This window comes from Staurois parvus, unplaced genomic scaffold (assembly GCF_062004578.1).
Source record: "Staurois parvus isolate SC_StPar_1 unplaced genomic scaffold, SC_StPar_1.0 ptg000769l, whole genome shotgun sequence".
NCBI classification, from domain to species: domain Eukaryota; kingdom Metazoa; phylum Chordata; class Amphibia; order Anura; family Ranidae; genus Staurois; species Staurois parvus.
Window position 1 is genome coordinate 506,052 of NW_028318565.1, and position 70,677 is coordinate 576,728.

General features: G+C 46.2%; 10 protein-coding genes and 1 pseudogene across 10 annotated transcripts; 5 read left to right on the plus strand and 6 right to left on the minus strand.

Annotated features, from left to right (window-relative positions):
- Nucleotides 1–12,701: 12,701 nt before the first annotated feature.
- On the minus strand, nucleotides 12,702–13,288 carry LOC149444846 (histone H2A type 1-like). The gene has a single exon (XM_089654476.1). The coding sequence runs from the start codon at nucleotides 13,150–13,152 to the stop codon at nucleotides 12,760–12,762; it is 393 nt and encodes a 130-aa protein (XP_089510602.1). The 5' UTR covers nucleotides 13,153–13,288; the 3' UTR covers nucleotides 12,702–12,759.
- A 158-nt stretch (nucleotides 13,289–13,446) lies between these two features.
- LOC149444847 (histone H2B 1.1-like) lies at nucleotides 13,447–13,910 on the plus strand. Its single transcript, XM_089654481.1, has one exon. It carries the CDS (start codon nucleotides 13,469–13,471, stop codon nucleotides 13,847–13,849), a length of 381 nt encoding a protein of 126 aa, XP_089510607.1. The 5' UTR covers nucleotides 13,447–13,468; the 3' UTR covers nucleotides 13,850–13,910.
- Nucleotides 13,911–19,176: 5,266 nt separating this feature from the next.
- On the plus strand, nucleotides 19,177–19,598 carry LOC149444848 (histone H3). The gene has a single exon (XM_089654471.1). The coding sequence runs from the start codon at nucleotides 19,186–19,188 to the stop codon at nucleotides 19,594–19,596; it is 411 nt and encodes a 136-aa protein (XP_089510597.1). The 5' UTR covers nucleotides 19,177–19,185; the 3' UTR covers nucleotides 19,597–19,598.
- A 12,222-nt stretch (nucleotides 19,599–31,820) lies between these two features.
- LOC149444849 (histone H1A-like) lies at nucleotides 31,821–32,581 on the minus strand. Its single transcript, XM_089654467.1, has one exon. The coding sequence runs from the start codon at nucleotides 32,579–32,581 to the stop codon at nucleotides 31,898–31,900; it is 684 nt and encodes a 227-aa protein (XP_089510593.1). The 3' UTR covers nucleotides 31,821–31,897.
- A 5,796-nt stretch (nucleotides 32,582–38,377) lies between these two features.
- On the minus strand, nucleotides 38,378–38,837 carry LOC149444850 (histone H2B 1.1-like). The gene has a single exon (XM_089654480.1). The coding sequence runs from the start codon at nucleotides 38,817–38,819 to the stop codon at nucleotides 38,439–38,441; it is 381 nt and encodes a 126-aa protein (XP_089510606.1). The 5' UTR covers nucleotides 38,820–38,837; the 3' UTR covers nucleotides 38,378–38,438.
- Nucleotides 38,838–40,480: 1,643 nt separating this feature from the next.
- Nucleotides 40,481–40,792, minus strand: LOC149444851 (histone H4). Its single transcript, XM_089654451.1, has one exon. It carries the CDS (start codon nucleotides 40,790–40,792, stop codon nucleotides 40,481–40,483), a length of 312 nt encoding a protein of 103 aa, XP_089510577.1.
- Nucleotides 40,793–46,363: 5,571 nt separating this feature from the next.
- LOC149444852 (histone H4) lies at nucleotides 46,364–46,709 on the plus strand. The gene has a single exon (XM_089654482.1). It carries the CDS (start codon nucleotides 46,388–46,390, stop codon nucleotides 46,697–46,699), a length of 312 nt encoding a protein of 103 aa, XP_089510608.1. The 5' UTR covers nucleotides 46,364–46,387; the 3' UTR covers nucleotides 46,700–46,709.
- Nucleotides 46,710–49,314: 2,605 nt separating this feature from the next.
- Nucleotides 49,315–49,788, minus strand: LOC149444853 (histone H2A type 1). Its single transcript, XM_089654473.1, has one exon. The coding sequence runs from the start codon at nucleotides 49,763–49,765 to the stop codon at nucleotides 49,373–49,375; it is 393 nt and encodes a 130-aa protein (XP_089510599.1). The 5' UTR covers nucleotides 49,766–49,788; the 3' UTR covers nucleotides 49,315–49,372.
- Nucleotides 49,789–50,032: 244 nt separating this feature from the next.
- LOC149444854 (histone H2B 1.1) lies at nucleotides 50,033–50,497 on the plus strand. The gene has a single exon (XM_089654478.1). It carries the CDS (start codon nucleotides 50,083–50,085, stop codon nucleotides 50,461–50,463), a length of 381 nt encoding a protein of 126 aa, XP_089510604.1. The 5' UTR covers nucleotides 50,033–50,082; the 3' UTR covers nucleotides 50,464–50,497.
- A 7,019-nt stretch (nucleotides 50,498–57,516) lies between these two features.
- On the plus strand, nucleotides 57,517–57,966 carry LOC149444855 (histone H3). Its single transcript, XM_089654470.1, has one exon. The coding sequence runs from the start codon at nucleotides 57,535–57,537 to the stop codon at nucleotides 57,943–57,945; it is 411 nt and encodes a 136-aa protein (XP_089510596.1). The 5' UTR covers nucleotides 57,517–57,534; the 3' UTR covers nucleotides 57,946–57,966.
- A 984-nt stretch (nucleotides 57,967–58,950) lies between these two features.
- LOC149444856 (histone H1 pseudogene) lies at nucleotides 58,951–59,662 on the minus strand (annotated as a pseudogene).
- Between the last annotated feature and the right edge of the window lie 11,015 nt (nucleotides 59,663–70,677).

Below are 70,677 nucleotides of genomic sequence, written 5' to 3' on the forward strand. Positions count from 1 at the left end.
GATGAAGAGGAAGAAGAGGATGATGAAGAAGAAGAAGAGGAAGAAGAAGAGGAAGAAGAAGGATGAAAAATGAGAGGAATTCCAGTATGGCAAAAAGTGTCCCTGCAGAGAGCTCCGCTATTTCTTTGACAGTTCCTTGACATTTACAGCGGTTGCAACATTGTATCTATTTGTTTCCGAATAAAAACATCTGTATCCGAAATGGATACAAATACATTGTTGCAACCGCTATAAATGTCAAAGAACTGTCAAAGAAATAGCGGAGCTCTCTGCAGGGACACTTTTTGCCGGCTGTAGACGGGATGAAAATCGGCCGATTTTTTTTTTTACCATTGCTGGTAACGTCGGCCGCTTGAACAACCGATTTTTCATTTTTTAAAAGAAAAATCGGCTGTTTTTCTCCCCGTCTATGGCCTGCATAAGCATTAGTGTGCCTGGGGGAGGGGGGGGCCTTTGGCCTTTCCAAACACAGTAGATGCTCCAAGAATGTTTCCTTGAACTCTTGAAATGGTTAAAAAGGAAAGACACTCTAGATAGCCTGCACTGAGAATTGACTGTCATGATGACGTGTCAATGATTATTTGCTCTCATTTTTCAGGAGTGGTACTGCTTGCGGTTGAAGCTGGTAGAAATCCACCTTCACGTCCTCCACTCACCTTCACTTGTGGCCAGTGGATATTTTGTGGCCGCAGGCAAGAACTGGCATCGAGGACCTGCATAATGACCCTGGCATGCCAGAGGTGGTTTGGAAGCAGCACAGCAATTTGACCATCCCTTTCCTCTATGTTGGTTTTAGGGTGCAGAATTGCTTCTCGTTCGTGAACGGACTGTCGCCGGATATCAGAGTGCCCATATTTTCAAGATATGTTTTAGCCATGTTGGCTTATTTTTATGTTATTTTCCAAGTGTGTCGCACCTAACCGCACAGTAGTGTGGTGCCATGCGTATTTGTGGCTGTGAATGGGGCTGTTTTTAATAGACGTGTGTAGGTGCAACAACGTTTTCATCATGGTACCTGCGCACATCTACATAGGGCATTGCATTTCTTTGCTGTGCTGGAAAATGTGTGTTCTTGCATGCGTTTCTGCACCACCAATGGTGTGAACAAGTCCTAAGGGCTGGTTCACACTATAGAAACAGTCTAGATGTGTTCCTGATGGGGTTTTTTCATGCCCTTTTGGCATGCATGTTTAGTGTGTTCCAGTACATTTTGGATGCGTTTTGGACATGTTTACATTGCATTTTTGTATCCCTTCCACTTATTTTTTTCTATTTTCTTTGTATTCAATGTAGTTAGGGACATGTGCGTTTTAGTACATTCAAGGACGTTTCAATGTGTTCCAGTACAGTTCTGTGCAGAAACAATGCAGCGCTGATGTGAACTATGACATTGACAACCATATAACCTTCTTTCTGTGCGTTTGTGATGCTGAAAAAGCAACTGAAACACATGTAGTGTGAACTGGCCCTAAAGGTTATTAGAGGTCAGGGAACAGGACTGACCAGGAATTGTGAATTCAATCAGACTAGTGGTGAGATACAATCAGCAATTGTATAATAATGTGAGATCTGAGCTGTAGCTGATAGAAAATGAGACACATTCACTTGATCAGTAAATAGATAGTTAAAGAGTGGGGCGGTGATCCATAGATTTGCATATGGGACAGGTGATGATGGGGTGGGGGAGGGGGTCAAGTTGTATAAGGAGACAGATTTAAAAGAGAAAAAAGTTACAATGAAATATACACGGCATGAAACTTGCACATGACCTAATTGGCAGAAGAACAGTACGCAAGTAACATTCATCCACTTTCTAGTCACTAGGCAAAATCATAATTGATTGATCAATATTCCTGCCACAACCCAGAAAATTGATCTCCATTTTTTTGGGATGTTGCCAAGACTGGGATTAGAACCCATGACCCAAGTGCTGTAAGTTCTGAGCTCTAACCACTAAACCACTGTGGGAAACACAGTTTGAGCTATAATGTAGAATAGTTACATTATTTAAAAATGATAAAGCGAGTGCTGGTCAAATGATATAGACTAGTAAAATGGTATTACACAAGATAAATATAACCACGAACAGTAGTGCATGAACTCGTGAAAGGTCATCCACCCCTGTGACAGTGTACTACACTATTGAGCACCTTTCTGGCTCCTGTGGCTGAGCTAATTCCTCCCCAGGACCATTTGGGCACCCACCCTGATGGATGGATGGATGGATGGAGCTGGATGACTAACCCATAGCTGCCAGCATACCGCTGCACCCCCAGATGTGCGATGTGTATAACCCATGCACATTAATACTTTTTTTCTGGTGAGTGTAGACCAGTCCCAAGGGTGGTTTACCTTTCACGAGTTCATGCACTACTGTCCGTCACGGAGAGACCACACGTGCCATTCATAGGCACTCTCTGAGTTGGTACTCTCACACCAAGGACATTCCATTATTCAGGAATGATTCTATGAACTTATTTTAGCACGATTTACCAGTTTACATCATTATTGCAATTCTTTGCACTTTTTGGTTTTTACATGCGTTCATTATTGATCACATGCATTTATAGCGCTGCACTTGTCTTTAACATAGAATAGTTATGTGATTAAAGAGAATGAAGATATATAACTATATTGGGAAATTAGAAGTATATAAATTATTTGAGATATAAGTGTGAAAATGTTTAACATTTGAAAATAGAATGTATGACATTCATTAGTAAATGCAATACTTTCCTGATCATTTTGGAGAAACAGCAAAAAAAAAAAAATAGCAAAAGAGAATTTTCAGAATGTAATAGTACAGCTGTATTAGAATTTTCTATCAGGAAAACGCCAATGTTAATAAAGCCCGCGCTTATGCGCCATCTAGCGAATATATCCGGTATTGCACCTAAAGATGTGCCAGATGGGATACCTCATTCACTAATGGCAAAGTAGTCAGTAGACGCTCGTTAATGAGCTTGCTAGACGCTGGTCAGACGACTGATTGATTGACCGGAGTCTGCCTGAATGGTCAGACTCTGCTGATAGACTCACATCTTAGTGAATCAGGGCCATAATGTCAATCTCAGCTGCGCGAAAACGTCGGGCTCAAGCATCATTTTCTTCTTTATTGCAAAAAGTTCGCTCACTTGAGTGCGCACATAAACGATCTATAGCCTTAAGATCGGCTACTGAACTAGATCGAGCACGACAACAACTCCGCGATGTCGTAGAGAAGAAAACTAAGCGTAATTTTACTCTACAACAGAAGCTTTTCTATGAACATGGCAATAAGAGTGGCAAATTTCTTGCTCGGGCGCTACAATCTAAAAAGGCAGCTCGACACATTTATCAGCTCCATTCCAAGCATGGACGCCTACTGAAAACATCGTCGGAAATCGCGGCGGAATTTGAAGAGTTTTACTCTAACCTATACAACCTACCTTTACAGCCCAAACCAACAGGTGACATTAGGCCACGTAAGACCATTATACAGGCCTTCCTCACGCAATATCTCCCCAAACCAGTTTCAAGGACACAAGCGAAAGAATTGGAGGGAGCTTTGACGCTACAGGAACTACAACAGGCTATTACACAGTTGAAACCTGGTAAAAGCCCAGGACCCGATGGCTTTATCAACTCTTACTACAAATCTTTTCTTGACATTTTAGCGCTTCCATTTCTACAGGCCTTCAACACATTAGACACGCCAGGACAATCTATGAGTCATCTTTCGGAGGCTCACATTACGGTTATACCCAAAGAGAATAAAGACCAAACTTCTACAGTGAATTATCGTCCGATTTCGCTATTAAATGTTGATCTAAAGATCTTTGCTAAAATTCTGGCTAACCGCTTACTGCCTGTTATAGACTCCATCATATCTCCGGACCAGGTGGGCTTTGTTCCGGGCAGAGAGGCCAGAGATAACACAATTAGGGCCATTAATATACATCACTGGCTACTTCAAAAGCGACAACCTGGATTTTTTCTCTCTTTAGATGCCGAAAAGGCGTTTGACAGACTAGCATGGGATTACCTGGAGGCAGTTTTGATTGGACTAGGACTACCTTTGCGCTTTTTGACTTTTATTATGTCTCTATATATAGCCCCCACAGCGCGAGTGCGCGTTAATGGTCACCTTTCGGACTCCTTCTCAATTGGCAACGGGACTAGACAGGGATGCCCCTTGTCACCCCTCTTATTTATCCTTACATTGGAACCTTTATTGAATTGCATTAAGGATAATGCTAACATCAAGGGGATTTTGATCAATGACAAACTACATAAAGTGGCAGCCTTTGCTGATGACATACTTCTTTTCCTAACAGACCCGCATATCACGTTGCCAAACTTGCTACAAGATTTCAAACTATTTCAGTACTTGGCTAACTTTAAAATCAATTTTTCTAAATCTCAAGCACTTAATGTATCATTAACTCCGGATGTGTTGAAACAAGCGACATCAAATTTTCCTTTTACTTGGCAACGTGAAGCTATCACTTATTTAGGAATCCAATTACCAACACATCTTTCGGAATTATATACAAAAAATTTTCTACCCCTCTTACGTGACATCTCCAAAGACCTACAGACATGGAATAAACCCTGGTTTTCTTGGTTTGGTAGGGCAGCTATACTAAAGATGAACGTGCTCCCCAGAATATTATACAGTTGTGTCCAAAATTATTCAACCCCCAATGCTGTAAAGGGGTTTAGGGACTATAGTGTACATTTGGAATTGTATTCAGAATCAAATCCTACAAGGACGTTGTAACTACCCAAATGCAACTAAAATGACATCAATTGTTTATGTAATACAGTAGTAAATGGTTCTTATGTGGTTTCTTCATTGCCACAATTATTCAACCCCTTAAAGACTACCACTCTGAAGAACAGAGGTTCATACAGGTGCTTTCCATCAGGTATTGAAAACACCTGTGGATGTCACCGAGCAGCAATCAAGCATAATAAGCACCAATTAGGCAGCTTTAAAATGACTGTGATACTCAGCTCCTTCTAGACATTTACTGGTGTGGTTACAAACATGGTGAAGGCAAGAGAATGGTCCAGGAAGACAAGAGAAGAGGTGATTTCTCTTCACAGGAAGGGCAATGGCTATAAGAAGATTGCAAAGATGTTAAACATACCAAGAGACACCTTAGGAAGCATCATTCGCAAATTCAAGGCAAAGGGCACTGTTGAAACGCTACCTGGTCGTGGCAGAAAGAAGATGCTGACTTCGACTGCTGTGCGCTACCTGAAGCGTAGAGTGGAGAGAAGTCCCCGTGTGACTGCTGAGGAACTGAGAAAAGATTTGTCAGATGTGGGTACAGAAGTTTCAGCCCAGACAATAAGACGCACACTGCGTAATGAAGGCCTCCGTGCCAGAACTCCCAGGCGTACCCCCTTGCTGTCTCCAAAGAATAAGAAGAGTCGACTGCAGTATGCCAAAAGCCATGTGGACAAACCACAAAAGTTGTGGGATAGTGTTCTGTGGACTGATGAAACAAAATTAGAACTGTTTGGGCCCATGGATCAACGCTATGTTTGGAGGAGGAAGAACAAGGCCTATGATGAAAAGAACACCTTGCCTACTGTGAAGCATGGTGGAGGGTCAATCATGCTTTGGGGCTGTTTTGCTTCTGCAGGTACAGGGAAGCTTCAGCGTGTGCAAGGTACCATGAATTCTCTTCAGTACCAGGAGATATTGGATGGAAACGTGATGCAGTCCGTCACACACCTGAGGCTTGGGAGACGTTGGACCTTTCAACAGGACAATGATCCCAAGCATACCTCCAAGTCCACTAGAGCATGGTTGCAGAGGAAAGGCTGGAACATTTTGGAGTGGCCATCGCAGTCACCAGACTTAAATCCGATTGAGAACCTCTGGTGGGACTTAAAGAAAGCAGTTGCAGTGCGCAAGCCTAAGAATGTGACTGAACTGGAGGCCTTTGCCCATGAAGAATGGGCGAAGATACCCGTAGATCGCTGCAAGACACTTGTGTCAAGCTATGCTTCACGTTTAAAAGCTGTTATAACTGTAAAAGGATGCTGTACTAAGTACTAAGATTGAATGTCACTTGGGGGTTGAATAAAACTGATAATGCTGTGAGCACAGAAAAGACATTTGTGGTTATTTCATTATAACTGTTATGTTATATTTGTCTGACCTACAAGTGCCTCTTTAATGTAAATGTAAGCAAGATGACTGAATGATCAAAAGCAATGTCAAACTGGCCAAAACACTCAATTTCAGTGGGGGTTGAATAATTTTGGACACAACTGTATCTTTTGCAGACAATACCAATCCAATTACCAAACTCATTCTTCAAATCCTATAGAACGCTCTGTACCTCCTTTCTTTGGTATAATAAACGCCCAAGAATTAGCTTTGCCCAACTCACCATGCCCAAGAGGAGTGGAGGTATAGGACTTCCGGATATTCACCGTTATTACAGGTCCTGTCACCTAGCCAGAATAGTGGACTGGACAACAAACCACACTCGTAAGGTGTGGGTTGGTGTAGAGGCTGATTTCTCAAAGATACCACTCTCCACCTCCCCGTGGCTGAAAACCTCTCACGTCCCTTCCGAGTTTCGAGAACACCCACTTATAGGTCCCACTCTATGCTGTAGTGCTCAGTTGTTCCAGAAAAAAGAACTATCTTCCTTTCCGAGCCCTCTTACTCCGATCAAATTGAATCCGGACTTTATTCCAGGGATTTCTCCGACCTTTCTCGCTGGGTATGGCCGTGATGAGAGTCTTACAGTGGGTCAATTCTTCAAAGATTCTAGCCTCTTATCTACAGAAGACATTGCAAAGACGTGGCCATCCATTACACTAACACCATGGATGTATAGACAAATACACCATTTCTTACGTAACTCCCCACATCTAAAAGACTATTCAAGACCGCTTACTGCATTTGAGAAGCTCTGCTTTACGGACATCCCCCAGCGGCATGTTATATCTAAGCTCTATTCCTATCTTGAAAGTACTAACACATCTCATTCGCGGAAGACCTGTTCAGCCTGGCAACGTGACCTACAACTTCAAATCTCACCAGAGGACTGGGACCACATTTACGACCATATGCATAAAGGCTCCATTTGTGTCTCTACACAAGAAGGCAATTATAAATTATTTTCCAGATGGTACAGAGTTCCGTCTTGGGTTAGTAAATTTGATCCTAACGCCTCAGATCTATGCTGGAGATGTTCCCGGGCAACAGGTACTCTTCTACATATCTGGTGGGACTGCCCGCGGCTGCAACCCTTCTGGAGAAAAGTTTTGGACATAATCACTCAAGTAACTACATACACCCTAGACTTTACCCCAGCACAATGTCTACTTCATCATTCCTCACTTTCTGTGCGGACTTATCGTAGGTCGCTTGCTTTACACATGATAAATGCGGCAAGACAGTGTATTCCGGTCCATTGGCGATCGGAATACGTTCCCACCGTGCGAGAGTGGATTCTTAGGATCATCAGGATCGCAGAGATGGAGGAGCTGATTTCAGTGGCAAAAGAACACCCCGAGAGATTCAGGAAGACTTGGGCGTGTTGGAATCATTTCCAAACTACCGATACTTATCATTGTCTAATGAAGGAATGAGCGAGAGGAGATTTGGTGACACGGAAACCCCTAGAACGTTCACTTCAGGAATAGTTCCATTACGGGACTTTAACGAAATTGTATTTCTAAGTAATGATTGAATCTGTCTCAGCCTGGAAGCTGCTAACTGATATGACTGGTTTGGTTATGCCTATTTAGTTATATACCTCATCCTTCCCCCATTCACCTCCCCCCCCCCCCCCCCCTCTTCCCCCCTTTTTTTTTTTTTTTTTTCTTTCTCTCTCTCTCTCTCTCTCTCTCTCCCTCTACCTCTCTCTCTCTCTCTCTTCATCTGTATTCGTCCCCTACGTCCCTCCTCGCCCCACTATGATATTTTTTCTCATACTCTTCCTCCATTCCCTTGCTCATTTCATTCCCATCTCTTCTTTCTCTCTTTTTCACCTCTTTACCATATTCTAACTAACTATATTTTTCATAAGGTACAGAGTACTTACAGACACACAGGTGTAACAATACTCCTCCAATCTAATCTATAATGTTCAAGTACGGAATCCTAAGACATATATGCCTTGAGTTGACACGACTATTGCTATATACCTCACTGTCCTGTTTCTTTAGATCTCTCTACACAAGGACTATTGTACCCCGTATTTCTATAAATTACTTACTGCTAACATCATTGCTATGGGTATATACGGTGCCTTCCCCTTAGGACTGTATTTCAGGTTGAGCTACGATTTACTTCTATGTCCTGAACCCGTCTGCGTTACGGGAGAACATGCTTAAAGACTTGCGCGGACTGCGATCCGTATTTGTTTATGACTTGTTATGCCTTTCATATCTCAATAAAATTTCTTGGAAAAAAAAAAAAAAAAAAAACTTAAAATTAATGAGGTTACTTATGAGCTAGCGCTTCCTGAATCCTTCAAGATACATCCTGTCTTCCATGTGTCTTTGTTCAAACCTGCAGCACCGGATCCTTTTTTAGATCGTAGGTCTAGACCCCCGGAGGCCATAGAAATTGATGGAGAAGAGGAATTTGAGGTTGAAGCAATCTTAGACTGCAGGAAGAGGAGATGTCTAACACAGTACCTCATTAAGTGGAAGGGCTATGGCCCAGGAGCCAGCCCAAAATGTCCATGCTACAAGGCTAGTTCAAGAATTTTTCCTCAACCATCCACAAAAGAGAAGTCAGTTGGGCATCCGGAGGCTGCCCATAAGGGGGGGCAATGTCAGGGATTCCGAGTTTTGCCGCGGCGCGCAGGTCTGCTCATGCGCAGAATCCTGATGCGGACAAGCGACTAGGACATAGGCGCCCGCAGAAACAACTGTGGCACCAATGACAGCGCAAGGTGCACTATTTAAAAGTAGGGCAGAATAAGTGCATGCGCACGAAACGCGTCAGATGGAGCCCAGGACGTCGTTGACATCACGTCGCCGGCACCACGTGGAGGCCCGGCAGCCATCTTTGAATTTGTAAGGGTCAGTCACTCATTTGTATCTGGCACCACTGTGATTCTCGCTAAACGCTTCTTTGATTAATAATGTCAATTTACATACTACACTATGAGTTCTTCCCTGTGTCTCCTGGGAGGAGCCTTTCAACTTTTGCAGCCTCAGAGTGATCCTTGTACCAGCTCAAGAGAGGGGGAATTACCTACTCCACACATCTCTGCAAGGATATCTCTGGCCTGTGGCCTATTTTTTTAATTGCTGGCAATTCTTTTACATTCAGCTGTCATTGGGGAACCCCACTGACAGCTGAAACATTAACACATGGTTGTCACTACTAAAATACCGCATGATTTAATAAAATAACTTATATGGTATTTTAGTAGCATTTACTTTTTTTCTGACCTCCGGATAAGATTAATTGGTTTCAATGCTTTCCTATGGGAAACACTGTTTCGGTATACAATTTTTTTGCTAAATGAAAGAATGTATATTCATTAGATGGGATCAAATGGCTTCATACACACTGAACTCCCTTCCCCCTCCCCCCACACCTTTGCTCCTGGCTTGAAAAAAATCAACTTAAACAACGAGACTAAAGCCGCATTTTATGCACGTTTAAATGTGTCAAGCATTTGGGCATTCATTGATTTCATTGGCCAGAATAATAATTTGTTTATATGCCTGAGCGGCCCTGATGGAAGACTCATGAAAAGGGGCGGGTCACAGCAATGTAATATTCTGCAGAGAGATTCCCTTACTTTGAACCTTATAAACATTTTGTTGATTTCTAGTTACAAAGAGGTGAACGATCTGGTATGTTTTGCTTTTCCAGACATGACATTTTCTGTATGAATCCATTGTATATATTTATCCGGGTCGGATTTGGCGGTATAATAATTATGACTGTTTAATTGTAACGATCTATACCATTCTGACGGGCAAATCTGAAAGCAGAAATGTGAAATCTGAGCCAATCACAGTTGTGGGCGTTCCCTTCATCAGCCAATAATAACGTTCTGATTTGTAGTCCAAATAAATGTATCCTGAGATCTGTCTCCGTCTTCAGCCCAGAAAATACTTGTTCCGTAGACTTTCCATTGATCTCTATAGCAGGGCAGATTCTGTATTCTGAATTACAAATCGAAGCCGGAACCGATCTGACATGAAGATGTCCAACGGATTTCCTATTCTTGGTCCATTAAACTGCCCGAGATGAAGGGCCCCTTCATGATCGATGTTCTCCGGAAGAAGGGGGGTTAATGCCGGTATTTTCAGTGTCGGGTCGGAGGATCGGAGAAGATTCCATAGAATTCCGGCGGGAAATTCGAATTGAAGAATTCGAATGTTGGGATCGGTCAGTGACTGGTTTCCTCCATTCCCTCCATACATATATGCTTCGTACACCAAGTCCTGTGGAGTGATGTCCCCCTCAAGTCGGAGATCCTTTCCTTACGTTCTCGCAAGATCTAAAATAACGGATTTTATTTATAAATATAATTTACGTTATAAAATTGTATGAATTTAATAGAAAGTATAATAGAAAATGCTTTCAGTGTGAGACTCTGGGGAAATGACATCTTATTCCAGGGACTGATCTTATCCGCCTTCCTTTAGTTGTGATGAGTTTCTCCTGAAGATCAGAGATCGTTCAATATATACCGAACACGATCCTCCCAACTGAGGGAACAGATCTCATCACCTCCTTCACACTCCACGTAGAAAAAAAGATGTTTTACTATCTGAAGGAAACGTCTATAACTTTCTAATTGCTTCATTCAAATCTCCCGCCGGAATTATGTGACGTCACAGACAATCCGCCCTCTGGGGGGAGAGAGAAGGATTGCCGCTCATGCCAGTAATGGGGGTGATGGAACTATCCGTAAGTCATTCTATATAACAGGATGACGTCATGTATAGATATAGTTCGGCAATTCCACTAATGAATCTGTCCAATCACCTGATTATAGTGTGTGATCAGTAATCGGGATGGATCTGGTTCGGAATGCCGGATTTTGCATTCTAAGATCTGAGTGACAAACATGTCGGTGATCGCAATGCGCTTGTAACGATTGTGGCCAATCTGAGCCCCGAATAATGAAAGGGTTAATGGATGTTCATACAAAGAGAAACACATTTAATTCTTCAGATATGTAATATTTCCTCTATCGATTCATTGTACATATTCCTATGAGACCTTTCAATATTCTGGATGTGATATAAAGGGGGGGGGGGGGGGAGAATTTGTAATTGCTAAACGTTTGACGGAAGGACAAATACATATATCGGTCAGTGACATGATCGTATACAGATCTGATGAAGAATCGTACAATACTTTATTCCCATCATATAGAAAGGTAGAGATCTGTGACATGTATAATGTCACTCGTGTTCTGTATGTTGGAGAGGAATCCTGGATTCTGAGAATGGATACAAGACAATATATGGAAGTGATCATCAGAATCCATTTCTAGTCATTGTGATTTAGTCCGCAAACACATTGAATATAGAGGATCCTGGGGACAGAGATAACAGAACAAGGATTGACATGACTCAGTAATCACCGACATCCATCTGTAGACATCCCTGACTAATCAATACAACTGTCTGGAATTAAAGCGGTGATATTTCTCGGATATCTTTTGATGATCTCCTTTGTTCTCCGGCTCGGATTTGGCGGTATAATCGGGCGGAATATTTCTCTGGAACGATGTATAATTTGTAGAATTTGAAATCTGAGCCAATCACAGCTGTGGGCGTTGTCTCCATCAGCCAGTAATGCATTTCTTACGAGATGTAAAAAAACACAAGTATTCGGAGATCTCTATTCCTAGTGCAGGAATTTCTCCATCTTGTCGGGTTTTCAGTACAAATAAAACATTTCACATGAATATCTGCAATGCTCGGAATGAATGGAAGGATTGATCGATCTTCGCAGATAAAACGGTAAATGGATGCAGATTGTCGGTAACGGTCCATAGAACTCCGGCGGGAAATTGGAATGTATTAGACAATTGAAGAAATGACCGTTTATTATTCAAATAAGACAAAAAACAATGTGGGGAGGAAATGATCTGATCAGGAAATGTGATAATCTCACTGAAATCCTTTTCTATTTTTACCTTTTAGAACTCTGATGTGAAAACCGGTAATCCGTTACAAATAACCCGCCCAATCCCGGTGCGCCGAGATATCACTTTGTCCCCAGAAAGTTCAACATAGAAATCCTTCCCGGCGTCCAAACCTCTTCCTATGGAGAAGCAGAGAGGACACCCGGATGTAGAGGAGACTTACTGTCCGGACGGCGGGAAGGATTTCCACCTTTTAGAATTGTCATTACAAACACGTGACAGCTTCCATCCCAGAACGTCCTTTACTAATCCGAGATCTACAGAGCAGGACGGAGGGAAGAAGTCGCCGACTTTCCTCCTCCAGACCCCTCATCACCACTAAAGGAAGGCGGATAAGATCAGTCCCTGGAATAAGATGTCATTTCCCCAGAGTCTCACACTGAAAGCATTTTCTATTAATGTAGAATTATAAAAATTAGTTTATGTGAATTATATTAATAAATAAAATCAGTTACTTTACATCTCCGAGACTCCATCCCATAGAAGCGGGAGATAGAGGAGTGTGGGATTGGTGTCCATAGAAGCCGTATGTCCGCCCTTTGTATGGAGATGTGGGGGGCTCTGAGAAGAGCCGTTGTGTTGGCGGATAGAAGGGAATCCTGTGGGGGGATTACTTGCTCTTGGCGGCCTTGTGGCTCTCGGTCTTCTTGGGCAGCAGCACGGCCTGGATGTTGGGCAGGACTCCTCCCTGGGCGATGGTGACGCCGCCCAGCAGCCTGTTGAGCTCCTCGTCGTTGCGGACAGCCAGCTGGAGGTGTCGGGGGATGATGCGGGTCTTCTTGTTGTCTCGGGCGGCGTTGCCGGCCAGCTCCAGGATCTCAGCCGTCAGATACTCCAGGACGGCGGCCAGATAGACGGGAGCTCCGGCCCCGACCCGCTGGGCATAGTTGCCCTTCCGGAGAATACGGTGAACACGACCGACGGGGAACTGCAAACCAGCCCGGGACGATCGGGTCTTGGCCTTAGCCCGAGTCTTGCCTCCTTGTTTGCCGCGACCAGACATGATTGGATGACTGACGAATCACACACAGATAGGTCCCAGCAGCCGCTTCCTCTCCTTTATACACTCCATGCTCTGACGTCACACGCTGGTACTGGTTGCTTTTTAGTTCAGCCAATAGCGAACAGACTTGTTTCTACACTAATCTGTACTCGAGGAAAGGAAGCATGACGTCACTCTGCATGACATGAGCGAGTCCTCCAATAGGAGAGTGAGGAGGGATGAGGCTCCTTTGCATAGGCCGCCTATAAAAGCAGCACATGAGGGCGGCTCCAGCGCACTTTCCTTGCAGCCAGCCAAGCAGTGGTGAACCCTGATCATGCCTGAACCAGCCAAGTCTGCGCCGGCGCCCAAGAAGGGCTCCAAGAAAGCCGTGACTAAGAGCCAGAAGAAGGACGGCAAGAAGCGGAGGAAGACTAGGAAGGAGAGTTATGCCATCTACGTGTACAAGGTGCTCAAGCAGGTCCACCCCGACACCGGCATCTCGTCCAAGGCCATGAGCATCATGAACTCCTTCGTCAATGACATCTTCGAGCGCATCGCCGGCGAAGCTTCGCGCCTGGCTCATTACAACAAGCGCTCCACCATCACCTCCCGGGAGATCCAGACCGCCGTCCGCCTCCTCCTGCCCGGAGAGCTGGCCAAGCACGCCGTCTCCGAGGGCACCAAGGCCGTCACCAAGTACACCAGCGCCAAGTAATCCCCCCGCCGGGGCCCCATCATCCCAACAAGGACACAAAGGCTCTTCTAAGAGCCGCCCACCATTCCAATCACTGAGCTGTCATCACATTGTATTGCCGCTAGAGGTCCCCCACACGTCACACTTACACTGGACATTCGTTCTAGGGACGGGCTAACCTGCACATTGGGGGATGGGAGGATTGGCTGCAATGCTCAACACTCCCATTAGGTGTCACTATATTACACACATAGACGGGAAGGATTTTTTGTTTCTCTTTTCTGCTCTGCTTGATACATTGTTACACGTAGTAGAGGCGAATGTTTAACTCTTCACTGACTGATATATGTGCGGCTGTAACATGGCATCATAGGAAATTATACAGAAATCATGGAGACATTACTCCATATATTACTAGGAATAGATTTACTGGTTTCATCTAGTACGAGATGTGGAAAACGCTACATTTCAACGGTTTTATAAATCTTTAAAAAAAGAGACTATTATTTTTTTTAATTTCAAGCAAAAAAGTTTATGCATTTCTGATAACAATGTGGTTATGATGGATCTGCTTGGCGATTATGGGAGGAATATAAAGGTTACATATTCCATACAAATTAAATTTCACCTTTTTAAATATATGGGTAACATTGCTTTTTGGGGGGAATATCATGGTAACGCAACATATTTCGGATAAGCAAATACATATAATTTTTCTACATTAGAATTATGGGTGCATTTTTGTGGATACACATGCCAAGGATCATATTTCATCTATTTCTGAAAAGACTATGGATATTGTTCTTTTTCAACATGGGGATTATGTGTGGAATATGGTTAAACATGCCTGTTTATGATAATCTGAGAATAGCATTTTTTCAGCATTGGGATGGGTGGATGATTGCAGATACACATGTCAAGGACCATATTTGAATTGTTTTTCCAAAGAGTATGGGTATAGTTACTTTTCTATATGTGAACTATGGGTGGAATGTCATGGTTAAACGTGCCTAGGAACATATTTGACCCCATTCCGATAAGAATTTTTTTTTTCTCAACATGGGGATTATGGGTGGAATTTTGTTTTTTTACATGCCTTGGGACATATTTGACCTCTTTCTGATAAAATATGACCATCGTTATTTTTCTATATGAGGATTATGGGTGGAATATCATGGTAAACATGCCGAAAAACACATTTGCAAATGGGATAACAGGCATATTGTGTGGCAGTCCATGTATGTATGAGTTCTAAATGGGTAAGGGTAGTCTAGTAGGCACTAAGGACAAGCTGTGTTGGAGCGAAGCATAACTCTGCAGAAGGGAACAAAGAAACACTGCACCTCTAAGTGTCTACTGTGAAGGTATTTAATAGAAAGATAAGTAGTAACTCACATCGTAGAATTTAAAAACTGGCTCATGGGTAAGAGGGTGAGACGTCTATAGCCAGATGTGTGATTCCACCCATAATCCCCATATAGAGAAATAACTATACCCATATTCTAGGGAAAACATGTCAAATATGGTTGTTGACGTGTATCTGCAACCATCCACCCAAAATCCCCATGTACAAAAATAATTATGCCCATATTTTTTTTCAGAAATGGGTGAAATATGGTTCTTGCCATGTGTATCCACAATGCACCAATAAACTCCATGTAGAAAATAACTATTCTCTTCTTTTTTTTATATCACAAACTGGGGGGAATATTATGGCTATACATGCCTAGGAACACATTTGACCCCTTTCTGATAAGAATAGGCAAATATATTGTTTTCTACATTGGGATTATGGGTTGAGAATTTTATTAATTTCTAACAAATAATTTTTATTAATAGAAAACAGAACATATAAACATCAATTAACTTGCTTATTGTGAAGTCATGTAGTACACAGCAACAAATGTTGGCTTCTGAAAAAACTAGATAGTACAATCAGATCATTGTTCTACATTAGGCACGCACAGATTTAAACGTTTATAAATTGCAAGTACAAACATCAAATATGACAAAGTGCATAAATAAAAGGAGATTTGGCAGAGAAAGAAAGATAACAGCAGTCATAAGAACAGATCTAATTCTGCAAGTGTAGTCAAGTATCCACCAGCATGATATGCACATTGAAAAGTAGAAAGGTGTTAATCACCCATTGGCCCTCTATATGTTTCTGAGAAAGTGAAAGCATACCAATTGGACCATAGTTTATGGAATCTGGCAACCATGTCATCGGTCATAGTCAATATCCTTTCCAACTCCTGAATGACCTTAACATCTCTTATCCGGTCAGAATTGAGGGGACATGAGAGGTCTTCCAATTCCTGGAGATTCGGGACTTGGCTGCATTCAAAAGGTGCCATACCAAAGATTGCTTGTACGACTTAAAAGAGCACTCAAAGATATGGAGAAGACAACATTCGGGGGTTAAGGGTAATGCAGTCTCAATAATAGAGTATGTCAACCGAGAACGTAGCCCCACAATGGCATAAGCCTTGGGCATTTCCACCAAATATGTAACAGGGGGCCCTCGGCTGATTCACAGCACCAACATAGGCCTGGAATCTGGGGGAACCCCCTCCTTAACCTATCCGGTGTAGCATAACATCTTGTTAAACATTTGTAGGAGGTTTCTTGAGTCCTAGTGCTGATGGAGAATTTGTGAGAAAAAATGCAAGCTTTTCTTCATTGGCACATATTGATGTTCCATCCTGGAGGAGTTGGACTGCCTGTGCAACCTCTGTAGGGTCCAGGTATCGCTTCATGCCATGTCCTCATGTCAGTAGTGACACTGACCCTAGCCAAATGCAAAACTAGTGACAAACAGAAAAGATGTCAGTAGCCACCACCTGTAAATCCATTTCTGTTTAGGGGGTTGTCTTATTGTTGTCCATCTAGTGCACCTGTTAATTTCATTATTACAAAAGCAGATGAAACTGATTAACAATCCCCTCGGCTACTTAACAGACAGGATCAATATTGCAGAAGTTTAAATGACTTGAGGCTATACTCTGATTAAAAAAAGTTTTCCTTGTTTTGAACAGTGTATATAAATTATACACGCACACACTATATTGCCAAAAGTATTGGAACACCCCTCCAAATCATTGGATCCAATCACCTCCATGGCCACAGGTGTATAAAATCAAACACCTAGGCATGCAGACTGCTTCTACAAACATATGTGAATTAATATTATACAGGATTTATATAGAGCAGACAGTTTCCTTAGCGCTTTAAAATATAAAGGGAGACAATACAGCAGTGTGACAGTTCAATACTGTAGGGTTAGCAGGGCCCTGCTCCTTAGAGCTTACAATCTAAGAGATTTGTGAAAGAATGGGTCACTCTAAGGAGCTCAGTGAATTCAATTCAAGCGTGGTACTGTGATAGGTTGCCACCTGTGCAATAAGTCCATCCGTGACATTTCCTGGCAACTAAATATTCCACGATACACTGCTAGTGGGATTATAACAAAGTGGAAGCAACTGGAAAAAACAGCAACTCAGCCACCAAGTGATAGGCCACGTAAAATGACAGAGCGGGGTCAGCGCATGCTGAAGCACACAGTGTGCAAAAGTCGCCAACTGTCTGCAGAGTCATTAGCTTAAGACCTTCAAACTTGGTGTGGCCTTCAGATTAGCACAACAACATGAATAGAGAGCTTCATGGAATGGGTTTCCATGGCCAAACAGTTGCATCCAAGCCTTAATTCACCAAGTGCAATATAAAGCATCAGATGCAGTGGTGTAAAGCACACCGCCACTGAACTATAGAGTAGTGGAGACGTGTTCTCTGGAGTGACCAATCATGCTTCTCTGTCTGGTAAAAAAACATGGATGAGCCAGTTTGGGGTGGAGGAACTTGACTGGCCTGCACAGAGTCCTGACCTCAACCCCATAGAACACCTTCAGGATGAATCAGAGGGGAGACTGTGAGCCAGGCCTTATCATCTGACATCAGTGTCTGACCTCACAAATGCACTTCTGGAAGAATGGTCAAAAGTCACAATAGACACCCTCCTAAACCTTGTGGACGGCTTTCCCAGAAGAGTTGAAGCTGTTATAGCTGCAAAGGGCGGGGCCAACTCAATATTGAACCCTACGGACTAAGACTGGGATGTCATAAAAATTCATGTGTGTGTAAAGGCCGGCCGACCAATACTTTTGTCAATATAGTGTATATGTATGTATCTTTTTTTTTTTCCTCTTTCTTTTTCATGTGAGCATTCGTTGAATTTCAGGTGCATCAGATTAATACACAGAATGGAAAGTGGAGGTTATAAATTGTAATACAGTTATCATGAATGGGATGGTGGGGGGGGGGGGAGTGTAGATGCATTGGGACAATTTATTTCCCTCCCCCTTTACGTCATCTAATTTACTGAATTATGGACAGAAATAGTCCTCTCTCGGAGATTGCAATTCTTACATTGATAAGACGTTTGAATATATAATTATAAACATCTTTCTTATCAATGTTTTCCCATCTGGCAGTAAGGAGCTCCCAGAGAGATCGGGATATTCTGCTATCAAAGGTAACCTGCAGATCTTGGCGGGAATAAAAAAAAAAAAACATTCTGAAAATATAAGACACATAAATAAAATAATGTTTGTTACAAATAAACTCGTAACTGTAAAATGAATGGGATGAATTGCTGCAGACTAGATGTCCGCCTCCTCACATCCTCAGCGATAGATTGTCATTGTGCCATCAAAGTCCACACTGTCATCGCCGGGATCTGATTGTCCTTGGAAGTGGGATTCGGAGAGAAAAGGCAGAAATCACATTGTATCTCCTCCCAGATCCGCACACAAGTCATGTCTCTTGTCATCTCGCTCTTCTATAGACAATACATTGCAGCCCTTCTGACTGTCCCTGTTAGTCCACAATTGTGCTGGATGGACCGAGATGGGCGACAAACGTTCTGCTTCTTAGTCCCGAACAGAGGAATCCTCGGATCCGTGAGATCGGAGGAGGATCTTCTGTCATCCCATTCACTGTATTATGGAGGAATCCAGTCCGATGTCAATGGATGTAATTGTTACATTGTACAGGGAGTCTCTGATCTCTGATTATTAGCAGATCTCTGATTAATCTTCTCTTCTTTGGTAGTAAGGAGAGCTCCGAGCATTGTATGATGTGGAGGAACTCCCCTCCCCCACCCCTGACACAGCGGGCTTCTCTACCTACAGAGATAACGTGCAGATCCTGGCGGGCACTTTGAAAATTCCGCTTTTTTTTAATGTAAACCAATCATTAGAAGGGGCGTGACGTAGTGCTCCAATCAGAGGGCAGGGATGTGTATAAATCTCTCCGCAGAGCAGCTTCAGTTCCCATTCCCAGCACAGATCTGAGAAGTAATGGCTCGTACCAAGCAGACCGCCCGTAAGTCCACCGGAGGGAAAGCTCCCCGCAAGCAGCTGGCCACCAAAGCCGCCCGCAAGAGCGCCCCGGCCACCGGCGGAGTGAAGAAGCCTCACCGCTACAGGCCCGGCACCGTGGCTCTCCGAGAGATCCGCCGCTACCAGAAATCCACCGAGCTGCTCATCCGCAAGCTGCCCTTCCAGCGCCTCGTCCGAGAGATCGCCCAGGACTTCAAGACCGACCTGCGCTTCCAGAGCTCCGCCGTCATGGCTCTGCAGGAGGCCGCAGAGGCTTATCTCGTCGGACTCTTCGAGGACACCAACCTCTGCGCCATCCACGCCAAGAGGGTCACCATCATGCCCAAAGACATCCAGCTGGCACGCCGCATCCGCGGAGAGAGGGCCTAGACCCCCCCCCCGCAACAGACATTCCACACAACCCGCCAACCAACGGCTCTTCTCAGAGCCACAACCTCCCCCCACACAGAGCTCTGTACCGGGACTTCTCCGCCTTTCCCCCTCACGGCGCCTTTTACAATTCAGCGCAATCTGGAGGCGCCATTACAACATGTAAGGAACCAAACCGGTTTACACAACGCAGCGCCGTCTGTACATTGGGGGCGCCCGATGGGGGAGGGGACTTGGGACTTTCTTTTTATTCTTCCAAAGCAAATAGTTTATTTTCTCCCTCAGTTGCCGGGTTTCGGTCTCGGCTAATGTGACCTCACTGCTGACAGGGGCAGGCAAGGATGCTGTGCAGGGGCCCCATGTCCTTATCAATGACGTCATGGGTGGTTCTGTTACCAGCAGCTAGTAGGTTGGGATAAATGCTGCTGTCTCATCTACACCTGAAGCTGTCTCCCTGCAATGCATCGACGTTCTGCAAATCTCAGGATAATTAGTCTGTTTGTGGTGGTTGATTCTCACCTCCTTGGGCCTTTCTGTGATCAGAGAATCAATCATGGTTTATGGCTTTGTCCTGTCTGGTTTAGATAAAACTCCCCCCCCCCCCCCCCCCCCCCCAAATGTGATCCTTAATTCCTAATCGGGGTGGAGAAGAGTTGCACATTTGATCATCTCCCTATAAATGTAGACCAGTTTATGGGGGACGTCACAGATGGCTCTGTCCTGTGAGGGCATTTTCTCTGGAGTGTGAAGTAGTTGAACACAGCAGGATAACTCAAGCAGCAGGAAGAACTCTACTGCACGCTGGATGGAGTGCGGGCAAACACCCTGAGAATCGTTTACAAGTCTGATTCCCACTCCATGTACCTTTTTAATATGCCACCTCTTCTCATATTACTATCATTTGCTCTCAAAATCTCCTTTCTTTATCCCTCTGCTCCACCTTAATTTATACATCACACCCTCCTACCATCTCCCTACTACTGCTCTCATCTCCTGCTTTACTTTACTCACCAGCTGACCCAACACCAGGATAGGAAGGCATGTGCACTCATACATCCTGCTCCCATGATCCTTTCTTCACCATGCTTCTCCTAGCCTCTGGGGATATCTCCCCAAACCCTGGTCCTCCAGTATCTCACCCCCAACACCAGGCACCCTCCTTCCTCCAGGAATAGCTGCAATCCACTCAATTTAATCTCAATCTCCATTCTCCTAAAAACCACCCTCCCTTTTCCATGTGCACTCTGGAATGCCCGCTCTGTCTGTAATAAGCTCACTTCTGTGCATGACCTTTGTGTCTCCCACTCCCTTAACCTACAAGCAATTACAGAAACTGACTTCAAGCAGCAAATTCTGTTTCTCCTGCAGTACTTTCCTATGGAGGCCTTCTCTGGGCTTACTCACCCAGACCCAGTGGTAGGAAAGGAGGTGGAGTTGGTTTGCTTCTATCCCCACTGAGCACCTTTTCAAGTCCTCCCTCTCTATCCTTTTCTTTCCAGACTCTGCTTTCAGCTTTTTTTTTCTCCTATTTCTCTGAGGATTGCAGTGGTCTATCAGCCTCCTGGACCGGTGTCACACTTTCTTGATGACTTCTCTGCCTGGATACCCTTTCTCCCCTCTGAAACACCCACTATCAATCTTGTAGATTTTAAAATCCCTATTAATGTGAACAACCCGGCTACATCCCAACTCTTCAACCTAACCTCATCTTTTACCTTAACACAATGGACACGGTCCTCCATTGACTCTCATGGGAATACATTAGACCTTGTGAGGTTGTAGGGAGTGCCAAGATTGGAGAAAACAAACACCCCTTTCCTCTCTCTGAAGGTGATGAGATTGTGATCAAACACCTATCCCTCTGAACAGAAACAATTACCCACCAAAACCTTCACAACTGAAACCCTTCTCTTTTCCATTCTGCATCTGACCGTCTCTGAAAGAATCTCCCCCCCCCGTCCTGCCCTGATCTGGCCACTGCTGTCTACAACAGTTAGCTTTCATCTGCATTAAACTCACTTGCTCCCCTAACTACACAAAGTATCAGGCCCCGACCATTACAACCGTGGCAGACTGACGATGCCCCAAATCTTAAGCGATATAGTCGTGCACTGGAGTGATTGTGGCGTAAAACCAAATCTCAGCAAGCTTTCACTTGATATAAATCTGCTTTCCTAACATACAATTCCTCCTTCCATGCTGCCAATCAAGCCTACTTTGTCACTTTTATTAATACCTTGTCATCCAGTCCTCCTGGTCTCATCTCTTAACTCTCTACTTTCTCCACCCAGTACCTCACTCACTGCTTAAGAGATTGCAAATCATTTCAAAAACAAGATTGATGCAATTTGTAGTGGCATCTCCGCTACACAGACATCTATCCCACTTGGCATACCTTATAATAAACCTCCCTCAACACTTTTGATTGAAAAGATACTTTTATTACAGAAGTATAAAAAACATGATACTCGTTATCGGGGTACATCTCACCCTATACTGCGACGCAGCGCACCACATTGCAATACAGTTCCAAGAATACGAATAATACATTCAAACAAATAAGTACATTCATTCGGCGGTATGATGCCTGACGTGCTGTGCGTGGCGGACGAATCCCCAGACCAACACGTCATGCATACTGCCGCTTACCCCGAAACCATAGCATCCTAATACAAAGTACATTTCCTAAAATCAAAAAGTCATGCAAAATCAAAAACCGAATGTTACACTTTACAATAAGCATCGGGTGTGTGGGGGGGGAAGGGGAAAAAGGAGGGGACACAGGCCCGTAGCTTTATTGAAGGGGCAAAGACACGCAAGGGGGAGTAGGGGGAAGGGGAGATCTTCAGACGTCCTCTTCCTCCTTAAAGTCCATCAAGGTATAGTCTTTGAGCAGACTGAGGATCAGTCTGCGGCAGTCCTCAATGGACATCCTGTCCCTCTGGTGGATGAGGCACTTCCTGGCGCACCATAAAGCGTCCTTAAAACAACACAGCACCCGCCAGGTGCCGTCAATGTCCTCCAGAGAAAAAGTTCCACAGAATAGTCCATTCAACACCCCAAAGTGAGTGATGGCTGTCTGTGGTACAAAGTCCTTGAGTTCAGGTTCCAGGGCCCCCAACAGGGCCTGAGCAAAACAGCACTCCCAGAAAACGTGATGAGACGTTTCCTCATGGATGATGCATAAGGGGCAGTGTCTGTATCTGCTCAGGTTCCTGGCATGCATAAATGTCCTGAGAGGCAACCCCCCTTGGATTGCCATCCATGCCAGGTCTTTGTGCCTGTTGGTGAGAATGTTTGAAGAAACATTCCTCCAGACCACCTTGCAGGTGTCTGAAGGCAGGCCTGGAACCGACTCCAAAATGTCGCTTGCTCTGATGAGCTTGTAAATGGTCTTTGGTTTCCACAAGTCAGGCTTGACTCCCTGCAGCCCCTGCTCCCTGATGAACTTGAAGGTATCCAAGTAGTACCAAGGAGTGTCACAGTTGTAGGGGATGGAACTGTCCCAATTGTCCCATCCGAGGGACCTCCAGAGAGGCAACAGGAAGAAGCGTGACATTGCGTTCCCGCCAGAGTCCATAATCCTTATGGGCAAAGTTCTGCGGATGCAGTTGCTAGCAAAGAACACCCTCAGTTGGGTGGCGATGTCGTGCACGCCCTTACTGCCCTTGAGGGGTTCCTTGAACATGACTGCCCGCTTCACTCTGTCCATCTTGGAGCCCCAGATGAAGTGAAACACCGCCCTGGTGATGGCCTTACAGGTGCTGACCCGTGGGGGCCAGGCCTGTGCGAGGTACTGCAACACAGGGAGAATCTCGCTGCGGAGTACCAGTGTCTTTCCTTCGATGGTGAGGTCTCTGAGGCTCCAAAGTCCAAATTTCTGTCTCATCTTTGCTAGTCTCTCCTCCCAAGACTTCAGGGCTGCGCCCTCGACACCAAACCAAACTCCCAGAATTTTCATGAAGTCTGTCTTGATGCCAAAGGGCATGGATGCAGAAGAAGGCAGGAACCACTTTCCGAAGAGCATGACTTCCGACTTCCCACAGTTGACTTTTGCCCCCGAAGCTTGGCCAAAGTCCTCGCAGGTCTGGACGAGCAGGTCGATGGAGCGCTGGTTGGCACAGAACACAGTCACGTCGTCCATGTAGAGCGAGCACTTCACTTCCCTTCTGTCTGGTCCCGGTGCGGTGATTCCCCCGATCTCTGGATTCCGTCTGATGCATTCGGCGAAGAGCTCTATACAGCAAACAAAAAGCAGAGGTGAAAGAGGGCAGCCTTGTCTGACCCCGGAGAGGACCGGGAAGGGGTCAGTTTTCCAGCCGTTCACCTGCACTGAACTGCAAATATCGTTATACATGATGTCAACATATGAACAAAACATTTCCCCGAGACCAAACCTGCGCAGGGCTCTGCACATAAACCCATGGGAGACACGGTCAAAGGCCTTTTCCTGATCAAGACTGACCAGGGCCGCGTGCACACGGTGGTCCTTGATGTATTGGATCGTGTCCCGGACAAGCGCTAGGCTGTCCGCAATCCTGCGGCCAGGAATGCCGCAAGTCTGATCCGGGTGGATGATCTGTCCGATGACAGCCTTCAGCCTGTTCGCCAGGACTTTGGCGAGGATCTTGTAGTCCACGTTCAGAAGAGAGATGGGACGCCAATTTTTCAAGTCACATCTCTCCCCCTTATGCTTGTACAGGATCGTGATCATCCCCTCCCTCAACGAAGGAGGCATCTTCCCCTCCACCACCATCTGCTCGTACAGCTCGAGCAGGTCCGGGCCCACGAGGTCCCACAGCGCTACATAGAGCTCTGCTGGGAGACCAGCGCAGCCCGGGGTCCTGCCCCGCCTAAAGGATTTAGCGGCAGAGTGCAGCTCCTCCAATGTCAAGGGGGCGTTGGTGGCCGACAAACCTGCAGGATCAATAGTGTTAGAGATACCTGACAAGAATCTGTCGGCTGCTGACATGTTTGTTTCTTTGGGGGAGTAGAGGTCGGTGTAGTAGTCGCTGACCACTTCCATCACGGCCTCCTTCCCCTTCTGGAGTGTTCCGGTCTTGTCACGCAGCTCCGACAGGGGTGTGTGTCCTGAGTGGAGTTTCCTGAAAAAGAACGAGTTACACTTCTCACCTTTCTCTAGATGCTCCACCTTGGCACGGAAGACAATGTGCCTGGATTCTTCCTCAAAGTGCTTTTTCAAGCTTTTCTTGGTGTCCTCCAGGTCTTGCCTCACGTCCCAGCCACAGTGATGAAGGTCCTGCAGGGACTGCAGCTGACGCTGAAGTCTCCTGAGTTCCCTCCTCCTGGCACACACTTGCTGGCGTCCCCTGGCCTGAAAGAAGCTGCGCAGCTTGACTTTCACAAACTCCCACCAGTCGCTTACCTTGGGAAAGAAAGACTTCTCCTCCTTCCAGGCACCGTAGGTTTCCCTGAGCTCCTCTAGCAGTTCCTCATTGTCAGCAGGGTGCAATTCAGCTTCCAGGAGCCCGGGCCGGGGGCAAAGCCCTCTCCCAGGTCACCCCGAAAGTGAATGGCCCTGTGGTCAGAGAAAAAGCAGGGAACCATGGAGAACCCGCGGTGCTTGACTGCCCTAGAGGTGAGCACAAAGTCAATCCTGGAACGCACAGATCCATTGGGGCGGCTCCATCAGTAGTTCACGGAGCCGCGCCCCATGGATCCCACGGCGTCCTGCAGGGAAGCCTCCGCAATCACCTCCCGGAGCAGCTTTGAGGTGGCATCGAGTTTAGCGTACATGCTGGAGCTGCGCCCGTCCTCCTCTATCGGACAGTTAAAATCACCGCCAATCACTACTGTTCTCGCTGTGACGAGTTGCGTCCGCAGGGTTTGGAAAAGCTCCAGCCGCGCGTTCTTCTCCGGGGAGGCGTACACGTTGATGAGCCTAACGGGCTCCCCGCTCACGAGCCGTCTATGACCAAAAGGCGGCCACAGACGAGCTCATGGACGGAGTCAACAGTGAAACGACCTCCCCTGATAAGAACCGCTACCCCTGCAGACTTGCAATCGCCACCCCCAGACCAGTAGGAGGGACCGTGGGTCCACTGGGAGGACAAATGAGTGTACCTCCTCAGAGGGGGAAGGGCGCACTCCTGAAGCATGTAGACATCACTCTGCTGTGTGGAGAGAAAGGTCAGCACAGTCTGCCTCCTAGACGCATCCTTGATGCTCCTCACATTAATGGAAAAGATAGAGATCTCAGCCATCATAGGAAGGAGAAGAAGGGGTTAGTCGGCAGGGGCTGTACTTACCTACCGTGGAGAGGGGGGGTGACCTCTGCAGCCTGACCAATGTCCTGGCTCAGTCCGATCTGGTTGAGGACCTCATCGAAGTCGGTGGAGAGATCTGGCTCCGACCGGGTCAGAGCCATCTCTTCTTCCACCTCTTCCTCCTCCAGCGTGTCGAGGTCCTCCCCACGGGGTCGGAACCTGCGGCATTCTGGAGGACAGCAGGCCGTTTGGTGGAGGAGGAGGGGTCCTCCGCCGCTGGGCTTGCCTGCTCCTTCTTCCGATTCATGTTCCCTGTCGCAGAGCTGCAGGCAGGGGTGGCAGGGGGAAGGGGCGGGAAATCCTCCTGTGAGGACAGGTCAGGGGGGGGGTGGAACCGGGCCCGGGAGGGGTTGAGCAGGGTCAGGGGGGAGGGGGGGTAGGAGGGCGAGGAGCAGGGGGGGCAGGAGGGCGAGAAGCAGGGGGGGCAGGAGAGCAAGGGGCAGGGGGGGGGGCGGCCTCCGACACCGGAGGGGCAGGGGGGGGCTCGGGTGGGGGGAGGGGGTTCCTCTTACCTGGGTCCTTCTGAGGTTTCTGTGGTGCTGGTTTAGCAGGGCCCTTGCTCAGGGCCCCCGCATACGTCCTGCTTCTCTCTGGGCAGTCCCTGTACACGTGCTCTGACCGTCCACAGAGGTTGTAGGTTTTGGACCTCGGGCAATCCTTGGTCTCATGGCCTGCAGCCCGGCAGAACCTACAAGAGAGCACATGGCAATTATTACCCTTGTGCCCCGGCTATCCGCACCTGCGGCATGACTGGGGTTGATCGGGGTAGTGTAGGAGTCCTGCGGATGCTCCCAGGGAGAAGCACTGTTGCAGGTGTTGGAGGTCTCCAGCAGGTCGATCTCTCAGCAACCTGCAAAACACGGCCCACTTACCTGTCCAGAAGCCGTTGGCATCTAGTATCCGGACTGGGTCCTTCAACACGACACAGAACCTCTGGAGATAGGTGGCAATATCTCTTCCGGGGACGTGAGGGTTCCTCAGACACCGTAATCCGCCTTTCATCCCTTTGAATGGGAGAGTTTGCAACAAAGTTGCGGAAAGGGGAATCGGGCCCAGAGGTCTTCACCATCTCTCAGTATCTTCTGCAAACCTGTAACGAGACAAAAATTATGAAGAAGATACCTTTCACGAAGGACTGCACCGACAGGGTCTCTGCCTTGCTGAATCCTTGTTCCAGGATCATCTTCTTGCCGAAGACTTCCGGGATCATGTCCGGGACTCTGCCTTCCATTTCCTTCAGCTGCAGCACGACTGTCTGCTTCATCCAGGGCTCCAGGGAGGGGAGACCTTCTGCAGGGCCGGAGCGTTCTGAGGTGGAGGTGGAGGGGGCTTCTCCCGGGGTCTTGGCAGGGGCGGCGGTCAGCGGCTTCTTGGCGGTCTGTTTGTTCTTCCCCATCTTGTCGCAGAGGAGTTCTCAGGAGGGCTTCCAAGAGGTCTTGAGTGGATTCCTTTTCCTTCTTCCTCGGCGACTTCACTCTTGCTTAGCCTTTGAAAAGGCTATTGAGCGTCTACTGCCCGGAGGTAGTAACGCAGAGTGGGAGGGGGGGGAAGAGCACAAACTCGTTCTGTTTGGGGGCTAAGCCTCAAACCCAATAGCAGCAAGCAGGTGAAGCCAAATTTAATCGACGATCCTACCAGGCCGAGTAGAGGGTACCCCACACAGACCAAATGGCTGGGATAGATACAAGTGGTTCTCAACGTCCTAGCTGGAAGCAGGGACACTCCTAAAGGCAAGGTCGATACTTCACTTGATCTTAGCTAAAAGGCCGAGAAGCGACAACTCAACACTTTCCTCTTTTGACCTTGCTACTACTGAAGAGGTCACTAAAGTATTCTCAGAAGCCCGTCTCACCACCTGCCCCTGGATCCTGTCCCCTCACAACTATTATGGTCACCCTCCTCTTCCATCCTATGCTCCCTCACTCACATCTTCAATCTCTCCCTCTCTAACGGTGCCTTCCCCTCTAAAGCATGCGCACATCACTCTTATACTTAAAAAAAAAAGCCCTCCCTGGACCCCACCAACCTGGACAACTTAAGACCCATCTCCCTGCTCCCCTATCCCTCTAAACTCTTAGAACGCTTAGTGAGGTAGGAGCTCAGGCGATTGTAGACTGACAACCTTCTTGACCCTTAAGTCTGGCTTTCGCTCACTCCACTCCACTGAAACTGCCCTACTAAAACTCAATGATTTACTAACTGCTAAAACCAATGGCCACTACTCCATACTCATCCCAACCAATGGCCACTACTCCATACTCATCACAACCAATGGCCACTACTCCGTACTCATCCCAACCAATGGCCACTACTCCGTACTCTTACTACTTGACCTCTCTGCGGCTTTTGATACTGTTGACCATCCCCTCCTCAAAAGAAATCTCCACTCTTGGCCTCAGAGACTCCGCTCTCTCCTGGTTCTCTTCCTGCCTATTGCAGCGCTCCTTCAGCATTACCTATAACTCTGGCTCCTCCACTCCCTCAAGGTTCTGTCCTTGGACCCCTTCTCTTCTCCATCTACACCTCCTCCCTTGGTCACTTGATAAACTCCCATGGTTTTAACCGCTTGCCGCCCTGCCACTGTGTATATACTTGTGCAGGGCGGCAGTGGAGCGCAAAACCACGTTTAAAAATGGGTTCCGCGCTCCCGACACTTTCGCCGGCAGGGGGCGCGCGCGCCAACCCGCGGGTGACACGATTTGATCCAGGAGGGATCAATCATTAGATTTCAGCCAGTGATTTCTGGCTGAAATCACATGATCGGTCCCTGTCCTATCCTGTCCTGTGTTGATATTTACACAGGGCAGAATATGATGTCATTCTTCTCTGCCTGGACACATTCCGTTCCAGACAGAGAAGAAGACATCCAAAAAGTGAGTACACAAGCACTACACTACAGTTAGAACACTCTAGGACACATTTAACCCCCTGATCGCCCCCCCCCCCCAGTTAACCCTTCACTGCCCTGTCACCAGTGTCACTGATCAGTGAAGCGATTTTTACTGATCAGTGTCGCTGGCGACTTTCGATAGAGTTAGCGCCCCTCCCAGATAGCGCCAGATTGCCCGCCAGTACACCAGTAATCTGTTAAACCCCTTGATCCCCTCCCCCAGTTAACCCCTGCACTGCCCTGTCACCAGTGTCACTGATCAGTGAACCAATTTTTACTGATCACTGTATCAGTGTCGCTGGCGACTTCCGATAGAGTTAGCGCCCCTCCCAGATAGCGCCAGTTTGCCCGCCAGTACACCAGTAATCCCGTTTAACCCCTTGATCGCCCCCCCCCCCCCCCAGTTAACCCCTTCACTGCCCTGTCACCAGTGTCACTGATCAGTGAACCAATTTTTACTGATCACTGTATCAGTGTCGCTGGCGACTTCCAATAGTGTTAGCGCCCCTCCCAGATAGCGCCAGATTGCCCGCTAATACACCAATAATCCTGTCTAACCCCTTGATCGCCCCCCCCCCCCCCCCCGAGTTGACCCCTTCACTGCCCTGTCACCAGTGTCATTGATCAGTGAACAGATATTTACTGATCACTGTATCAGTGTCGCTGGCGACTTCCGATAGTGTTAGCGCCCCTCCCAGATAGCGCCAGTTTGCCTGCTAGTGCACCAGAAATCCCATTTAACCCCTTGATTGCCCCCCCCCCCCCACAGTTAACCCCTTCACTGCCCTGTCACCAGTGTCATTGATTACAGTGAACAGATTTTTACTGATCACTGTATTAGTGTCACTGGTGACTTCCGATAGTGTTAGCGCCCCTCCTAGATAGCGCCAGTTTGCTCGCTAATGCACGGGATTTTTTTTACCAAACACATGTAGCAGAATACATTTTGGCTTAAATTTATGACTAACTTTGAGTTTACGATATATTTTTTATAGCTGAAAGTAGAAAATATTGTTTTTTTTTCAAAATTTTTGTTTTTTTTGTTTATAGCGCAAAAAATAAAAAGCGCACAGGTGATCAAATACCACCAAAAGAAAGCTCTATTTGTGTGAAAAAAAAGGACTTAAATTTTGTTTGGGTGCAGCATTGCATGACCGCGCAATTATCATTTGAATTAGTGCAGCGCCAAACAGCAAAAAAAGGCCTGGTCATTAAGGGGGGTAAATCCTCAGGAGCTCAAGTGGTTAAGTACCATCTCTATGCTGATGACACACAAATCTATCTTTCTACTCACCCTTTCAGTCTCCTCTCGAATTACTAACCTACTAAGTGACATATCGGCATGGATGTCACTCCACTTCCTAAAAATCAATCTTTCCAAAACTGAGCTCACAGCTTGTTGCTGATCATTCTAACCCAGCGGTTCTCAACCTGGGGGTCGCGACCCCTTTGGGGGTCGAACGACCATTTCCCAGCGGTCGCCTAAGACCATCGGAAAACACATATTTCCGATGGTCTTAGGAACCGAGACACCGCTCCTCTCTCCGGCGATGTGTGGGCGGGATGATACGCTGCTCCTGTCACCTGGCCACACCACCGCTCAGCAGCTCCGCCTCCTCGCCGCTGATTGGCCACCGGAACTGTAGCTCAGGAGAGGCACACAGGCGGCCAATCACCGGCGAGGAGGTGGAGCTTGGAGAGGAGGAGCCGAGCGGCAGCGCGCGTACATCAAAGAAGATCGAGGGAGCTGCCGGAGCGAGTGAAGAGGAGAGCGGCCAGAGAAGGAAGACAGCTGACAGGTAAGTGAGAGAGCGAGCCCAGGCTGTCACTAATACCAACGATGGGGCACTATTCCTCCCCCCACTGACACCAACGATGGGGCACTATTCCTCCCCCCACTGACACCAACGATGGGGCACTATTCCTCCCCCCACTGACACCAACGATGGGGCACTATTCCTCCCCCCACTGACACCAACGATGGGACACTATTTCCCCCCCCCCACTGACACCAACGATGGGACACTATTTCCCCCCCCCGACCCCAATGATGGGGCACTATTCTCCCCTCCACCACACTGACATCAATGATGGGGCACTATTCCTCCCACTGACACCAATGATGGGCCACTATTCCTCCCCCCACTGACACCAACGATGGGACACTATTCCCCCCCCCCACCCCAATGGTGGGGCACTATTCTCCCCTCCACCACACTGACATCAATGATGGGGCACTACTCCCCCCCACTGATATCAACGATGGGGCACTATTCCTCCCACTGACACCAATGATGGGGCACTATTCCTCCCACTGACACCAATGATGTGGCACTATTCCTCCCACTGACACCAGTGATGGGGCACTACTCCCCCCACTGACACCAGTGATGGGGCACTATTCCTCCCACTGACACCAGTGATGGGGCACTACTCCCCCCACTGACACCAGTGATGGAGCACTATTCCTCCCACTGACACCAATGATGGGGCACTACTCCCCCCACTGACACCAATGATGGGGCACTACTCCCCCCACTGATACCAACGATGGGGCACTACTCCTTCCACTGACACCAATGATGTGGCACTACTCCCCCCACTGACACCAATGATGGGGCACTACTCCCCCCACTGATACCAACGATGGGGCACTACTCCTTCCACTGACACCAATGATGTGGCACTACTCCTCCCACTGCAAAATTACAGTTATGAAGTAGCAACGAAAATAATTTTATGGTTGGGGGTCACCACAACATGAGGAACTGTATTAAGGGGTCGGGGCATTAGAAAGGTTGAGAACCACTGTTCTAACCTGCCCAGAGGATGATGCGTCTCCCGATCATTAGAAGGATTCTCATTAGAACGTTCAGAATGGCCGCATGAAATTCTGAAATGATCGAGAAGAAATGTGAATGTTTAGTCGTACCCCCTCCCTCCCCAGAGATCCCTCAGACAGTGTGTGGGAATTGTCGGATTTATTTCTATGAGATCTTCTATATCGGACATGCGGAGCAGTGCGCACTCAGCGATGTCGGTGTATGTATGGAGAGCTCTGTTGGGGGGAGGTGGGGGGCTCTGAGAAGAGCCTTTGGGGGGTGGAGAAGGAGGTCGCCGCCCATTATTTCTTCTTCGGAGCGGCCTTCTTGGGCTTAGCCGCCTTCTTAGCTGCCGGCTTGGCCTTAGCGGGACTCTTGGCGGCTTTTTTCGGCTTGGCTGCAGCTTTGCTCTTCTTGGGGCTCTTGGTCACCTTCTTGGCTGCAGCCTTTGCCGGTCTCTTGACGGCCGGCTTCTTGGGGCTCTTGGCTGCGGTGAATGATTTGCTGGCCGCCTTCTTCTTCGGGGACTTGACGACCTTCTTGGGACTCTTGGTGGGGGCTTTGCTGGCCACCTTCTTCTTAGGGGACTTTGTAGCCTTCTTAGCAGCCGGTTTCTTGGGCTTCGCCTTGGCGCCGTCGGGCTGCTTCTTGTTGATCTTGAACGATCCGGAGGCCCCATGGCCTTTGACCTGGACGAGGCTTCCCTTAGTCACCAGCGCCTTGAGGGCGATCTTCAGGCGGCTCTTGTTCTTGTCCACATCGTATCCTCCGGCGGACAGGACCTTCTTCAGGGCGGCCAGGGACACCCCGCTGCGCTCCTTGGAAGCGGACACGGCTTGGACGAGGAGCTCGGACACGCGGGGACCGGACGCCTTCTTGATGCCTTTCTTGGCTCCTCCTCCGGCTGACGCCTTCTTAGCCGGCTTCTTCTTGGCGGCGGCCTCCGCTGGAGGAGGGGCGGCTGGGGCGCTCTCAGTCTCCGTCATGACTCGGGAAATGTTTCCACAATAGTTCATTACAAATCACACGGCGCTCCGCCTTATATACAGACCTTCGAACACTGCGATTGGTTGACACACAACTCCACTCTGTCCTGCTATTGGTTACACATCACACACGCCCACTGGATGTCTCTCCACAGTCGGGGATTCTTCTCTCTCTCGTTGTGTTTCCCGGGCAGAGAGAAAACCGATTTTATTCCAAAATAGAACGATGTCCGATGTGCCCCGGGGAGCCGATCTGCTCCCTGGACTGTCACTTATCGGGGGTCACTTCCAGCTGTCAGGAGCTGCTCACGAGGCTGAACACAGAGGCTGCAAACACAACCATCCTCCGGATTGGGGGGCCCATTCTGCCTTCTACCTGCTTGGGGGAACACATTCTACCCACAAAACAATCTGCTCCCATCCCCCACTACAATCCGCTTCACATTACACGAGGGAAGAGGGGAGATCACCAAACATTTCCCTCTAATACACAACTCGGCTCATCTCTAGCTGACTACAAGGAGCCGGGAACAAAAACATCGGCCGATCACAAGAGATCCTTGTGTCCTGTCATGGCAGACATTGGGAGACATACAAAGGGCTCCGCCCATTACAGGGTGTCAGGTGTCATGGCCTAGGGGTCATTATTGGACCATCATCACAAATGGACATTGAGAGCCAAATCCCGCCAATGACTTGATTGCCGCATTTCACTCCACAGCTCCATAGACTGCTCAGGGGGGAGGTTTGCTCGGAATCCTCGGATCTACAATAGGATTTGATGCTTTCAGTGATGGAAGTCAATCCATCACATTTGGATTCCCTGAGAGATCATTTCAGGAATAGGAAGTTTGCTGCAAATCCCATTCTTGTCTATCATGTGGGGAATGTGGAGAGGAAATGTCGGCTATTTGGAGGGGAATGAGCGGTGGGGTTCCTCTAAGACCAACACATGTCTACTGACCCTGACACTTCTTTTCTTTGTACTAACATGTAAAAGCCTCCAGGGTGTTCCCTTCTCCTCAGTCCAAGGAGAAAGAATTGCACCGACAAGAAGGGAATACACCAAACGATGGACCTGAAAACAACAAAGTATCGCCGACAGGATTCACTTGTTACAATGATTCCAATCCGGATACAATCCCCTCCCCAGATAAGCCATGGCCTAGTGCCCTAGAAGTCACAGGGAAGACATGTACCCCCCCCCCCCCCCCACACACACACACACACACACACGCGACATTTTGTTCATTTTCAATCCTGCCCTCAATACCACATGAAAGAAAAAAAATATTTGAAGTACAGAAAGCACAAATAAAAAAACAAAGGTTTTCCATTTTGGACAATGAGGATTGCAGCGTTTTTTCTGCTCTCTGCGCTCCATCTTCGGTGTTTGTCCTGTTTAGTGTTCTCAGGTAGAGGGAAAGTAAAGGAATATTGCCGAATGTTGAGTTGTCACCAGAATATGACCATAAAGAGTTAAATACATCACCTGGGAGACTTCACCCCTTTGATGAATATGTCAGCTGTCATGCAACGCTTCTCTCTCCCCCAAGAGCACCGCTCCTCTCTATCCACAAAGCACGGCTCCTCTCTATCCGGGACGGACTACCCTGCATATTGGTGGGTGGGATGATTGGCTGCAATGCTCAACACTCCCATTAGGTGTCACTATATTACACACATATACGGGATGGATGTTGTTGTTACTTTAAATATGTTTCTCTTTTCTTCTCTGCTTGATACATTGTTGCAATCCATCAACATTTGATTCTCCCAGAGATCATTTCAGTAATGAGACATTTGCTGGAAATCCTACAATTAACTCCCATGTGGTGGATCAGGGTGTCCCTGTTTTGCTCAGATCAAGAAGAAGGGAATAGTATTAATATTATCTGATGATGATGATTATTATTGTTAATATTCAGGATTTATATAGTGCCAACAGTTTGTGCAGTGCTGTAAAAAATATAAATGGAGACAATACAACAATGCACTTCAATACAAGAGGGTTAGGAGGCCCTGCTCCAGGGAGCTTACAATCTAGTACAGAGGGGCTGGTGGGACAAAAGATAATAACTGCAAAGTATAAACTGATTGGATAAATTAAAGCTTTTCCTGGAAATTGCTTTGGAATATACCCCCCCCCCCCCAAAAAAAAAATGTTTTTATACATTTTGACCTAAATTTATGACAACATTTTAGTTTTTTTGGATATTATTTATGACAGAAATGAGAAAAAAAAATTATAAATTTTCTGTCTGTTTTTTGTTTATTGTGGAAAAAAAATGCGCACAGGTGATCATATACTACCATAAGATAAATTGATGTTTCTTTTTAAAAAAGGACAGAAGTGTAATTTATGTACAGCATTGCATGACCACGCAATTGTCAGTTAAACTAGCGCAGCGCTGTATAGCAAAAAATGGTATAAATTGTAGCATGTATACCATAGTTTGTAGACGGTATAACTTTCACACAATGCAATAAATATACACTTATTGGGATTTGTTTACCAAACACATGTAACAGAATACATTTTGGCCTAAATGTATGACTAATTTTGAGTTTACTATATATTTTTTTATAGTTGAAAGTATTTTTTTTTCAAAATTTGGGGTCTTTTTTTTTATAGCACAACAGATAAAAAGTGCACAGGTGGTCAAATACCACCAAGAGAAAGCTCTATTTGTGTGAAAAAAGGACGCACATTTAGTTTGGGTACAGCATTGCATGACCGCACAATTACCAGTTGAAATAGTGCAGCTCCAAATAACCAAAAGAGGCGTGGTCAGGAAGGGGGGTAAGTCCTCAGGATGACAAAAAATGTTTCCATCGATGTAATCCATCGTCAATAACGGCATCCAGTGATGTCCTGATGATGCCGACTTGCCAAAATTGAAAAAAAGAAAACAACGCCCGCCCACCTGTCCGCACCCGCCGAGCACTCTTTACATCTGAGCAGCAACTGTCAGACCTGTCTTACTGCAAACAATTGGGAAAAGCAGGCGGGGATGTCACCGCTAGCTACTTTTTTTTGGTTTGTTTTAATTTTGGTGAGTCGGCATCCTTGTGACAACGCTGGACCCCGTGATTGACAATAAATTACAATGATGGAGCGATTTTTAATTTTTGTTCTAAATTATTATTAAAGGACTTGTTAAAATTTGTTTTGTTTTTGTTTAAATTAGAGACATTTTTAAAAAGATTGGTCTATTTTTTTTACTGCATTTAACCCTTTCATGAATGGGTAGATGTGCAAGAACCCCTTACTCATTCACAAATAATCAAGGTGACCCCTTATTTAAATGGCCACCCTGATAAAAAGCTCCCTTTGCCCGCAGTCCCCCACATCCACCGGGCCAATGTTTTGGGGAAGGCCCTTGTTCCTCCCTCCCTTCCAGGCCTGTGCTCAGATCAAAGGTCTGGTAAGAACTTAGGGGGGACACCACATTTTTTTGAGGGGAGGGGTTCCACTTAAAATACCTACAAAGCCTAAACATTTTTTTTTTAAATAAATATTACTGTGGAGTGCCTCCTAACCTTCCTACCAGACCTAAAGGGTCTGGTAAGACTTAGAGGGGGACCCCACGCTTTGTATTTATTTTTTTAATAAAAATTTAATCCAAACAAAATTTCAGTCCTGCTGCAGCAGGTTCTATACATTTCACAGATGTGCAGCTTTGCGGGTAAAGGGACCCCCAGGCATGATATTTAAAGTAATTTTTGTTTACGTTAAACAATGAAAACTGACTGCCCCTTTAAAACTGTACTTTTTGAAAAAAATGTTTTCATTGATTCATGTCTCCATACCCCATTTATGGCCCAAAACTTACATGTAAATTCAAAAGTGCCCATTTTGAAGGCTTATAAGTGAGTCCCATAAACTTGCATTGAGCTTATAGTTCGTCGTCGAACATCTATTCGGTTCGACTACAAACCGAACACAGGGGTGTTCGGCCCATCACAATTAACTTCTGTTACACAAGACAACAGCTCTTCTCAGAGCCACGCACATCTCCAAACACAGTTTTCTAAACCTCCTCTTTATCAACTGATTCAGTCTCAGAGAGGAAAATCAGGAGATAGGAAAAAGGAGAAAATCAGTAATCGACCATAGTAGATGTATGGCGTGGCCCCTCCCCCAAGTCGATCATCCTCAAGTTATGTTGTTACAAAATCTAAAATAACTGACTTTTTTGTATGCATTATCAAATATGTATACCATTTTTCATTTAAATTATAATATTTTATACATGTTAATTATGACAATTATACATTAATAGAAAAAGTTTTCAGTGTGAGACTCTGGGGAAACGACATCTTATTCCAGGGACTGATCTTATCCGCCTTCCTTTAGTTGTGATGAGTTTCTCCTGAAGATCAGAGATCGTTCAATATATACCGAACAACGATCCTCCCGACTGAGGGAACAGATCTCATCACCTCCTTCACACTCCACGTAGAAAAAAAGATGTTTTACTATCTGAAGGAAACGTCTATAACTGTCATTGGCTCAACTTTCTAATTGCTTCATTCAAATCTCCCTCCGGAATTCTATGTGACGTCAAAGACAATCCGCCCTCTTTACCGCCAAATCCGATACGGAGAACCGACCGCATCCATTTACCGTTTTATCTGGGAAGATCGATCAACCCTTCCATTCATTCCAGGCTCTGATATCAGCCAAAAATCGTAACATAGCAAATATTCATATAAAGCGCATTTATTAAGATTTGTTTGTTTTATCACTCAAAACCCTCATAATACAAAATCCGACAATATATATAAAACAAGAGCCAATGTTTGCCCATCTGATGGTCTGAGTCGTGTCTTCCTACGATGTAAGTTGGGTGGATGATGGTGTATATATGTCCCATAGTTAGACTCCCATGAATGTATGACAAAAGGAGACAAATGACAGGGATGTGTGTCAGTAATAACTGGAAGCAGATGAGCCCTAAACTAGTCCAAGTGTGTCCAGAAGTCCCCATCTTGACAATGTCCCCCATCCCCCAGCAGCATCCCCCTGTATACTGACAATGTCCCCCTCCCCCAGCAGCATCCCGCTGTATACTGACAATGTCCCCCATCCCCCAGCAGCATCCCCCTGTATACTGACAATGTCCCCCTCCCCCAGCAGCATCTCCCTGTATACTGACAATGTCACCCCTCCCCCAGCAGCATCCCCCTGTATACTGACAATGCCCCCCCTCCCCCAGCAGCATCCCCCTGTATACACGTCTCCAGACATGAGTCTGCTCTGTGCATAGTCCTACATATGTCATCAAACACAAAGCGAACCTGTCCCCCCCATGACCCCTATAGATCTATATTCCTGGATACTATAGGATCGCCCTCCATAGGATGGGAAACACTGACTTCTGTATCGGGGAAGATATACAATGCGATCGGGCGGTTTATTTTCCGGCTCCCACTAGCAGACAATATTTAATGTACAAATGATAACCTTTACATCTCCAAGAGGGAAAACATCAGAAATTCCGGAATAAGGGGAATGTGGGGCTCGGATGGATTTCTTGTACCTAGAATACATCTTCAGATTTATACCTTCCAATCAGATTGTACAACAATGATCGATGTCATGACCCATGGAAGGCCGGCCATACATTCTACAACCTTCCTGTAGATTCCCCCAAACCAGGTGCCCCCTCCAATGTGTATCCAATGAGGGAGGCCCTTGTACTACAGAATGACGAATGTCCAGTGTAAGTGTGACGTGTGGGGGACCTCTAGCGGCAATACAATGTGATGACAGCTCAGTGATTGGAATGGTGGGCGGCTCTTAGAAGAGCCTTTGTGTCCTTGTTGGGATGATGGGGCCCCGGCGGGGGGATTACTTGGCGCTGGTGTACTTGGTGACGGCCTTGGTGCCCTCGGAGACGGCGTGCTTGGCCAGCTCTCCGGGCAGGAGGAGGCGGACGGCGGTCTGGATCTCCCGGGAGGTGATGGTGGAGCGCTTGTTGTAATGAGCCAGGCGGGAAGCTTCGCCGGCGATGCGCTCGAAGATGTCATTGACGAAGGAGTTCATGATGCTCATGGCCTTGGACGAGATGCCGGTGTCGGGGTGGACCTGCTTGAGCACCTTGTACACGTAGATGGCATAACTCTCCTTCCTAGTCTTCCTCCGCTTCTTGCCGTCCTTCTTCTGGGTCTTAGTCACGGATTTCTTGGAGCCCTTCTTGGGCGCCGGCGCAGACTTGGCTGGTTCAGGCATGATCAGGGTTCACCACTACTTGGCTGGCTGCAAGGAAAGTGCGCTGGAGCCGCCCTCATGTGCTGCTTTTATAGGCGGCCTATGCAAAGGAGCTTCCTCACTCTTCTATTGATGGACTCGGTCATGTGATGGAAAGTGTCGTCATGCTTTTTTTTCCTGGAGTACAGATTGATGTAGAATGAAGTCTGACCCCTATTAGTTGAATTCAAAAGTAACCAATCCCAGCGTGTGACGTCAGATCATGGAGTGTACAAAGTAGAGGAAGCGGCTGCTGGGGCCTATCTGTGTGTGATTCGTCAGTCATCCAATCATGTCTGGTCGCGGCAAACAAGGAGGTACAGGGTGGACATACGGCTTCTATGGACAGGAATCCCACACTCCTCTATTTCCCGCTTCTATGAGATGGAGTTTCGGGGATCCTTTACGTACATTGTCACAATATGTAAAGTAACTAATTTTATAATTATAAAGAGTAATAGAAAATGCTTTCAGTGTGAGACTCTGGGGAAATGACATCTTATTCCAGGGACTGATCTTATCCGCCTTCTTTTAGTGGGGGGTGGAGGAGGAAAGTCGGCGACTTCTTCCCTCCGTCCTGCTCTGTAGATCTCGGATTAGTAAAGGACGTTCTGGGATGGAAGCTGTCACGTGTTTGTAATGACAGTTCTAAAAGGTGGAAATCCTTCCCGCCGTCCGGACAGTAAGTCTCCTCTACATCCGGGTGTCATCTCTGCTTCTCCATAGGAAGAGGTTTGGACGCCGGGAAGGATTTCTATGTTGAACTTTCTGGGGACAAAGTGATATCTCGGCGCCCCGGGATTGGGCGGGTTATTTGTAGCTGATAACCGGTAAATAGAGTTTTAAGGACATTATAGAAAAAAAAAAATCTTCCTGATCAGATAATTTCCTCCCAATCATTTAAACTGTAATTGCTTCAATTGGCTAAATTTCAAATTCCCGCCGGAGTTCTATGGACCGTTACCGACAATCTGCATTCATTAACCGTTTTATCTGGGAAGATCAATCCTACCATTCATTCCGAGCATTGCAGATATTCATATGAAATGTTTTTTTTACTCAAAACCCGACAAGATGGAGTTCTGTTTACTAATTTTGTTGAACTTCCAGCACTATGAATACATTTCTTTGAACGACTTGTAAGAAAAGCATTATTGGCTGATGGAGACAACGCCCAGAACTGTGATTGGCTCAGGTTCAAAATCCAGCCCTATTATACCACCAACTCCGACTCGGGAGAACAAAACACCAATACTTCCAAAGCAGATTCATCGATTAGTCAGTAATGTATAGTGAATCATGTAAAATATTTAAATTTAAATTTTTAGACTTAACTATGAAATCCAGATTGATGTGAAATGACCGGTAGAAAAAAGTAATCCTAACCCTCCCAGATACATATGTACAATGAATCGATAGACGAAATGACATGTCTGAAGAATCAAATGTTTCCTCTTTGTAGCTAGAAATCAACAAAATGTTTACAAGTTTATAAATATGCGGATAGCGGCTGCCACCATCCCCCCCAGAAGGAGCAGATTGATGATCTCGAGATTTCGATCGATAGCCCTTTGTATGAGAAGGTGGGCGGCCCTGAGAAGGGCCTTTGTGACGATGAAGAGGAGGGGAGCGATTATGAGGATTTATCCTCCGAATCCGTAGAGAGTGCGTCCCTGTCGTTTGAGAGCATAGACGACATCCATGGCGGTGACGGTCTTCCTCTTGGCGTGCTCGGTGTAGGTGACGGCATCGCGGATGACATTCTCCAGGAAGACTTTCAGCACTCCGCGGGTCTCCTCATAGATGAGGCCGGAGATGCGCTTGACTCCCCCTCTGCGGGCCAAACGGCGGATGGCGGGTTTGGTGATACCCTGGATGTTGTCCCGGAGCACCTTCCTGTGGCGCTTGGCGCCGCCTTTCCCCAGACCCTTCCCTCCTTTACCGCGACCAGACATGACGACTCTTCTCTGCTGCAAACACCGACTGAGCTCTGGGTTGGGCCCGCCTTCTTTTATACAGCCTGAGCGGACCTGATGGGAACCTTCCTGGGAAGAGGCGGAGTCACACCCATTCTTTACACACAATACAATTGGATTCATTTGTAACCATTATACACATTCTGCGGTTTTCAAATATATAGACATCTCCAGGAGAGAAATCTCTTCATTCTTCTCAATGGTTTTCTATTTCTTTCTCGGAGATTACACAGAAACATTCATCTTTCACATTTCAGAACACAAACCATCATCACCAGTTACTATTGTTAGCAGCAATTTAATATTGATAAATATGACTTGGAAATAAACAACACAAACATTTATATCGATGCCTCACGTTCCTGTTTAGAATTCCGAGCGGACCTGAAGGGAGACTGATGGAAAGGGGCGGGGTCACAACGATTCATTCCTCTGCAGAGAATTTCATTGATTTAGACCCTTGTAAACATTTGGATGATTTTTATCGAAAAGTAGAAAAGTGTTAATCACCCATCAGCTCTCTATATGTTTCTGAGAAAGTGAAAACATACCAATTGCACCATAGTTTATGAAATCTGGCAACCATGTCATCGGTCATAGTCAATGTCCTTTCCAACTCCTGAATGACGTTAACCTCTCTTATCCAGTCTTGAATCGAGGGGGCATGAGTGATCTTCCAATGCCTGGGGATTAGGGAATTGCTTGTCCGACTTCAAAGAGCACTCAGAGATATGGAGGAGGTAACATTCGGGAGCTAAGGATAATTCAGTCTCAGTAATAGAGTATGTCAACCGCAAACTTTGTCCCAAAAAATGGCATAAGCCTTGGGCATTGCCACCAAATATGTAACAGGGAGACTTGGCTAATTCACAACACCAACATAATCCTGTCGTCTGGGGAAACCACCTCTTTAACCTATCCGGTGTAGCGTACCGTCTTTTTAACAATTTGTAGGAGGTTTCATGAGTCCTAGTGCTGATGGAGCATTTGTGAGCAAAAATGCAGGCTTTTCTCCATTGCTCACCAACTCCTGGACCTCCTTCTTACAATCCTCAAAAGGCCTACACCCCAAAGCTCTACACAATACACCATTATTATCGCTAAAACTACTCTCCCTGGACTTAACTCTCCACCACTGGGTTGCTGCAGGTATGAAACACATGGGAAAGGAAGGCCTCTTATCCTTTCAACAGATCTCTGACAAATTCCAATTGAGTAATAAAGACTCCTACATATACTTACGCATACAACACATCCTCTCTAAAGCTCCCATTGCAACGTCTACCATGAGGAGAGATCTCCTAATGTTCTACAACTCCGCTAAACACACACAGAAAGGAATATCCACAATCTATGGTGCTCTCATAAAACCAGATTCCAATTCTAAATCTCCAGCTATAGTATATTGGGAAACAACTTTACAAATTGAGGTTCCAACCTCCATGTGGTACCACGCTCTCTGTACACCCTCTGTTTTCTAGAAATACCTCCCGCTGGGAATCTGCCATGAAAGTTTACCACAGATGGTACTTTACACTGAGAAAACGTGCAGCCATCTACCCCAATTCAACCTCAGAATGCTGGAGGAACTGCGGTCTTGAGGGATCTCTCCTACACATGAGGTGGTCATGCCCGCCTGTATGTATCTTCTGGAAAGATGTATCTGAATGTATTCAGGGTTTGACCAAGTTCACTACTGACCTTAACCCTGAGCTGGCCCTCTTTAGCCTTCGCCTTCAGAAATGGCCATCAGTAATCCACCCTGTTCTGACACATATTCTCATTGCAGCACATCTCTCTATAGCAGAAATTTGGTAAAGCCTCAAAACCCCCTCACTACATTCAGTTATAACCAACTTGAACAAAAATTGTCTGATGGAATTTCTCTTTGCAAAAGCTTATCAGTCTCTACCAAAATTTTTCTGCCACTGGCAAATTTGCTGAATGATACTAGATCACACCAATTACAATTAACCTATTCCCCCTCCTTTACGTATTTTTCATCATGCTTGAGGTCTTCTCTTGGTCAAAGCCCAATAGAGAGTCATTATCTGCTACCATTACGGTACAGTATCCCCACTAAGAACATCACTTTGTACACACAGGTATCTACTGTGCCTTTCCCCGCATCTCTCCTTAACACGCAAGTGCCTCATCCTTCGCTTTCTAGCCTAACTTATCTTCCCTTTTCTCTCCCTTATTTCTCTACAGTATGTCTGATAGGACACTGGGATTGGATTTTCCCCTACACGGGGATGACCCAATCCAATAGTGAATCTACATTGTTCAGTGCAAGAATATTATTAACTATTATATGTGTGCTAATATAGCAAAAGATTTGGAACATGTATGGTGTATGGTCCATGGAAGGTAGTGGAGGTCATACCCTCTCACCCCCCACTGTCTATGCTCATGTCCAAAACCAATATACTCTGTTTGATGTAATGTTTGTTACCCATGTTAAATTTTCAATAAACCAAAGGTATTAAAAAAAAAAAAAGAAAAGAAGTCCAGTATGGGATCGACACCTTACAACATAGCTCCTGGAGCTCTCCTTTGGACTTAACTCCCCCACGTTTGAGGCAATGAGCCACCAACAGAGATAAGCCTATCTCATGCATTGGAATCACCCCAGTCTCCAACCCAGGGGGGAACTCTACCAGCAATAGGAGTGAGAGGACCCGGAGAACTAGGAAAACCCAAAGTCATGAAATCATTCTAATGCTGTGTCAGTTAAGGGGTGTTTGCCAGTTCACCAAATGCTAGAGAGGCACTAGTACTGGCATTCTGCTGCATATGAGCGTCATCATGCGATTTTACCACCTCAGCAACCTGGGAATGGGATCAGGTACGCCTGACCTTAAAAGGGACCTCTACTCCATCGCCTGAGCTATCTGTCAGGGTTCCGCTTCTGTCTACAGATTTGTATTCTAAGGCAGAATCTGTCAGTGAGGCTTCCCCTTTGCTCTCATCTGACATGCTCAGAATTCTGTAGGCCTTTTCAGTAGAGTACCATTCGTTGGACATGTTGGCCACTAAATTTATGGGTACCAAGTGTGACTCATGGGAAAAAGAGCATCTGGCTGTCAGGAACTGCTTGAACCGATACAAAAAAAATACCTGCATGTGCTAACAGAGATCAGGCCTGATTCTGCTAACACTGCAGTTTTGTGTGCAATGCATAAGTGACAGTGATCTACTTACACTTCACTTGCTGGGGGAGAAGAGGGGTAGGAGTAGGGGCTAAACGCAGGTGCTGAAAGGTGGTGGGGCTGATCCTGCTAACGCTGTATTTTTGGGGACACTATACTATTGTGAATGCAGGTATAGTTCTAATGTGATCAAATATATTTATCCATTCAGACACTATACTAGGAATTGGTATTTATTGTGTATATGAGCTTTTCCCTGGTAATCAAAGGGTTAAATGTGATGACTGATGTAGTGGTGGGCAATCTGACGCTATCTGGGAGGGACGCTAATGCTAGCTGAAGATGTCAGAGACATTACAGCGATCGGTAAAAAAATCTGTACACTGTACTAAAGACACTGGTGACAGAGGTGTGAAGGGGTTAAAAGGGGGAGATCGGGGGGTTAAATGTGACCTAGCTGTGCTTTTACTGTAAAAGTGTAATGCTTTTGACCCACGTGGATCTGCTTTCTTCTCTCTCTGGAACAGAATGCGACCGGGGAGAGAAGATTGCATCATTCCCTGTACCTGTGTAAGTGTAACCACAAGTACAGGAAGATCACTGATAGTGCAGGGAGCAATCAGCAATCCAGGCCAAATATCACTGGTCTGAATCTGCTGAGTGATTGGTGGGGCACGGAACCGCAATGCCCCTGGATCGGCAGGTGCGCGCCCATGGCCTGCGATCAATGCAGGAGCACAAGTCATGTATATATGCATGTGATTTTGTGCAGGGAGCCCTCAGGGAGTAATTCTGCTATAGGGTGGAGCTATGTGTCTTCCCCCATGTCATTTATCCTCAAGTTATGTTTTTGCAAAATCTAAAATAACTGATTTTTTTTAAATGTGTTATTATAATTTAAATGTTAAAATGTTATAATTATTTTATGATAATATATTATACACTTTAATTATGATGACAATTATAAATTAATAATAGAAAATGCTTTCAGTGTGAGACTCTGGGGAAATGACATCTTATTCCAGGGACTGATCTTATCCGCCTTCTTTTAGTTGTGATGAGTTTCTCCTGAAGATCAGAGATAGTTCAATATATACCGAACAACGATCCTCCCAACTGAAAGGGAACAGATCTCATCGCCTCCTTCACACTCCACGTAGAAAAAAAGATGTTTTACTATCTGAAGGAAACGTCTATAACTGTCATTGGATCAACTTTCTAATTGCTTCATTCAAATCTCCCGCCGGAATTCTATGTGATGTCACAGACAATCCGCCCTCTTACCGCCAAATCCGATACGGAGAACCGACCGCATTCATTTACCGTTTTATCTAGGAAGATCGATCAATCCTTCCATTCATTCCAGGCTCTGCGATCAGCCAAACATCAATATAAGCACATTGCAGATATTCATATAAAGAACGTTTATTAGGATTTATGTTTTCCCTCCAATCCCTCAGAATACAAAACCCGACAAGATCTAGTTATTAGTCTGTTGATTAATTGTAGAGAAGAGATCAATGAAAAGTCTACAGAACAAGAAAACACTTCCTGCACTAGAAACATCGACACCGAGATCTCCGGATACATTTCTATGGACTTCTCGTAAGAGAAACATTACTGGCTGATGGAGACAACGCCCACTGCTGTGATTGGCTCATATTTCAAATCGCTGTCATCACATTCTGCCCGCCGGGATTGTGTAGATCGTTCCAGACAAATATTCCGCCCGATTATACCGCCAAATCCGACCTGAGAACTGATCAGATGAGACATTTATCCGAGAAGTATTATCATCGCTTTCATTCCAAGTAGATGTATTGATGAGTCTGGAGATGGATTTCCATATTTACCGAATCATGTAACACATTGTGAATACAAGTATTGTAGATTTCATGATCAGATCTGTATACGATCATGTCACTGACCGATATTTATGTGTCCCTCCTTCAGACATGTATCAGTCACAGAGAATGAATCGCTGTGACCCCGCCCCTTTCCATCAGTCTCCCTTCAGGTCCGCACGAAATTATAACCAGGAACGTGGGTTATCGGTATAAATGTTCGTGTTGTTTATTTCCAAGTCATATTTATCAATATTAAATTGCTGCTAACAATAGTAACCGGTGATGATGGTTTGTGTTCTGAAATGTGAAAGATGAATGTTTCTGTGTAATCTCCGAGGAAGAAATAGAAAACCATTGAGAAGAATGAAGAGATTTCTCTCCTGGAGATGTCTATATATTTGAAAACCGCAGAATGTGTATAATGGTTACAAATGAATCCAATTGTATTGTGTGTAAAGAATGGGTGTGACTCCGCCTCTTCCCAGGAAGGTTCCCATCAGGTCCGCTCAGGCTGTATAAAAGAAGGCGGGCCCAACCCAGAGCTCAGTCGGTGTTTGCAGCAGAGAAGAGTCGTCATGTCTGGTCGCGGTAAAGGAGGGAAGGGTCTGGGGAAAGGCGGCGCCAAGCGCCACAGGAAGGTGCTCCGGGACAACATCCAGGGCATCACCAAACCCGCCATCCGCCGTTTGGCCCGCAGAGGGGGAGTCAAGCGCATCTCCGGCCTCATCTATGAGGAGACCCGCGGAGTGCTGAAAGTCTTCCTGGAGAATGTCATCCGCGATGCCGTCACCTACACCGAGCACGCCAAGAGGAAGACCGTCACCGCCATGGATGTCGTCTATGCTCTCAAACGACAGGGACGCACCCTCTACGGATTCGGAGGATAAATCCTCATAACCGCCGCCCCCCCCTTCATCGTCACAAAGGCCCTTCTCAGGGCCGCCCACCTTCTCATACAAAGGGCTATTGATTTATCTCCAGGGTTCTATCTGCTCCTCCTGGGGGGAGAAGGATTGCCTCTCATTCCAGTAATGGGGGATGTTGGAGCTATCCGTTAGTCATTCTATATTACAGGGTGACGTCATGTATGTCAGTTCTGCAATCCCACTAATAAATCTGTCCAATCACCTGATTATAGTGTGTGACCAGTAATCGGGATGGATCTGGTTCGGAATGCCGGATTTTGTTTTCTAAGGTCTGAGTGACATAAACATGTCGGTGATCGCAATGCGCTTGTAACGATTGTGGCCAATCCGAGCCCCGAATAATGAAAGGGTTAATGGATGTTCATACAAAGAGAAACATTTGATTATTCATACATGTAATTTCTCTAACGATTCATTGTACATATTTATCTGGCAGTGTCATGAGTACCTATTTTTACCAGTCATTTCACATTTCGTATTAATCTGGATGTGATATTGGGGGGGGGGATCTGTAATTGCTACATGTCTGAAGGACACATACATATCGGTCAGTGACATGATCGTATACAGATCTGATGAAAAATCGTACAATGCTTTATTCCCATCATATAGAAAGGTAGAGATCTATGACATGTATGATGTCACTCATGTTCTGTATGTTGGGGGGGAGGGGTATCCTGGATTCTGAGAATGGACACAAGACAATATATGGAAGTATTCAGTAATCATCAGAATCCATTTCTAGTCATTGTGATTTAGTCCGTAAACACATTGGATATAGAGGATCCTGGGGACAGAGATAACACGAGGATTGACATGACTCAGTAATCACTGACATCCATCTGTAGACATCCCTGACTAATCAATACAACGATTTGGAAGAGGGGGATCTGTAACTGCTACATGTGTGAAGGAGGGACACATAAATATCGGTCAGTGACATGATCGTATACAGATCTGATCATGAAATCTACAATACTTGTATTCACAATGTGTTACATGATTCGGTAAATATGGAAATCCATCTCCAGACTCATCAATACATCTACTTGGGATGAAAGCGATGATAATACTTCTCGGATAAATGTCTCATCTGATGATCTCCTTTGCTCTCCGGCTCGGATTTGGAGGTATAATTGTAACGATCGACACAATTCCGGCGGGAAGAATTTGATGACAGTTTGAACTCTGAGCCAATCACAGTTGTGGGCGGTTCCTTCATCAGCCAGTAATGTTTTCCTTACGAGGAATCCCTAGAAATGTATCCGGATTTGTATTATGAGAGGGAAAGGAAACATTGCATGAACTTGATGTTCCGGAACTCGCAGAGCCTGGAATGAATGGAAGGATTGATCGATCTTCCCGGATAAAACGATCAGTGGATGCAGATTGTCTGTAACGGTCCATATAATTCCAGAGGAAAGCTGCATTAGAAAGTGAAGCCAACGGACAGTTCTGGGCGATTCCTTCAGATAAAACATTTGTTTCTTCTCGGAGTTTGATGAGATCTGTTCCCTCAGTCGGGAGGATCGTTGTTCGGTATATATTGAACGATCTCAGATCTTCAGGAGAAACTCCTCACAAGTGAAAGGTGGAGATCAGTCCCCGGACTCCGATGTCCATTTCCTGGAATCTCACACTGAAATAATTTGTATTATTAATTGTATGAACCTTCATAATTGTCATCGTAATGAAATGTAACATTTATAATGTCCTCTACATATATGGATTGTCCAATCACGAGATGTTAGGAGATTAGACTTTAGGGGGGTCATCCCTCCCCAGGACTTGGTGTCCTATCACCTCCCCGGGAGATAGAGAGGAGTGTGGATGAATGGAAGGATTGATCGATCTTCCCAGATAAAACGGTCAATGGATGCAGATTGTCGGTAACGGTCCATAGAACTCCGGTGGGAAGTTGGAATGTATTAGACAGTTTATTATTCAAGTAAGAAATACAATGTGGGGAGGAAATGATAATCTTACTGAAATTATTTTCTATTTTTACCTTTTAGAATTCGGATGTGTAAACCGGTAATCCGTTACAAATAACCCGTCCATTCCCGGGGCGCCGAGATATCACTTTCTCCCCAGAAAGTTCAACATAGAAATCCTTCCCGGCGTCCAAACGTTTTCCTACGGAGAAGCAGAGATGACACCCGGATGTAGAGGAGACTTACTGTCCGGACGGCGGGAAGGATTTCCACCTTTTAGAACTGTCATTACAAACACGTGACAGCTTCCATCCCAGAACGTCCTTTACTAATCCGAGATCTACAGAGCAGGACGGAGGGAAGAAGTCGCCGACTTCCCCCCCCCCCCCATCATAACAACTAAAGGAAGGCGGATAAGATCAGTCCCTGGAATGAGATGTCATTTCCCCAGAGTCTCACACTGAAAGCATTTTCTATTAGTCTTTATAATTATAAAATCAGTTACTTTACATCTTGTGATAATGTAAGTAAAGGATCTCCGACTTCTCCTCCTCGAGACTCCATCCCATAGAAGCGGGAGATAGAGAGGAGTGTGGGATTGGTGTCCATAGAAGCCGTATGTCCGCCCTTTGTATGGAGATGTGGGGGGCTCTGAGAAGAGCCGTTGTGTTGGCGGATAGAAGGGAATCCTGTGGGGGGATTACTTGCTCTTGGCGGCCTTGTGGCTCTCGGTCTTCTTGGGCAGCAGCACGGCCTGGATGTTGGGCAGGACTCCTCCCTGGGCGATGGTGACGCCGCCCAGCAGCTTGTTGAGCTCCTCGTCGTTGCGGACAGCCAGCTGGAGGTGTCGGGGGATGATGCGGGTCTTCTTGTTGTCTCGGGCGGCGTTGCCGGCCAGCTCCAGGATCTCAGCCGTCAGATACTCCAGGACGGCGGCCAGATAGACGGGAGCTCCGGCCCCGACCCGCTCGGCATAGTTGCCCTTCCGGAGCAGACGGTGAACACGACCGACGGGGAACTGCAGACCAGCCCGGGACGATCGGGTCTTGGCCTTAGCCCGAGTCTTGCCTCCTTGTTTGCCGCGACCAGACATGATTGGATGACTGACGAATCACACACAGATAGGTCCCAGCAGCCGCTTCCTCTCCTTTATATACTACATTCTCTAAATGTCACACGCTGTGATTGGTTGTTTTTGAATTCAACAAATAAGGGTCAGACTTGTTTCTACACCAATCTGTACTCGAGGAAAGAAAGCTTGACGTCATTCTACATCACATGACTTATTCCTCCAATAGAAGAGTGAGAAGGAAGGAGGCTCCTTTGCATAGGCCGCCTATAAAAGCAGCACATGAGGGCGGCTCCAGCACACTTTCCCCGCAGCCAGCCAAGCAGTGGTGAACCCTGATCATGCCTGAACCAGCCAAGTCTGCGCCGGCGCCCAAGAAGGGCTCCAAGAAAGCCGTGACTAAGACCCAGAAGAAGGACGGCAAGAAGCGGAGGAAGACTAGGAAGGAGAGTTATGCCATCTACGTGTACAAGGTGCTCAAGCAGGTCCACCCCGACACCGGCATCTCGTCCAAGGCCATGAGCATCATGAACTCCTTCGTCAATGACATCTTCGAGCGCATCGCCGGCGAAGCTTCCCGCCTGGCTCATTACAACAAGCGCTCCACCATCACCTCCCGGGAGATCCAGACCGCCGTCCGCCTCCTCCTGCCCGGAGAGCTGGCCAAGCACGCCGTCTCCGAGGGCACCAAGGCCGTCACCAAGTACACCAGCGCCAAGTAATCCCCCCCGGGACCCCATCATCCCAACAAGGGGACACAAAGGCTCTTCTAAGAGCCGCCCACCATTCCAATCACTGAGCTGTCATCACATTGTATTGCCGCTAGAGGTCCCCCACACGTCACACTAAGGCTGGCCATACACTATAATTTTCTTCCCAATTTCCTTTTAAATTTACCTTTTATGTAGTGTAAGGGCCTGCCTAAATGGATACAATTGAAAGTGTTTAGGTTTGACCTCCATATTATGTTTTTTGGTAAAACTAAAGCAAAGTTCTCAAGAAAATTGTATAATGTATGGCCAGCCTTCCACTGTAAATTCGTTCTAGGGACGGACTAACCTGCACGTTGGGGGGATGGGAGGATTGACTGCAATGCTCAACACTCCCATTAGGTGTCACTATATTACACACATAGACGGGAAGTTTTTTCTTGTTTCTCTTTTCTGCTCTGCTTGATACATTGTTACACGTAGTAGAGGCGAATGTTTAACTCTTCACTGACTGATATATGTGCGGCTGTAACATGGCATCATAGGAAATTATACAGAAATCATGGAAACATTACTCCATATATTACTAGGAATAGATTTACTGATCTCATCTAGTACGAGATTTGGAAAACACTACATTTCAACGGTTTTATTATTTTTTTTAATTCCAAACAAAAAAACAAAGAATTAATTTCTGATAATGTGCTTATGATGGATCTGCTTGGGGATTATGGGAGGAGTATAAAGGTTACACATCCCATATACATTACATTTCACCTTTTTAAATATATAGGTAACATTGCTTTTAGATCTGGGATTATGGGGGGAATATCATGGTAAATCAACATTTTGGATAAGTAAATGCATATAATTTTTCTACATGAGATTTATGGGTGCATTTTTGTGGATACACATGCCAAGGATCAGGTTTCATTTATTTCTGAAAAGACTATGGATATTGTTGTTTTTCGGCCTCAGAGATTCTGCTCTCTCCTGGCTCTCATCCTACCTGTCACAATGCTCTTTCAGCGTTACCTATAATGCTACCACCTCCCCCTCACTCCTCTTCTCTGTTGGGGTCCCTCAAGGCTTTGTCCTCGGGCCCCTTCTTTTCTCCATCTACACCTCCTCCCTTGGCCAGCTCATACACTCTCACGGCTACAACTACCACCTCTATGCTGACGACACACAAATCTATCTCTCAACCCCCCACCTCACCCCCTCGGTCTCCTCCCGAATCACACACCTACTGAGCGACATATCAGACTGGATGTTGCTCTACTTCCTTAAACTGAACCTCTCCAAGACCGAGTTTCTTGTCTTCCCCCCAGCCCGGACACCACCCCCCATTGACTTCTCCGTCACATCCAACAACGCCATCATCAAACCCGCCCTGCAGGCCAGAGTACTTGGGCTGGAAGGATAGGTTGGAGTCCAGAATGACACCAAGTCCAATCTTTAACAAACTTGTGCAGACTCCACCTCCACAACATCGCCAAAATACGCACGTTCCTAATCCCTGAAACCACTAAACAGCTCATCCACCCCCTCATCATATCACAACTCAACTACTGCAACTCCCTCCTCACTGGCCTGCCTCGCCGCTGGCTATCCCCGCTTCAGTCGATCCTGAATACAGCCGCCAGACTCATTCACCTTTCCAACAGCTCCATCTCCGCCACCCCCCTCTGCCAATCCCTCCACTGGCTTCCGATTGCGCAATGGATCAAAATCCTAACACTGACGTACAAAGCCATCCACCATACTGCCCCGAACTACATCACTGACCTAATATCCAAGTACTTCCCAGCACGCACACTCCGCTCCTCACAAGACCTCCTTCTCTCTAGTTCCCTGGTCTCCTCCTCCCATGCCCGCCTCCAGGACTTCTCCAGGGTGTTACCCATCCTCTTGAACTCTCTTCCCCAACCCATCAGATTATCACCTACTCTTCTCTCCTTTAGGCGCACCCTGAAAACCCATCTCTTCAGGGAAGCCTACCCCACCCCCTGCTAATCTGCCGACCTCCTTCACTCTTCCTACCACTCCATCCCCCACAGCTATCTCCTCCTGTACCACTATCCCCTCCCTCCTAGATTGTAAGCTCCAAAGAGCAGGGCCCTCAATCCCCTCATGTTTTGCATTGTATCGTTATTGTTCTGTCGCATGTTCTGTCCCCCTTTGTAATGTACAGCGCTGAGCGAACCATTGGCGCTTTATAAATACTGTATAATAATAATTGTTCAAAATGGGGATTATGGGTGGAATGGCATGGTTAAACATGCCTATGGACATATTTGACCCCATTCTGATGTGAGAATAGAATTTTTTCAACATCGGGACGATGGGTGGATGATTGTAGATACACATGTCTAGGACCATATTTGAATTGTTTCTTAAAAGAATATGGGTATAGTTATTTTTCTATATGGGAATTATGGGTGGAATATCATGGTTAAACACGCCTAAGAACACATTTGACCCCATTCTGATAAGAATATGAGAAAAAACAATATTCTGTCCTAATCCCCATGTTGAAAAAAGCTATTAACATGCCTAGGTACACATTTGACCTCTTTCTGATCACAAATATGAGAATAGTTATTTTTCTACATGGAGATTATGGTGGATACACATACAAAAGAACCATGTTTGACCTATTTCTGAAAAGGTTATGAGTATAATTATTTTTCTATATGAGGATTATGGGTGGAATATCATGGTAAACATGCCAGAACACATTTGCAAAAGGGATAACAGGGAGTTCAAATGGGCAGAGGTAAGGGTAGTCCAGTAGGCATTAAGGGCAAGCTGTGTAGGAGCGAAGCATAACTCTGCAGAAGGGAAACCAAGAAACACAGCACCTCTAAGTGTGTACTGTGAAGATACTTAATAGAAAGATGAGCAGTAACTCACATCTTAGAATTTAAAAGCAGGCTCATGGCTAAAAGGGTGAGACATCTATAGCCAGATGTTGTGTGATTCCACCCATAATCTCCATATAGAAAAATAACTATACCCATATTCTTAGGAGAAACATGTCAAATATGGGTGTTGACATGTGTATCTGCAACCATCCACCCATAATCCCCATGTAGAAAAATAATTATTCTCAATTTTTGTTTTATATCACAAACTGGGTGGAATATTATGGCTATAAATGCCTAAGAATACATTTGATCCCTTTCTGACAAGAATAGAATATCTTTTTTTTTTCTACATGGGGATTAAGGGTGAAATATTTTATTATTATTTTTTTTTTTAACAAATAATTTTTATTCATAGAATACAGAACATATAAACATCAATGACCTTTGCTTGTTGTGAAGTCATGTAGTACACAGTAACAGATGTTGGCTTCTGGAGAAACTCAATAGTAAAATTAGATCAATGTTCTACATGAGGAATTCACAGATTTAAACGTTTATAAATGGCAAGTACAAACATCAAACGTGACATAATAAAGTGCATGAATAGAAGAAGGAGATTTAGTAGAGAAAGAAAGAGAACAGCAGTCATAAGAACAGATCTAATTCCGCAAGTGTAGTCAAGTATCCACCAGCATGATATGCACATCAAAAAGTAGAAAAGTGTTAATCACCCATTGGCCCTCTATATGTTTCTGAGAAAGTGAAAGCATACCAATTGGACCATAGTTTATGGAATCTGGCAACTATGTCATCGGTCATAGTCAAGATCCTTTCCAACTCCTGCATGATGTTAACCTCCCTTATCCGGTCAGAATCGAGGGGGCATGAGAGGTCTTCCAATGCCTGGGGATTAAGGACTTTGCCGCATTCAAAAAGTGCCAAACCAAAGATTGCTTATACAACTTCAAAGAGCACTCAGAGATATGGAGGAGACAACATTTGGGGGTTAAGGGTAATGCCGTCTCATTAATAAAGTATGTCAACCGAGAACGTTGTCCCACAATGGCATAAGCCCTGGGCATTGCCACCAAATATGTAACAGGGAGCCCTTGGCTGATTCACAGCACCAAAATTGGCCTGACGTCTGGGGGAACCCCCTCTTTAAACTATCCGGTGTAGCATAACATCTTATTAACAATTTATAGGAGGTTTCTTGAGTCCTAGTGCTGATGGAGTATTTGCGAGAAAAAATGCAGGCTTTTCTTCATTGGCACATATTTATCTGCCATCCTGGAGGAGTTGGACTGCCTGTGCAACCTCTGTAGGGTCCAGGTATCGCTTCATGCCATGTCCTCGTGTCAGTAGTGACACTGACCCTAGCCAAATGCAAAATTAGTGACAAACAGAAAAGATGTCAGTAGCCACCACCTGTAAATCCATTTCTGTTTTGGGGGTCGTCTCATTGTTGTCCATCTAGTGCACCTGTTAGTTTTATTATCACAAAAGCAGAAGAAACTGATTAACAATCCCCTTGGATACTTAACAGACCGGATCAATATCCCAGGAGTTTAAGTGACTTGAGGCTATACTCTGATTTAAAAAGTGTTCCTTGTTTTGAACAGTGTATATAAATATACACGTACACACTATATTGCCGAAAGTATTGGAACACCCCTCCAAATCATTGGATTCAATCACCTCCATGGCCACAGGTGTATAAAATCAAACACCTAGGCATGCAGACTGCTTCTACAAACATTTGTGAATTATTATTATACAGGATTTATATAGAGCAGACAGTTTCCTTAGCGCTTTAAAATATAAAGGGAGACAATACAGCAATGTGACAGTTCAATACTGTAGGGTTAGCAGGGCCCTGCTCCTTAGAGCTTACAATCTAAGAGATTTGTGAAAGAATGGGTCACTCTAAGGGCTCAGTGAATTCAATTCAAGCATGGTCCCGTGATAGGTTGCAACCTGTGCAATAATTCCATCTGTGACATTTCCTGGCTACTAAATATTCCACGCTCAACTGTTAGCCGTATTATATCAAATTGGAAGCAACTGGGAATAACAGCAACTCAGCCACCAAGTGGTAGGCCACGTAAATTGACAGGGCGGGGTCAGCGCATGCTGAAGCGCACAGTGCACAAAAGTCACCAACTGTCTGCAGAGTCAATAGCTAAAGATCTCCAAACTTGGTGTGGCCTTCAGATTAGCACAACAACATGAAAAGAGAGCTTCATCGAATGGGTTTCCATGGCAGAGCAGCTGCATCCAAGCCTTACATCACCAAGTGCAATGCAAAGCATCTGATGTAGTGGTGTAAAGAACGCCACCACTGGACTCTAGAGCAGTGGAGACGAGTTCTCTGGAGTGCCCAATCATGCTTCTCTGCCTGGTAATCTGATAGACGTGTCTGGGTTTGGAAATTGCCAGGAGAACAGTACTTGCCTGACTGCATTGTGCCAAGTGTAAAGTTTGGTGGAGGGGGGATTATGGTGTCGGATTATTTTTCAGGGGTTGGACTTGGCCTCCTAGTTCCAGTGAAGGGAACATTTAAGGCGTCAGCATACCAAGCCATTGCGGACAATTTCATGCTCCCAACTTTGTGGGAACAGTTTGCGGATGGCCCCTTCCTGTTCCAACATGACTGCGTACCAGTGCACAAATCAAAGTCCAAAAAAACATGGATGAGTGAGTTTGGGGTGGAGGAACTTGACTGGCCTGCACAGAGTCCTGACCTGAACCCCATAGAACACCTTTGGGATGAATTAGTGGGGAGACTTTAAGCCAGGCCTTATCATCTGACATCAGTGCCTGACCTCACAAATCCACTTCTGGAAGAATGGTCAAACCTTCCCATAGACACCCTCCTAAACCTTGTGTACGGCCTTCCCAGAAGAGTTGAAGCTGTTATAGCTGCAAAGGGCGGGGACAACCCAATATTGAACCCTACAACTAAGCCTGGGATGTCATACGTTCATGTGTGTGTAAAGGCCGGCCGACCAATACTTTTGGCAATATAGTGTATATGTATGTATCTTTTTTTTTTTCCTCTCTCTTTTTCATTTGAGCATTCAGTGAATTTCAGGTGCATCAGATTAATACACAGAATGGAAAGTGGAGGTTATAAATTGTAATACAGTTATCATGAATGGGGGGGGGGGGGGGGGTGCATTGGACCAATTTATTTCCCTCCCCTTTTACTTTACGTCATCTAATTTACTGAATTATGGACAGAAATAGTCCTCTCTCGGAGATTGCAATTCTTACATTGATAAGACGTTTGAATATATAATTATAAACATCTTTCTTATCAATGTTTTCCCATCTGGCAGTAAGGAGCTCCCAGAGAGATCGGGATATTCTGCTAACAGAGATAACCTGCAGATCTTGGCGGGAATTTAAAAAAAAAAAACATTCTGAAAATATAAGACACATAAATAAAATAATGTTTGTTACAAATAAACTCGTAAATGTAAAATGAATGGGATGAATTGCTGCAGACTAGATGTCCGCCTCCTCACATCCTCAGCGATAGATTGTCATTGTGCCATCAAAGTCCACACTGTCATCGCCGGGATCGGATTGTCCTTGGAAGTGGGATTCGGAGAGAAAAGGCAGAAATCACATTGTATCTCCTCCCAGATCCGCACACAAGTCATGTCTCTTGTCATCTCGCTCTTCTATAGACAATACATTGCAGCCCTTCTGACTGTCCCTGTTAGTCCACAATTGTGCTGGATGGACCGAGATGGGCGACAAACGTTCTGCTTCTTAGTCCCGAACAGAGGAATCATCGGATCCGTGAGATCGGAGGAGGATCTTCTGTCATCCCATTCACTGTATTATGGAGGAATCCAGTCCGATGTCAATGGATGTAATTGTTACATTGTACAGGGAGTCTCTGATCTCTGATTATTAGCAGATCTCTGATTAATCTTCTCTTCTTTGGTAGTAAGGAGAGCTCCGAGCATTGTATGATGTGGAGGAACTCCCCTCCCCCACCCCTGACACAGCGGGCTTCTCTACCTACAGAGATAACGTGCAGATCCTGGCGGGCTTTTTGAAAATTCCGCTTTTTTTATGTAACCCAACCATTATAAGGGGCGTGGCGTAGTTCTCCAATCAGAGGGAAGAGATGTGTATAAATCGCTGTGCAGAGAGAAGGCGCATTATATTCGCAGTTCCCGGCAAGAGAGGAGTAGAGATGGCTCGTACCAAGCAGACCGCCCGTAAGTCCACCGGAGGGAAAGCTCCCCGCAAGCAGCTGGCCACCAAAGCCGCCCGCAAGAGCGCCCCGGCCACCGGCGGAGTGAAGAAGCCTCACCGCTACAGGCCCGGCACCGTGGCTCTCCGAGAGATCCGCCGCTACCAGAAATCCACCGAGCTGCTCATCCGCAAGCTGCCCTTCCAGCGCCTCGTCCGAGAGATCGCCCAGGACTTCAAGACCGACCTGCGCTTCCAGAGCTCCGCCGTCATGGCTCTGCAGGAGGCCGCAGAGGCTTATCTCGTCGGACTCTTCGAGGACACCAACCTCTGCGCCATCCACGCCAAGAGGGTCACCATCATGCCCAAAGACATCCAGCTGGCACGCCGCATCCGCGGAGAGAGGGCCTAGACCCCCCCCCCGCAACAGACATTCCACACAACCCGCCAACCAACGGCTCTTCTCAGAGCCACAACCTCCCCCCACACAGAGCTCTACACTACCGGACTACAATCACTACACCCGGGAACAGGTGGATTGGATTTCCTTCACTTCTAGAACCTTCCACACGGAGATGTGTCACTATGGGGGGGGGGGGTCAGTCATGTCCTCTATTACCTCCTCCGATACTACATCGGGGTCATCACAGATCACATCGCTCTGCCGGGGCGGCACACACGGACACACCGGGAGGATTCTTCCTTCTGCTCTCCGTGTGCCGCCCCGGCCGGTGTTCTATAGAAAATACAATTCATCATTGTGGAGAATCTGGAAACTCCCCGAAACCTTTTGTCTCGCGATTCCCTATCGATCATCTGGGGGGTAATCATTGCAACTAGAACAGGTGACATTTACAAATATTCCTCTCCACCAATCAGAACATCCGGCGTTTTATCTGTCAGCCAATAGCAGTTTTTGGCGGATCTCCCCCGGAGACTCGCAGAGCCCGAAGATCGGTTGTTTTCCTCCAAATGGCACCTGGAAAGCCGCTCCCCGTGTTGTATTGTGTTGTAGAGGCGATCCATCCATAGGAAGGAGTCCATTGTCCGCACAACACGATGTTCTCGGTGCGATCATTAGATCCCGTCCAGAGGATGATGTGTCCCCGATCATTACATGGCGTTTCCGTACAACTTCCACAATGGCCGCAATAATAATGAATGCTGGGAATTCCTTGTAAAAGGATCAGGAAATGTTCATTGTTACCCCTCCCACAGACAGTGTGCGGGAAGTGACAGATCGCCAATCCACATATGACCGATGTTGATATGTGTGGAGGGGCGACGGGCCTGTGAAATGTATCGGGAGGGGATTGGAGGAATCATTGGATGACCTATAAGGGACAAGTGTACAATGTGAGGAGGAAAAATGCGGTTCGTGGTCGGTGTATGTATGGAGAGCTCTGTTGGGGGGAGGTGGGGGCTCTGAGAAGAGCCTTTGGGGGGTGGAGATGAAGGAGGTCGCCGCCCATTATTTCTTCTTCGGAGCGGCCTTCTTGGGCTTAGCCGCCTTCTTAGCCTTAGCGGGACTCTTGGCGCCTTTTTTCGGCTTGGCTGCAGCTTTGCTCTTCTTGGGGCTCTTCGTCACCTTCTTGGCGGCAGCCTTTGCTGGTCTCTTGGCGGCCGGCTTCTTGGGGCTCTTGGCTGCGGTGGTTTTGTTGGCCGCCTTCTTCTTGGGGGACTTCTTGGGACTCCTGGCTGGGGTGGGGGCTTTGCTGGCCACCTTCTTCGGGGATTTGGTGGCCGGTTTGTTGGGCTTCGCCTTGGCGCCGTCGGGCTGCTTCTTGTTGATCTTGAACGATCCGGAGGCCCCATGGCCTTTGACCTGGACGAGGCTCCCCTTAGTCACCAGCGCCTTGAGGGCGATCTTCAGGCGGCTCTTGTTCTTGTCCACATCGTATCCTCCGGCGGACAGGACCTTCTTGAGGGCGGCCAGGGACACCCCGCTGCGCTCCTTAGAAGCGGACACGGCTTGGACCAGGAGCTCTGACACGGCGGGACCGGACGCCTTCTTGATGCCTTTCTTGGCTCCTCCTCCGGCTGACGCCTTCTTAGCCGGCTTCTTCTTGGCGGCGGCCTCCGCTGGAGGAGCGGCGGCTGGGGCGCTCTCAGTCTCCGTCATGACTCGGGAAATGTTTCCACAATAGTTCATTACGAATCACACGGCGCTCCGCCTTATATACAGACCTTCTAACACTGCGATTGGTTGACACACAACTCCACTCTGTCCTGCTATTGGTTACACATCAGACACGCCCACTGGATGTGGCTCCACAGTCGGGGATTCTTCTCTCTCTCGTTGTGTTTCTCGGGCAGAGAGAGAACCGATTTTATTCCGAAAGGGAACGATGTCCGATGTGCACCGGGGAGCCGATCTGCTCCCTGGACTGTCACTTATCGGGGGTCACTTCCAGCTGTCAGGAGCTGCTCACGAGGCTGAACACAGAGGCTGCAAACACAACCATCCTCCGGAGTGGGGGGGCCCATTCTGCCTTCTACCTGCTTGGGGGGACACATTCTACCCACAAAACAATCTGCTCCCATCCCCCCACTACAATCCGCTTCACATTACACGAAGGAAGAGGGGAGATCGCCAAACATTTCCCTCTAATACACAACTCGGCTCATCTCTAGCTGACTACAAGGAGCCGGGAACAAAAACATCGGCCGATCACAGGAGATCCTTGTGTCCTGTCATGGCAGACATTGGGAGACATACAAAGGGCTCCGCCCATTACAGGGTGTCAGGTGTCATGGCCTAGGTGTCATTATTGGATCATCATCATGCAGTACCGCTAAATGTCGCTGATCGCTGACATTATTAGTAAAATAAAAAAACAAAAAAATTCCAGTATCTATACCGCCATTTGTAAATGCTATAACTTTCACGTAAACTAATTAATTTACACATATTGGGATTTATATTTAAGCAAAGGCATGTCGCAGAATACATTTTATCCTAAATTTATAACAAAATTTTATTTTCATTTATTTTATTTTTTACTGGACATTTTGAACCACTTCTGCTCCACCGTATAGTAGAAATACCTCATAAATCACCTTAACCAAAAATTTGCAGATGTCTTTACTCCCCAGCAAAACATCTGCATTGATAAGTCCCTCAAAAAAATGAAAGTAAACAATTTTTCCCCAGCAAGCATGCCAGATATGAGGCCAAGATGTATAAGACCTGTGAGAGGGTAACAGACTATAAATATAATTTTAGAATTTACGAGGGAAAAGATAGTCACGTGGAGCCCCCCGAATGCCCAGACTACATGGGGAGCAGTGGCAAGATAGTTTGGGATTTGGTGTCATCCTTGTTCCATATGGGGTTTACGAAAGAAAATCCATTGAAAATAATGCCTCGGTTTACACAATTGGGGAAGAGGCCCTTGTCCCCATCAACATGGGGAAGAGGCCCTTGTCCCCATCAACATGGGGACAAGGTGCTTTGGGGGGAGCCCCGCTGCCCCAAAGCACCCCCCCATGTTGAGGGCATGTGGCATGGTATGGTTCGGGGGGGGGGCGCTTGCTCGTTCCCTCCCCCTTTTCTGACCTGCTGGGCTGCATGCTACGATAAGGGTCTGGTATGGATTTGGGGGGGGGATTCTGGGGTGTATAAAACGAAAAAAACCCACATTATATTGCAATTTAAAGGGTCAGTCCACATCTATCCGCTCCGTGAGGATATCAATGACGAAACACGTAGGCAGGGTTTTGATCGATGTGACGTCATTACGTTTCCCAGTGGTCTACGGCGCATGTGCTGAGTGGCTGGGTTCGTCCATTGTATTTTACATGCTGTTAACGCTGGTGTCGGCTGGGACACCATTTACTATGCACTCATCTCACTTAACTCAAAAGAAGTTGTTTTAAAAGGTACTGCACTATGAAGATGTTGTTGTTCTTTTCCGAGTGTCTGGCCTAAAACCCTTTGCATATGGATATGGTGGAGTCTAGAAGAAGTGGATTTTCTTAGTGGTATATTCGATTACAGATTATTGCTTCCCTTACATCGTTTTTTTTGGAGCTGGCTTCTGCAGAATGTCACTTCCTGGAGATCAAGGTTCAAAATCAACTAGTGGCTTATCATCCTGCTGACCATCACTCCCAGAGCAATTAGCGTTTTCAAAAATGATCACCTCTCGTCTAGCAGTTATACTGCCTACCCTAATTTCTCCATTGCAAGCAGGGTTTTACAGGGTCGCTCGGCGGCTTCAAACATTCGTAAGGTGATTTCTGTCCTGAGTCAAGCACTTAGCGACACCACTCGAGACGTAGCAATTGTCTCATTAGATGCCGAAAAAGCATTTGACAATGTCAATTTTGATTAGCTATTCTTAGCACTACGGAAGTTTGGTTTTGAAGGCCCCTTTATGCACCTGATCCAAACCATGTACTCATCTCCAACAGCTCAGGTCATAGCAGCAGGCCATATTTCTAACCCCATCCAACTTCACAAGGGCACTAGACAATGTTGCCCTCTATCACCTCTACTTTTCAACTTGGCCCTGGAACCACTGGCACGCTTTCTACTATTCCACTCTGACCTACATGGCATTACAATAGGACAACAGGAACTGAGGCTTGCTTTGTTCGCAGATGACATATTAATTTGTACCTCACACCCATCTCTCGACTTGCCATACATTCACATATTTTCTCATCCTTCCGCCTTTGTTCAGGGCTTCGTATACATTTTTCCAAAAGTGAAGTTCTCCCAATATCTCATTCCTGCCTCCTGGTGTGGACACAAAATTCGACCTTTAAAATTGCTACCAAACATATCACCTACCTAGGCATAAAGATAGGGAAACTGGCTTCAGCTCTATACGAGCTAAATTATGCGCCCACGATTATGAAAATCATTGGGGAACTAGAAATGTGGAAGGATCTACCGCTCTCACTCCTGGATAGATCACACCTCTTTAAGATGGTAAGTTTCCCGAAACTCCTCTACCCGCTTCAGACCATACCTCTTCTTATTAAATACAGAGACATAACGAGGCTTAATAGGGCAATTTCAACCTTTGTATGGAAAGGCAAAAGTCCCCGCATAGCACTGGCTAAATTATTCCTCCCACGAAGCGATGGAGGATCCGGTCTTCCAAACGTGCGAGCATACAATCTGTCATGTCTTCTCCGTATATGTCTAGAATGGCTCACCCAATCCTCTAATTACTCCAATCATCACATTGAATCTGCATTAGCACAGCCCTACGACCTATCAGCCCTACTACATTCTAATGTTAACTCTCTACCACCCCACTTGAAACATAATTTGCTCATCCCTGATTCACTTATTGCATGGAGGGAAGTCAGGCGTAAACTAGGGGTCTCTCCGTGGCTCTCTCGCTTTCTTCCTATCCATCATAACCCCTCCTTTTCTCCCCCGCAAACTTATGATGCTTATGAGACCTGGCTGGTCCAAGATTTAACTTTGATACAGAACTAGTATGATACCTCTACGGATTCCCCAAAGTTTCTCAACAACGTCCTACAAAACTACGGTATACCAATGCACCCATTTTTTTATATGCTTCAAGTGAGAAACTTTGTCAACTCTGTGGCACCTATTAAATCTACTAGATTTCAAACGACATTCATTGATGTCTTGGCAAACTCTCGAAAGTATAAAATATCGAACATATACAGACCCATGAATCTACTGTACGCAAAACCTCTTGAGACATTCAATGTTGTGAAATCCTGGATCAAAGACTTTGACAATATATTTAAAGCTGACCAACTACTATCTGGCTTCAACTCCACATGTGCCTTCAATCACGAGTTCTGGCGTGAGGAACAACTCAAGATTCTTCACTGTGCCTATATGCCCTGTCTCAACTCAAACATCCAGGCTCTGTCTACTTGCCCTCTCTGTGGAAGTCAAAAACCTTCACTACCACATCGATTCTGGCTTTGCTCTGTTATTTCTATATTTTGCAAACAAGTGGTCAACTTCATAACTGTCATCACCACCTTCCAAGTACCTATTGACCCACTACTGCTCCTCTTAGGCTTTCTGGAACAGCCAGTCATTGGCCTCCTCTCCTCTCAAACAACATCCTTCAGAAACAACAAACCTTGGATATCCACAGTTCTCCTAATAGCTAGATGGGCCATTCTCCGGAAATGGATCTCCAACTCCCCTCCAACACTGACAGACTGTTAAACAAGAGCTCAACTCTCTTCTACGCCTTGCTCAATCTAATCACCTCCCTAACCACCTCTAAAGAGTTTTACTATTTCCGCAAATGGGAATCCTATATCACAGGATTCCTATCCACACAGGAGCAGGCTTTTTTTCTCCAGAACTCAAACTTAACTCCCTCGAACCCTGTGGTACTGGAGCCATTGCCTAATTATTTAGTTGACTTTGATATCACCTGCTAAGCTAGTATAACTCACTGTTTTATCTCCATTGTCATCCTCCTCTTCCTCCATTTATCTCCTATCTTCATCCATTACAGCTGTAACTAGACCCTCCGTTCAGCCTCTCAACTCAGGATCACACACTCACATATTCACATACCCACCAGCTACTATCAATATAACTTAGATCTCCATTCAGTAAGGGAAGCATGACACCCCCTCATTGCCGCTGAAGGCGGAACCCAAAACCACGGGATTCCTTCTCTTCTTTCTCTTCTTTCTTCTCCTTCATCTCTCTCTAGTCTAACTAGGTCCCCGGGTAATATCTCCCTACTCCCCTATACTTATTTTCTTCAGCTTTCATATTGTTCTCACCACCACTCACCATCAACATTCCCAACAAACTCAGTCACCCCGATTATTCCATCTGCTACTAAGTCCCCCCCCCCCCCCCTTCATTCTTTGTCCTATGTTCTCCCCCTCCCTTACCCCCCTATTTAACTTCAGCTCCCAAGTTCTTCTCTTATTACCCTTTCTTGTTTTGTTATGTTATCGGTGGATAGCAAATTACATCTGTTATATCCATGTCATCTAACTGTAACTATGGACAATCCACATCATTATCTTACTCTCCCAACGCACACTCTATACTGGCTATCATTTCCACTCTCTCTACACATACGCTACTTGATCACTACTTTTCTATACTGCTCTCCTTATTGCTCACCTATGCAGACTTCATAACTTGGTGCTATTTGAATGCCTTCTAGCAATTGTTCTCATTATACCGAGTATTTTATTTGCCACACCACTTCCTCTCTGATCAGATATGATATGACTTGGCAACTGTGTCATAACTGTCTCACCGCATTGATCTGTAACACCTTGTGAAAACCCAATAAATATTCTTAAAAAAAAAAAAAGAAACAGTGTTACAGCAAAGAGACAGCACATCAAACAGTGACAGCCTGTCCAGAAAAAAGACAGCCATCCAGCAAATACACAGCTGGTCCAATAAAGAGACAGCTCGTACAGCAAAGTTACAGCCCATCCAGCAGAGAAACAGCCCATTAAGCAAAGAGACAGTTCATCCAGCAAAGAGACAGCCCATCCAGCAAAGATACATTCCCATATTGCAAAGACGGGATGTCTCTTTGATGGCTAGGGGTGTCTCTTAGCTGGTTGCAGAAGTCCCTTCTTGGACTGAACTGTCTCTTTGCTGGGCCCTAATGGGCAAAGAGACAGCCCAGTATAGCAAAGAGACAGCCCATCCAGCAAAAAAACATAATGTATAGCAGAGAAAGCTTTTCCAGCAGGGAAGACCCATTAAGCAAAGAAACAGCCCATGCAGCAAAGAGAAAGCCCATCCAGCAAGGAGACAGCCCATCCAGCAAGGAGACAGCCCCTTCAGCAAAGAAACAGTTTGTCCAGCAAATAGACAGCCAATCTAGGAAAAAGGGACAGTCCATAAAGAAGAGACAGCCCATCCAGCAAAGAGACAGCCAATCCAACAAAAGACAGCTCCTCCAGCAAAGAAAAAGTTTGTTTTGCAAATGGACAACCTATCCAGCAAAGAGACAGCTTTTTCAGCAAAGAGACAGCCCCTCCCGCAAAGAGACAGCTTATCCAGTAAAGAGACAGCCCCACCCACAAAGATACAGCTCGTACAGCAAAGTGACAACCCGTCCAGGAAGGAGACAGCTCATCCAGCAAAGATACAGCTCCTCCAACAAAGAGACAGCCAATCCAGCAAAGAGCCAATTCAGCAAAGAGACAATTAATCCAGCAAAGAGACAGCCCATATAGCAGACACAGCCCATCCAGGAGACACAGTCCATTCAGCAAAGAGACAGCCTATCCAGCAAATAGGCAGCTAATACAGCAAAGAGACATCATATCCAGCAAACAGATATTCCCATGTTGCAAAGACGGGATGTCACTTTGCTGGATAAGGGTGTCTCTTTGCTGGATGGGGATTTCCCTTCTTGGTCTGGGCTGTCTCTTTGCTAGATAGGGATGTCTCTTTGCTGGACGCTACTGGGCAAAGAGAAAGCCCAGTCCAACAAAGAGAAAGCCCCTCTAACAATGAGACAGCTCATACAGCAAAGTGAAAACCCATCCAGCAGAGAGACTGCTCATCCAGCAAAGAGACAGCTCCTCCAGCAAAGAGACATTCCCTCCAGCAAAGAGACAGTCTGCTCAGCAAGGAGACAGCCGTCCAGCAAAGAGAAGGTCCATCAAGCAGTGACAGCCCACCCAGCAAAGAGAAAGCCCGTCCAGAAAAGAGACAGCTCATACAGCAAAGAGACAGCCTATACAGCAATGAGACAGCTCCAACAGCAAAGTTACATCCCGTACAGCAAAGAGACAGCCCATACAGCAAAGAGACAGCCCATACAACAAAGAAACAGCTCAAACAGCAAAGAAAAAGCTCATACAGCAAAGTTACATCTGGTACAGCAAAGAGGCAGCCCATACAGCTAATAAAAAGCTCCCCCGGCAAAGAGACAGCCTGTCCTGCAAATATATAGCCTTTCCAGCAAAGAGAAAGCTCATCCTTCAAAGAGACAGCTCATCCAGCAATCCAGCAAAGAGACAGATCCTCCAGGAAAGAGACATCCCACCAAGCAGTGACAGCCCATCCAGCAAAGAGACAGCCAATCCAGCAAAGAGACAGCCCACCCAGCAAATAGACAGCTCATACAGCAAAGAGACAGCTCATACAGAAAAGAGACAGCATATCCAGCAAAGAGACATTCCCATATTGCAAAGATGGGATGTCTCTTTGCTGGATGGTGATGTCCCTTCTTGGTCTGGGCTGTCTCTTTGCTGAATAGGGAGGTCTCTTTGCTGGACCCTACTGGGCAAAGAGAAAGCCAAGTCCAGAAAAGAGACAGGCCCTCTAGCAAAGAGACTGCTCATCCTGCAAAGAGACAGCTCATCCAGCCATACAGCAAAGAGACTGCTCCTCCAGCAAAGAGACATCCCATCAGGCAGCAACAGCCCATCCAGCAAAGAGACAGCTTGTCCAGCAAAGAGACAGCCCGTCCAGCAAAGAGACAGCCCATCCAGCAAATTGACAGAATATCCAGCAAAGAGACATTCCCATATTGCAAAGTCGGGATGTCTCTTTGCTGGAAAGGGGTGTCTCTTTGCTGGATGGGGATGTCCCTTCTTGGTCTTGGCTGTCTCTTTGCTAGATAGGGATTTCTCTTTGTTGGACCCTACTGGGCAAAGAGACAACTGGTACAGCAAAATGACAACCCATCCAGCAAAGATCAAGTTACATCCCATACAGCAAATAAACAGCCCATACAGCAAAGAGACAGCTAATCCAGCAAAGAAACAGTCCCTCCAGCAAAGAAACAGCCCCTCCAGCAAAGAGACAGCTCAAACAGCAAAGTTACATCCCGTACAACAGAGATATAGCCCATACAGCAAAGAGACAAGCTCAAATAGCAAAGTGAAAACCCATCTAGCAAAGAGACTACTCATCCTGCAAAGAGACAGCTCATCCAGCCATCCAGCAAAGAGACTGCTCCTCCAGCAAAGAGACAGCCCATCAGGCAGTGACAGCCCAATCCAGCAAAGAGACAGCTTGTCCAGCAAAGAGACAGCCCGTCCAGCAAAGAGACATCCCGTCCAGCAAAGAGACAGCCCTTACAGCAAATTGACAGAATATCCAGCAAAGAGGCATTCCCATATTGCAAAGACAGGATGTCTCTTTGCTGGATAGGGGTGTCTCTTTGCTGGATGGGAATGTCCCCTCTAGGTCTGGGCTGTCTCTTTGCTGGATAGGGATGTGTCTTTGCTGGACCCTACTGGGCAAAGAGACAGCCGAGTCCAGAAAAGAGACAGACCCTCCAGCAAAGAGACAGCTCAAATAGCAAAGTGACAACCCATCCAGCAAAGAGACTGCTCATCCTGCAAAGTGACAGCTCATCCAGCCACCCAGCAAAGAGACTGCTCCTCCATCAAAGAGACAGCCCATCCAGCAAAGAGACATCCCGTCCAGCAAAGAGACAGGCCGTCCAGCAAATTGACAGAATATCCAGCAAAGAGACATTCCCATATTGCAAGGACGGGATGTATCTTTGCTGGATAGGGGTGTCTCTTTGCTGGGTGGGGATGTCCCTTCTTGGTCTTGGCTGTCTCTTTGTTAGATAGGGATTTCTCTTTGCTGGACCCTACTGGGCAAAGAGACAGCTAGTACAGCAAAGAGACAGCCCATACAGCAAAGAGACAGCTCATCCAGCAAAGAAACAGTCCCTCCAGCAAAGAAACAGCCCCTCCAGCAAAGAAACAGCTCAAACAGCAAAGAAACAGCTCAAACAGCAAAGTTACATCTCGTACAACAGAGATACAGCCCATACAGCAAAGAGAAAGCTTGTACAGCAAAGTGACAACCCATCCAGTAAACAGACAGCCCTTTCAGCAAAGAAACAGTCTGCCTAGCTAATAGGCAGCCCATCCAGCAAAGAGAAGGCCCGTACAACAAAGTGACTTCTAATCCTGCAAAGTTACAGCTTCTCCATTAAAGAGACAGACCATTCCAGTAAATATACAGCCCCTCTAGCAAAGAGACAGTTCGTACAGCAAAGTGACAACCGTGGACAACAGTGGAGCCTGTTTGGTGTGGAGAGATTTCCTGTATAGGATCCAGGGTGATCCATAACGCGTGTTGACCCTTTGGGTCGCATTCAGGAGGTGAGGGGGCTCTCCTGCCATTTAAGTATATCAATTTACCATTTGCGCATGCACTGCAGCACTTGTTTGAAGATTGAAGTACTTTTTTGCATTTTTTGCTATTTTTGCACCTGATTGGATATTGGTTTATATTTATTCACTGGATTGTTTTTCCTGTTATTTATGATTATTTATGTGATTGCATTAATTGGGGTATTTCAGCACATGTCACTTTGTTTTTCATATATCCCGCATTTGGGATTCACTGTATATGTCACTTAGTTTTTTGGGGCTTTATTTCCCAATTGGGATTGGGTATTTTTCATTTTATGTAGGTCCTAGATTGGGACCTGTTGGTTAACTGCACTTTATAATACCATTTGTGACACATATATGTAGACCCTTGGAGGATCTATCACTTGCATATAAATCAAAGCAAAGAGACAGCCCATCCAGCAAAGACGGGATGTCTCTTTGCTGGACATGGGTATCTCTTTGCTGGATGGGGATGTCCCTTCTTGGACTGGGCTGTCCCTTTGCTGGATTGGGATGTTTCTTTGCTGGACCCAACCAGATTGCAAACAACTTCCAAAACAAGATCAACACAATTCGTAGGGACATCGCCACTACACAGACACCCACTTTAGCATTCCTCATACCATGCCTCCCTCAACACTTTCCTCCTTTGACCTCGCTACCACCGAAGAGGTCGTTAAGGTCTTCTCAGAAGCCAACCTCACCACCTGCTCCCTGGACCCTGTCCCCTCACAACTCCTTTGGTCACCCTCCTCTTCCATCCTATGCTCCCTCACTCACATCTTCAATCTCTCCCTCTCTACAGGTGTCTTCCCCTCCACTCTAAAGCACGCGCACATCACTCCCATACGTAAAAAACCCTCCCTAGACCCCACCAACCTGAACAACCTAAGATCCATCTCCCTGCTGCCATTTACCTGTAAACTCCTTGAACGCTTAGTTTACAATCATCTGAGCTCCCACCTCACTGACAACAACCTTCTTGACCCTTTTCAGTCGGGCTTTCACCCTTTTCACTCCACTGAAACTGCCCTGTTAAAACTCTCTAATGACCTACTAACTGCAAAAAACAACGGCCACTATTCAATACTCCTTCTACTGGACCTCTCCGCGGCTTTTGACACGGTTGACCATCCCCTCCTCTTCAAAAACTACACTCTCTTGGCCTCTGAGACTCCACTCTCTCCTGGTTCTCCTCCTATCTGTCGCAGCGCTCCTTCAGTGTTACCTATAACGCTGCCATCTCCTTTTCACTCCCTCTCTCTGTAGGGGTCCCTCAAGGTCCTGTCCTTGGACCCCTTCTCTTCTCCATCTACACCTCCTCCCTTGGTCACTTGATAAACTCCCACGGCTTAAATTACCATCTCTATGCTGATGACACACAAATCTAACTTTCTACCCCTCACCTCACCCCTTCAGTCTCCACTCGCATTACTAGCCTACTAAGTGACATATCGGCTTAGATGTAACTCCACTTCCTCAAACTCAACCTTTCCAAAACTGAGCTCCTAGTATCCCCCCCTGCACGTGCCACCTCAACTGACTTCACCATAAATATCGATAACACAATCATCAGTCCATCCCCTCATTCCAGGGTACTAGGTGTAATCTTAGGTTCCCATCTGTCCTTCCAGCCCCAGATCCAATCGCTGAAAAAATCATGTAGACTCCTCCTCCACAACATCTCCAAGATACAAGTATTCCTAACCCCGGATACCACTAAGCAACTTATCCACTCCCTAGTCTTATCACGCCTCGACTATTGTAACTCCGTCCTCATTGGCCTACCTCATTGCAGACTATCCCCCCTCCAGTCTATCATGAACACTGATGCTAGACTCATCCACTTCACTAACTGTTCTGTATCTGCCAACCCCTCTCTGCCAATCCCTCCACTGGCTCCCAGTTACGGATACAATTCAAAACACTAATGACATACAAAGCCATCCACAACATTGCCCCAACTTACATATCCAATCTTATCTCTAAATATCACCCAAACCGTATACTCCGCTCCTCGCAAGACCTCCTACTCTCTAGCTTC

What these genes read in the sequence shown, in the direction of transcription:
- LOC149444846 (XM_089654476.1), bottom strand. Translation starts at nt 13,152, where the DNA reads ATGTCTGGTCGCGGCAAACAAGGAGGCAAGACTCGGGCTAAGGCCAAG.
- LOC149444847 (XM_089654481.1), top strand. Translation starts at nt 13,469, where the DNA reads ATGCCTGAACCAGCCAAGTCTGCGCCGGCGCCCAAGAAGGGCTCCAAG.
- LOC149444848 (XM_089654471.1), top strand. Translation starts at nt 19,186, where the DNA reads ATGGCTCGTACCAAGCAGACCGCCCGTAAGTCCACCGGAGGGAAAGCT.
- LOC149444849 (XM_089654467.1), bottom strand. Translation starts at nt 32,581, where the DNA reads ATGACGGAGACTGAGAGCGCCCCAGCCGCCCCTCCTCCAGCGGAGGCC.
- LOC149444850 (XM_089654480.1), bottom strand. Translation starts at nt 38,819, where the DNA reads ATGCCTGAACCAGCCAAGTCTGCGCCGGCGCCCAAGAAGGGCTCCAAG.
- LOC149444851 (XM_089654451.1), bottom strand. Translation starts at nt 40,792, where the DNA reads ATGTCTGGTCGCGGTAAAGGAGGGAAGGGTCTGGGGAAAGGCGGCGCC.
- LOC149444852 (XM_089654482.1), top strand. Translation starts at nt 46,388, where the DNA reads ATGTCTGGTCGCGGTAAAGGAGGGAAGGGTCTGGGGAAAGGCGGCGCC.
- LOC149444853 (XM_089654473.1), bottom strand. Translation starts at nt 49,765, where the DNA reads ATGTCTGGTCGCGGCAAACAAGGAGGCAAGACTCGGGCTAAGGCCAAG.
- LOC149444854 (XM_089654478.1), top strand. Translation starts at nt 50,083, where the DNA reads ATGCCTGAACCAGCCAAGTCTGCGCCGGCGCCCAAGAAGGGCTCCAAG.
- LOC149444855 (XM_089654470.1), top strand. Translation starts at nt 57,535, where the DNA reads ATGGCTCGTACCAAGCAGACCGCCCGTAAGTCCACCGGAGGGAAAGCT.